Raw genomic sequence first — 72,089 nt, 5'->3', positions numbered from 1 at the left:
AGGCTATAGCCTACTCTGATAGCATCTAAACTTAACATCCTAGGGAGCCACCTCACCATGCAATGCCATGCCACTTCCATGCCTGTATTAAGCAACAGAGCATGGGGAAAAAAACACATGGTTAATAACTGATTAGTTTTACATGTAGTATCCACCTATGAGTGAGTACATACCATGTTTGTCTTTCTGAGTCTGGGTTACCTCACTCGGGATGATTTTTTCTAGTTCCATCCATTTGCCTGCAAACCTTATGGTGTCATTATTTTTTTCCACTGAGTAGTACTCCATTGTGTATATGCACCACATTTTATTTATCCATTCTTCAGTTGAAGGGTATCTAGGTTGTTTCCAGGTTCTGGCTATTACAAATAATGCTGCTATGAACATAGTTGAGCATGTGCCCTTGTGGTATGATTGACCATTCCTTGGGAATATGCCCAAGAGTGGTATAGCTGGGTCTTGGGGGGAGATTGATTCCCAATTTTCTAAGAAAGCACCATATAGACTGCTACTCACAATTCCAGGGAGGCTACCTAGTAAAGAGGACCCTAAGAAAGACACAGGGATTGCCCAATGACAGAGAAATGGATGGTATCTACATGAGCAAACTGGACATGATGGGGGTAATGAAGGGCAAGGTTGAGGGTAAGAGAGCTTAGGGCAGCGGAAGATCCCAGCTGGGTCAAGAACAGAGAGGAAGAACAAGGAATAAGAGACCATGATAAATGAAGACCCCATGGCAATAGGAAGAAGCAAAATGCTAGAGAGGTCCCCAGAAATACACAAAGATACCTCTATAATAGACTACTGGCAATGGTCAAGTGAAAGCCCGAACTGGTCTACTCTGGTGATCGAATTGCCAAACACCCTAACTGTGGTGCTAGACCTCTCATCCAATGACTGATAGAAGCAGATCCAGAGATCCATGGCCAGGCCCCTGGTGGAGCTCTGGGAGCCCAATCAGTGAGAAAAGAGGGACTGTATGAGGGAGAATTGTTGAGACCATGATTGGAAAAAGTACAGGGACAAACAGACAAACTAGTGGAAATACATGTACTATGAACCAACAGCTGAGGAGCCCCTAACTGAATCAGGCCTTCTGGATAAGTGAGACCATCAATTAGTGGGACCAGGACCTGTCCTTAATGCATGAGCTGGCTGTTTGGAGCCTGGGGCCTATGCTGGGATACTTTGCTCAGCCTGGGTGAAGGGAGGAGGGGACTGGACCTGCCTTGACTGAATCTACCAGGCTGAGCTGAATCCCCAGGGGGAGTCCTTGCCCTGGAGGAGATGGAAATGGGGGGTGGTTTGAGGGTAGGATTGGGGGGGTCCGGGAGGAGGGAGGACAGGGAAATCCATGGCTGATATGTAAAAATTAATTAAATTATAAAATAAAAATAATAAAAAAGAACTGATTAGTTCAAGTAACTTCTGAGAGATACTTGAATTTTAATAGAGAATGTATCTTCTTAATCCTATGGTGAAAACAAGATAAAATTTTAAGACATCAGAAACAAAGAAGTAAGGTAGATACAAATTAAAAATTTATTATATAAAATTGGATTTCCTAAAGGCAGTTATACTTCTAAGCATATTAGTCATCGAGTATATGTACTTTTAAAGTCCTTGCTTCAGAAAATTATTTGTCTGGCACTGAGTCAATGATTACCATCAAGTGAGTTCAAAAGATACTGCTGGTACCAAGGAAAATCAGAGTCAATAATATGTCTAGACATGAACACAAGAAAACCTCTGTCTGAAGCCTGAGAACAACTCTGATCTATGAGAAGACCAGTGTGTTTCAATAATATAAATATACTATGAGAGCTTCACTGCCTGGCATATTTGAAGTGGTTTATTTTTTTGTTTGTTTTTTTAAACTCATACACAGGTATAATGCATCTTGGTCACATCCATCCACTATTCCTCTCTCCAGCTGCCTAATTCCCAGTAACATATGTCCCATCTCCCTTACAGTTTTATGTCATTTTTTTTATAATAGCCCACTTAATCAAAATTTGCTGAACATACATTTATGTATAAGGGCCATTCAGTGAGATATAGGTCACCTATCAATGGCTACCATTCCAAAGATGAGTGGTTTCTTCAAAAACTCACAGCAGCCATCAGTTCCCATCATCTCCCCCACTAGACATGGAGCATCAGGGGCCCCTCCCCCAAGTCTCCACACTGGATAGAACTTTGAGATATACTGGTCTCTGTTTGTAGATGCACATGCTATGGCGTGCTGTTTATGTCAGAAGACATCCCGTTGGTTCTCTTCTTCTACCATAAAGCACCAGTGACCCATTTCAGGTCATAGGGCTTTGGAGCAGCCACCTTTTCCCACTTAGTCATTCTGTCAACCAAGGGTATCTATGAGTCATTGTTTCACTAACTTTACAAGCATAACTTCAATATTGATTTTTGTCAAAACTCAAGGATTTTGTCATTAAACTCCAAGGTGAGATCCTACATCCTAACAAGCAGTGTTTGAATTAAAAAAATATAAATGTATATGATTATTTTCAAGTTTTATACATTAACAAAAATTTCTATGTATATATATATACATAGAATAGTAATATTTTATATATTTATATAATTTATATATATATATATATATAAATTAACAAGTGTATTGGTGTAAATAAAACTACTTCTGCAACCAAAATGCAATTGAAAGGAAAACGTAGCAATCATTTCAATGGTTTACATTATGTTAGGATGTTCTGTGTACTTTAAAAAAATGATATGGAGTAGAATCATTCAATATGCAGTTACTATGACTGGTTTCTAGCCTTTTGTTCTGTGAGATTCCTGTCATCTAAGTTATTATGTTTGGTGATGGTACATTCATTTTCCTTATTGAGTAGCATCATAATAACAATTGTATCAAATGTTATTTATTTAACCCCAAGTAATGGTAGTCTTATCAATTTTCTATACATTTGGTGTACATATAAACTTAGTTCTATGAGGTGTAAAAGAGGGAATGTGATTTTTTGAGGGGTCTTAAGACAAGGATGTGCTCATCTTAACAAATTCTGCCAAATGGTTTCCCAATGAATACCAACTTTCATTACTAAATGACAATATAGAGAGCCATATATAACAGATCTATCCACCCCAATAAACACTTGAAATCAACTTTGTCATTTCTTTTCACTTTAGTTCTTTTTTGGAAGAATCACAGAAGTGCTCTTAGATGTTAACTTTGTTGACCTTATTTAACTTCTGTGATATATGGCAAAGGTTAAGTGTTATAGGAGGGACAGCTGGTGAGGCTTTTTCAGAAGCAGACTCACAAAGAGTTCATTATCAGTTTCTTTGGAGGCCAAATCAGGATTAAATTATCATAGTCTTTGCTTAAAGAGGAAGCTCTTTTACATTATTATAACTACAGGTTTTTTTTTTCCCTAAACCTTCCCAGGATTAGTATGGGATTACATGATAGTAGGAGCCATAACACACTGAGAATAAATATGGCAGCTGGAAGGTTCCACATATGTGATTTGCTATGGATCACTACTGAACAGAAGGGAAAAATATCCAATAAGGAAGAATGGTGGACTGAATACCACAGTCACTTAGGGCACATTGAATGCCTACTTCAAAGAATAATTGCAGAGGAAGGAATCTCTGCATTTGCCTCTGATGTGAAAACAGGATTTCCACTTATACAGTTGGCACTATTGGATATACAACATACCAATATTATATGCCTCCGTGATTATTTGCTATAACTAAGTATCTAAACTTAACTTTCAAATACATAGCGTTCATGTTTTCAATGACAAAGCTGAAGGAAAAACATTGAGAGTAGAAACATACACATAGTGTTGATGTATTACACAGTCACTGATGATATAATATTTATATAATTCCACTTCTAATTACTTGTTCTCCTGGGCATGTATGAAAAGCAGAGAATCATAGAATGAAAGAGTAGGCTGGTTATTAAAGAGAACAATCCATGTAGACTAACGCCTTCTGATATATATTCCCATTGCAATTCTTAAAAAATCAAAAATAAATCAAAAGTTCATTAGTATCTCTATCAAATTTATGTGTAGATCATAAACCTAAGTTATATTAACACTTGATTTTTTTTTAACTTTTAGCTATTAAAATTCGGAGACATGAAAGACTTTTCAATTTTATTTCCTATTTTTAGACATCTATTTCAGCTTAATATCCATATGTATTATTAATAAAATCTTCTTGTCTCAGTTCACACTTATTGGATGTGATTACTAGGTCAAGCAAAAGCATTAAAATCATGTATATTCCTAAGGCTTATTCAAAGTGGCACCAGATGAATACCTTTTATGGAATTAAGATATATTCTCTTTATATTCACTGTCTTACAATCTATAATCATTCCACGTATGACCTTAAACCATGAAGTACATATTCAAAGTACGTGTTATCATTAAAGTTATTATTTAATTTTCTTTTATTTGATTATTATTATTATTATTATTATTACTATTATTATTTGGTTTTTTGAGACAGGGTTTCTCTGTGTAACATTGCACCTTTTCTGGAACTTACTTGGTATCCCAGGCTGGCCTTGAACTCACAGAGATCTGCCTGCCTCTGCCTCCCGAGTGCTGGAATTAAAGGCATGTGCCACCACGTCCGGCTTAATTTTTTTTTTACTTCGCATACCAACCACCGTTTCCCACCCTCCCATTCTCCTGTTCTCCTCACCTCTCCCCTGTGAAAACAGTCAATTTTTTTTTGGGGGGGGTTCTCAAATGAATTTTTTTTATCCTGTTTATTTTTTTTCTTTTATTTTACAATACTATTCAGTTCTACATAACAGCCACAGATTCCCTTGTTCTCCCCCTTCCTGGCCCCCTCCCCTTCTCCCCAGCCCACTCCCCTTTCCCACCATCTCCAGATCAAAGCCACCCCCGAGGACTGAGATTGACCTGATAGACTCAGTCCAGGCAGGTCCAGTCCCCTCCTCCCAGATTGAGCCAAGCATTCCTGTATAAGTCCCAGGTTTCAAACATATATCTCATGCAGCGAGCCCAGGACCTGGTACCACTGCCTAGATGCCTCCCAGACAGATCAAGCCAATCAACTGTCTCACCTATTCAGAGGGCCTGATCCAGTTGGGGGCCCCTCAGCCTTTGGTTCATAGTTCATGTGTTTCCATGTGTTTGGCTATTTGTCCCTGTGCTTTATCCAACCTTGGTTTCAACAATTCTGGCTCATATAAACCCTCCTCTTTCTCGCTAATTATACTCCCAGCGCTCCACCGGGGCCTAGCTGTAGATGTCTGCATCCAGATTCCTCAGTCCTTGGATGGGGTTTATGGCACAACTATTAGGGTGTTTGGCCATCCCATCACCAGAATAGGTCAGTCCCGGCTGTCTCTCGACCATTGCCAGCAGTCTTTTGTGGGGGTATCTTTGTGGATTTCTGTGGGCCTCTTTAGCACTTTGGAAAACAGTCAATTTTTGATACACTATAGTTACAATGAAATCATGCAATTTTCTTATTTTCTTTTTTTAACTTATGTCTCATCTATAATGTAGGTAATGAAGTGATATTCAAAATATCAACATCTTATCTGTTTTTGTGCCAGGGAGACTGGCAATCAATACAGACAGGAAAAGATTAAAAATACATAGAACAATGTAATTAGAGCAATGTCATTTAGAGAGAATTATGCTAATGGGTTTTTAACCAGGGCTGGAGAGGCAAAAGAGATTGACAAGCTATGAAGTGGCAGAGTAGAGAGCTTTTTGCCTAGATTGGACAGTACCAGTGCTCCTTGCTTTTCATTTTTTAATTGTTTTCTTGTATTATTTTTAGTTGACTATGTAATATACAAATTCATGTGGTACAATGTAATCTCAGGAGTCACATGAACATTATATAACAATTAAGTCATCACAATTTTTGTATTCATACCTAAAATATTTATCATTCCTGTATAGTACAATGCTAGAAATCATGTCTACTTATTTTGAGTTATACAATATAGTATAATTGAGTCTAGTCATACAAATTCGTACTACAAAGTCAAACTTATTTCACCTTTTATATTGACCAAACAAAAACTAAGCATAAAGTAATCAAAAAATGAGTAAAGAGTACATAAAATATATAAGTAAATGTTTTCAGTAGAAGACATAAAATTGTCAGAAGTACAGTATAAATATTCAGCGTCAGTACGTCCTAGGGAATGAAACTTACAGGCACTTTGCTGCTTATTCTCCCCATCTCCTGTATACCTTCACTTATCTGACCAGCTCAGCATCTCTGGATCCAGCTTCTGCATCTAAAGACCATCATCCCACCCAGAATTCTCTACTATTTCTTTCTCAGTAAAGTTTATGGTGCATATTTCAGTCTTTTCTTCTTAAGTATATATATATATAGTTTTCCTTTACTTTTCTTGTCTTTCAAATATATAGTATTAAAAATTATAAAGAAGACTCACACATATATTTTATATAGTGAAATACAGAATTTTTTAAAACTACAAGTGATTTGCACACAGTAGTTACTAAAATAAATATTATAATAAAAAGTTATTTGAGGTTATCTCACATTATACCTGATTTGAAGAAAAAAGAATATCAACTTACATGTTTATATTAAATATATATGCATATAAGAGAATTATCTATTTAATTAAACTGAAACTCTACCTCTCAGGTATTTTTTTGCACTTGATTTTACATCTTTGTTCCTGATGCTGTAAATCAGTGGGTTGAGCATGGGGATCACAAGAGTATAAAACAATGAGGTTATTTTGTCTTGATCCAGGGAATAAGCAGAACTTGGCCTAAAATACATGAAGAGCATTGTTCCCTGGAAAATTGCAACAGCAGTTAGATGGGAGGTGCATGTGGAGAAAGCTTTGAATCTCCCCTCAGCGGAGCGGATCTTCAAGACTGATGAGATGATGTAACAGTAGGAGACAAGGACTCCGGAGATGGTGCTCAGTTCAATAAACCCAAATAAGGTGAATATGACAAGTTCATTGACCTCTGTATCTGAGCAAGATAGTAATAGGAGAGGAGGGACATCACAGAAGAAATGGTTGATCTCACTGGACCCACAGAAACACAAGCGAAATGTCAAGGTTGTATGTGTCAAAGCGTCTACCATTCCAACCAGATAAACCACAGCCAGGAGCTGATAGCACACCATTCTGGACATGTCTACTGCATATAGCAAGGGGTTGCTGATGGCCTTGTACCGATCAAAAGCCATCACTGCCAGCAGCACACACTCAGCATCTGTAAAAATGCAGAAGATGAAGAACTGCAAAGAACAGCCAACAAATGGAATTGAATTGCTCTTGGTCACAAGGTCTACCAGCATCTTTGGTCCAACTGCAGTTGAATAGCAGAGGTCAGAGAAAGAGAGGTGGCTGAGGAAGAAGTACATTGGTGTATGAAGCTGGGGGTCCATTCTGATCAATGTGATCATTCCAAGATTTTCAATGAGAATAATTAGATAAACAATTAGAAAAGTAGTAAATAAAATCACCTTGATTACAGGGTTATTGGTAATTCCCAAAAGAAAAAACTCAGTGGTTGAGCAATTCCCAACTTCCATTCTTCTTTGTTTTGTAAACTGTTTACAAATAATCAAAAAGATAAGTTAGGGATTGTTTTAAGTCCAAAAATATTATATATATATATTTTCCCCCTAGAATTCACTCTGTAGACTAGGCTGGTTTCAAACTCAGAAAGATCCCCTTGTCTCTGCTTCCTGCGTGCTGAGATTAAAGGTGAGTGCCACCACTATACAGTTTGATATTTTTTCTTTAAATTGTTTGTTTTTACCCTCAGTAAACAGCACAGGCAAATATTATGTTTAAAGAGAAATTATTATACAAGTCCAGTGTAAGTTGATCATGCATACACTGTTTATGATAAGTGATTTATCTTGACGATTCTTACCCATTCTTAGGCAGTATATTTGAATGAATTACATATTGTCCCCATATCAAAAATTATATGAAATATAATAAAGGAGGATACCTCAGAAGATATAAAGCAGCAAAATTCATTTGTTTGATAAAAAGAACACATTTATTGCTGTAAGGAATATATTTGAGTTTAACACTATTAACACTATTATTGTGGCTGCATATACATTAATAAATGGAAATCATTCTGATGATAATTTAGTGTCGAGATTTATTGAACAATCAATTGTATTTTGAAGACATTTTCTACCACATGCCTTTACTGCTTTGTCAGGATTTTTCTAATCTCTTTGTTAAATTTACCAGATTTCAAATGATAAATGATGAAACAATTGGAAAGTGAGAAGACATGACATCAAAGAACATGAAATAGCAGATTTTACTAGTTCTTAGCTTAGTTGTTAAAATGTAAATGAAAAGATGAAATAACAATTTCTGAAGTTACAGGTGTCTAGTTCTCACATTTATGTTTGCACTCATATATATGTCGCCAGACTCCTATGAGCCCGTCTGTCCTTGGTTGTGTAAATATTGGGATGCATATGGAAATGTGATTCTTCCTTTTTTTATACTGAAATATTGGAATTAATATTTAACTAAATTTAGATTGTTAATTGTATTATTATTTAATGAAACACAATTTAAATTACATGTACATTATTACTATAGATTATTTGCAACATAACGATTTACTGATGGCTTCAGAATAAATATGAACAAATAAATCCTCTTTAAAGTGTTTATATATTAACAAGTGAAGTCATTCAAACACTCGTAGTACTAACAAAAAAAATCATTGCCAATTAGATTATATATTAAGTTTAACTGCATGAGTTGCTCATTTACACATCACTCAATAACAATTGCTCAGTATTTTAATGAAAGCTGATTTATTTAAACATAAATAAATGATTACTAAATAAATTAGAAAGAAAGACATGAAGGAATGAAGAAGGAAACAAGCATACCTGAGACGAGTCTTTCTGTTCTTATCAGGGACACATGATCTATATGTAGATGACATTTTACTTTCACTCAGAGGCTACTGGGACCTAAATACAATATACCTCTTCCTCTGATACACTATTTTATTCATCAATGGTTAATTAGTTTCTTTGATCATCCTTTTCCCCAGAGATACTTTGGCAGCTCCAGCAAAAGATGAAATTATAAATTTTTACATGTACTGTACAAGCTAATTAGCATCATTTATATCCCTTCTCCAGGTCAAATAAAGGTTAAACAAGCAAAAAAAATCTTTTGGGCAAACACAAAAAATGTACATTTTCAAAATGATCTATACTGTAATGTTTTTCTGGGTATTATAATAACAATCCACAGAGAGAACTTACAGTACATGTGTTCATATCTACATTAAATCCATTAAATCCAACTTTTACAGTAATATATTGAAGTATACATGTATTATATGTAGCCAAATAATATGCTAACTCCTTTTCATTCTTCTATTTGGGTATTCCAGTAGCAAGGACAGATACTAGGTTTAAGATATAGATAAATAATTGTTTCACTAAAACTTTCAACCCAGTCATCAGTGCTACAGTATTCAGATAGTGCTTCCCATAAGACAGTGGTAAAGATAGAATGAAGTGATTTTGAGATATTGTAACTGGAGAACTGATGAGGATTGTATTTGAACATTAAGGTTTGTAAAACAAGAACATTGATTCATACATAAGTCTAGCCATTTTCTCAAGCTCCTGTTTCAGTCCTAAATATTTTCAAATAACTCCACACAATGCAATATCAAACCCACAAATTCAGGGAAATAATGCTTACAATTGGATAAGTTTATACTAAACTTTCATAAGACAAGATAAATTGTATTTTATCAAAACATATAATACATGCCATGAGAAAAAATATAGAAAGCACTTGAAAACATTAGCTACAATCTGAAGAAACACAGCATACTATTATGACAAAAAATATACAAAGGACACATAAATTCAATTTAAAATAGACAACAGATTTCATTCTTTATTTTTTTTAATTTTCTTAATTGAAAAATAGATTCTTCTTTCATATAATTCATCCTAACCACAGTTTCCCTTCCCTCTACTCCACCAGCTGACTCTGTCTCCTCTTTCCCCACAGATCCACTCCCTCTCTGTTTCATCCTCAGAAAAGAGTAGAATTCTGAAAGCTGACAGCAAACTAGGACAAAACAAGCTCCAGTCAGACGGAGTGAGAAAACTTACAGTTTTGTTCATCAGCTTGTAGAACGTTGGTTTCTTTTTACTTAGTTCGTACACACTTGACCTAACATATGCATTCATATGATCCTCAAAATAGCATTTAATCATTATAAGAGAAAAAGGGCAGTGCATGGAATTTTGCATAATTACAGACTGTTCAGTGTCTTTCTTGCTTGCTAATGTTATGTTTCTTATGAGGCTTTCTGCCATGTTGTTGATTGACTTGGTGTGAGCTATTAATACAAAGACCATACTTCCCATTCCAGGGTAATCCATGTGTGTCCCTCTTAGTGTCCTCCTCTCTATCTAGCTTCTCTGAGGTTTGCAGCCTGGTTATCCTTTGCTTTGCATCTAACACTCACTATGAGTAAGTACATATCATGTCTGTCTTTCAGGACGATTTTTTCTGGTTCCATCCATTTGCCTACAAATTTCATGATGACATTGTTTTTTTACTGTTGTGTATTACTACATTGCATAAATGCACCACATTTTCTTTATCCATTTTTCTGTTGAAGGGCATCTAGTTTGTTTCCAGGTTCTGGCTATTATAAATAATGCTGATATGAACATGGTGGAGCAAATGTCCTTGTGGTGTGGTTGAGCATCTTTTGGAGGCTAAGTTTTGTTTGTTTTTAACCACAGTTTGGAAAGAAAAGAAACTGCACAGTTAAGACATGAACAAATTCTGTGTATAAATTACATATTTGTAAGTTTGAAAAAGTAAATTAAAGACATAAAGGAAGAAATGACATGTCATTTAGAGAAAATACCAGAAGAAACACCTATGCACAGGTCATCTCTGTGGTCGGGGCTGTGTGAGGCCAGGGCGACTGTTTTACATCATAAACCTTTGAATGTAGAATGTGTCACCCACAAAAAATATTCAATTAAAATTCATTCAGGGATGTGATAAAACATTAAAGTTTCAGTGGAAAGGAAAATGGGTCAAAGTTACTATTCAAGAAGGTAATACAAACAGCTAATGAAAAAAATGTTAAGTGTTCAGATACATACCTCACCAAAGAAATTATGTGGTACTGTTTTATTGTCTAAATAAAAATAAAAGTAGGGAACTGCTTCAAAAAAAAAAAAAAAAAAAAGACACACAGAAAAGGACCATTTTGTAACATAATTTAAGAATATATGTTTGAATGAAAAACCTCTTCATGGAGAGAAAAATCCAACAATAGAAGAAGTAAGATATTAAACAAACAAATATTTCAAAGCTCAGCATGGGATATATTCCTGACTTTTTTTATTAAGGAGATCAAGAGGCATCCTAAAACACAGAGTATTGATATTATTCTCAACTTCCTACCATAACAAAGTAGTAAAGCTCTATTGCTTGAAGGAGGCATATGCTTTAGTTTCAGAAGAGAGATACATAAATGAAGGTGGAACTCAGCTGGAGGCATCCTCCCTGGGGCATAGCTTTCATATTGCTTGAAGTGCTATTCAGTCTTCTAGGGGAGAAAATTAAATAATTATCTTATCTTCCTGTGATGCCTGTCATTTACAACATCTATTGACAGGCTTGTCGTGCCCGTTGATGAAGTAGTGTCATCAGTGTTATTGGGGTTAAGTAACTGCTTCCCCATTCGTCTTGAGCCCCACCCCTACCTGTAGAGTAAATCTGGAAATAAAATAATAGCCAGGAAGTTCATAGGTCCTGGGAAAATCCATTACTGTTATTTAGTTAAATGGACATTTTGTCAAGTTGTTTTCTAAATATTTGCATTTATATGAGTGGATTTTTGTTAACACAGTCTTGGTTGGAGAGACTTTTTTTTTTTTGTAGTTGACAATGATTAGTTCACAGAATCATATGTGGATAAATAGGTAGGTAAAGAGGACTATTGAGTGCTCAGCCTAAAATTGAGCCCAGAGTTTAAGGATATATCACAGAAAAAAAAAAAAGTATGAGCCCCAGGATGGGAAGAAGTGTAGAGAAATGATTTTTTTCTGGATGTAACATGTGATTACCTGGACCTATCAACATTTTTTTTGTGGATGAAGTGAGGTCTCTCCCATTCTACAGGAACTGTTGCTATTTAATGTATTCTGGGAGAGGAGGAGTCATATTCTCCACTGATACAGATACTGTGAAGTTTCCTTTTGTTAATGTTCTTTTTTTAATTAATAAAAATTTTTCATTCATTTTACATACCAATCAAAGACCCCCCCAGGGTCCCCTTTAAAACCCACCCTCAACTTCTCCCCACAAGAAGGCAAGAGCTCCCATGGAGATTCACATCCAGTAGAGGCAAGCTCCTCCCCCTGCCTCAAGGCTGTGCGAGGTGTCCCACCATAGGTAGTGGGCTCCAAAAAGCCTGCTCATGTCCCAGGGATGGATTCTAAGCCTACTGCCAGGGGCCCCACCATGGCGATCAGGCTACACAACTTTCTTGCCATGCAGTAAAAATGGCAGTCTTACCAAAAGCCATCTAAAGATTCAATGCAATCCCCATCAAAATCCCAACACAATTCTTCACAGATGTGAAAAGAACAATACTCAACTTCATTTGGAAAAACAGAAAACCCAGGATAGGTAAAAGAATCCTGTACAATAAAGCTACCCCTGGAGGCATCACCATCCCCGATCTCAAGCTCTACTACAGAGTTATAGTAATAAAAACAGTTTGGTATTGGCATGAAAACTGACATGTGAACCAATGGAATCGTAATGAAGACACTGTGAAGTTTCTTATGCTCTAATTAAAAAAAAAAAACTCCCACCAATGATCATTATTAATCTCTAATTAAAGTCAGAAAATCACAGGAAAAGAGCCTGAGAGTAGGAAGGGGTTTTGTTGGGAAGAAGAATTGTTCTTGAAGGGAGAGAAGGCAGTGAGAAGTGACTATGATTAAAGTATATTATACTTATAAGTCCACACAAAATTGTCAAAGAATAAAAAACTAAACAACAGAAAATCACTTTCATTTGTACATTCATTAAGTATTCACATAGACATTTTATTTTACTTATTATTTTATTATAATTTCTTATTTAAAATTTTTTTTTATTTCCTTTTACATACCAACCCCTGTTATCCCTCCCTCTTCTTCTCCCGCTTCTCCTACCTACCCCCATCCCATCACCATCCTCTCCTCATAGAGGGTAAGGTCTTCCTTGGGTAGTCAACACAGGCTGGCATACCAAGTTGGGGCTGGACCTAGTCCCTCCCCCCATATCAAGGCTGAGTAAGGCATGGCATCCTAGGGAATGGACTCTAAAAATCCAGTTCATGTACCTGGGATAAGTCCTGGTCCCATTGCCATGGGACCCACAAACACATCAAGCCACACGACTTTCACCCACATTCAGAGGGCCTAGTTGGGTCCCATGCAGGCTTCCCCACTGTCAGTCCAGAGTCCCTTAGCTTGGGTCAGCTATTTTTGTGGTTTTTCCCATCATGATTCTGACCCCCTTGCTCTTACAAATCCTTCCTCTCTCTCTTCAACTGAATTTCAGGATCTTGGCCAAGTGCTTGGCTGTGGGTCTCTGCATTTGCTTCTATCAGTCACTGGATGTAGGTTCTATGATGACAATTAGGGTAGACACCAATATGAGTGCAGGGAAAAACTAGTTCAAGCACCCTCTCCACCATTGCTATGAGTCTTAATACACTTTTTTTTGTTTGGTTGTTTATTTGTTTTGTAGATGCTAGGGATCCAAAGTTGGGTCCTCATTCTTGAACAAGCCCTTTACTCATTGAATTCTATCCAAAGTCTCCTTCTCCTTGGATTTTTATAAAAATTTGTAAGCAATAGATTGAAATCTGTGCCATTTGTACCTTGAGCTTCTGATCCATTGGTTTCTACTCCTTCAGTTGAAATTAGTTCATTTTTTCATCTTATATTCTCTCTCTTTTTTAGCTCTTTCTCAAAGGGATTAGTATCCCATGAAGATGGGGATTTTTTTTAAATTTATTTTACAATACTATTCAGTTCTACATAATAGCCACAGATTCCCTTGTTCTCTCCCTTCCTGTCCCCCTCCCCTTCCCCCCCAGCCCATTCCCACCACCTCCAGATCAAGGTCTCCCCCGAGGACTGGGATCGACCTGATAGACTCAGTCCAGGCAGGTCCAGTAGAGGATGGGGATTTTTAATGAACAGTTTTATTAATTCTTTGAGAATCTCATACAAAGGAACCTACACCTAACACTGAAGAAGGGTCAAGTATCTTAGACTAGATAGGTCATGGGACTTGGGAAAACATAATAATATAATAATATTATGAGATTTCTTAAAAGAGATTTTGTGTGAATGTTTGTGTGTGTGTGCATTTAAATTTGTGACTTACCACACTTGTATAACTTTATCCACATGTAGTACATTCTCAAGTAATGTTATGTAAGCTAACATCACATTTTATTTCTTCTTTGTTTTCACCCTCTGTGTTCAATATATTATGATAGTGCTTTTTACTGCTGGGCCTTGATAAAAAGGCTTACATTGAAACATTAGATATATTTACTTAAGAATGAAAATAACCTTAAATAATACTTTACATAGGTGATTATGTGCAATGGATAGTGATATTTAACCAAGGAGAGATTTGGGGAAGGAAGAAAGAAAATCTTCCTGAAAGAAATCATGGAGCAGTTGATGGTCAATAATTTCATCATACAGGGTCATTTTGCCAGGGTCTTTTTAACTCTCTGCATATTTTTATGCTTCAATACAAACCACTTCAGCATTCTACAAAATTACAAAGATAATTATTTCTTTTATTTTTAATATTATACTCATATAATTTCCTTCTGTTCTTTCCTTCCTCCAAATTCTTTCAACTATCCCTATTAGCTCTCTTTCAAATTTATGGTATCCTTTTCATTAATTGGTGTTTATTAGATGTATGGCCATAGTTTCTGACTATACCCATAAACTTTTAACATAAAATTACACAAACATGAGGGGAACAAGAACAATCAAAGGCATACCAAAGTCATATATCTAATGGGAAAAACCCATATAGTCTCAACTCTACACAAAAACTACAAGCAACTAAGGAATGTTGAGAGTGGAGGAAATAGTCTTCCTCAGGGAAGACTACACCAATTAGTTATCCAGTGTCAAATGATTAGCCCTGAAAATATACTATGAATAACATTTATACAAACTGAAGAGTTTATATTTAGAAGTATGCGTGTATACACATAATCCTCTTTAACTACTCTTTGCATTCTCTTCTGATAAAACTTCATGGGTTTTAAAATGTCAAGGTTTTCTTTATCTCAATGCCTAGCTATCTAATTGTTAATCCCTACATCTAGGTGTGTAAACATTTCTTTTTATCATCTCCCCAACACACACAACTTAGGTCTGATACTTGTATCTCTAACCAGAAAAACCTCGCTCTTGCTCACTGCTTTTAATCATCGACATTAAATAGTAGTCTACATTTCAATTATTTCATGAGATGAGGCTGATTGTAAAACCTTTGAATGTATATTTTAAGGGTGTAACTTCCAGTAGTAAATGAAATTCACCAGGAAATAAACTATTGCATTTACCATAAAATCTAGGGTATATAATATGGAAAAAGAATGTCAATAAACATTTGTAACTTAGTGTAATGAACACAAATGAAACAATAACAGAATAAAATAGGTATAATAGAAATGACTGGGAAAATTTTACAGTTAAGAAAACATATGTTAATATGAGATATATAATAATCATAGAGTTGAGCTATGTGGTTTTACCACATGCCTTTAATACCAATACTCAGGTAGCAAAGGAAGGTGCATCTCTGAGTTCACGGCCAGACTGGTCTACAGAATGAATTCCAGGACAGCCAGGACTACACAATAAAATCCTGTTCCAAACAAACAAACCAACAAACAAGAAAACAAAACAAATAGCAGCAGCAAAATTACACACTTAAAGATACACTATACCTAATTGCAATAATATATTAGCACCAACATAACATTTAAAGTAAAAGCAAAATAAAAATATTTTTTATATGTCATCAGTATAATTTTCCAGAAAGAACAATCACTTTTAAATAGGTGGACATGTACATGTGATGGATTTGCTTAGAACCAAGTTTTTGTTGTCAGTTTTTGCAGGGCCTCTTTAACATCCTTGTTCCTCAGGCTGTAAATGAGGGGGTTCAACATGGGAATCACTAAGGTGTAAAATAGTGAGGTCATTTTGTCTTGATCTAGAGAATAAGAAGAGCTTGGACGAAAATACATGAATAACATTGTTCCCTGAAAAATTGCAACTGCTGTTAAATGGGAGGTACAGGTGGAGAAAGCTTTGAACCTTCCCTTAGTAGAGCGGATCCTCAAGACTGATAAAATGATGTAACAGTAAGAGACGAGGACTCCTGATATTGTGCTCAGTTCAATGAAACCAAAAACAGTAAATAAGGCCAATTCATTGACTTGTATGTCAGAGCAGGATAGGAGGTAGAGTGGAGGTAAATCACAGAAGAAATGGTTGATCTCATTGGACCCACAGAAACACAAGCGAAATGTCAGTGTTGTGTGTATCACAGCATCTACAATACCCACCAAGTAAACCAAAGCCAGGAGTTGGTAGCACACCTTGCTGGACATATCTACTGCATATAACAAGGGAGTGCTGATTGCCTTGTATCGATCAAATGCCATCATTGCCAGCAGCATACACTCCACATCTGTAAAGACGCAGAAGATGAAGAACTGCAGAACACACCCAAGAAAAGAAATTGAATTGCTGCTTTTGGCAAGTAGGCCCACTAACATCTTAGGACAAACTGCAGTGGAATAGCAGACATCAGAGAATGAGAGGTGACTGAGGAAGAAGTACATTGGCATGTGAAGCTGGTGGTCCATTCTGATCAAAATAATCATTCCAAGATTTTCAATAAGAATAATGAGATAAATAAATAAAAATATGATAAATAAAATCACCTTGATCACAGGGTTATTGGTAATACCCAAGAAAAGGAACTCAGTGGCTGAGCAGTTCCCAATCTCCATTCTTCTTTTCTTTAAAAACTGTTTCCAAATGATCAAGACAATGATTGATTAGATACTGTTTTTTGCATGTTTGAATATTATTATGTGGTATAATAATATTTATTTCTAGAGTTGTTTATCCTCAAAACATAGCATAGGCTACTTAAAAGAGGCATTATTTTAAAATATGTCTAATTTAAGTGGACCCACTTTGTTTACAATGTATACAGTTCAACAAACTCATTTACCTTGACCAGTTATCCACTATTATAGCATGACTGAACCATACTTTAGGTCTAGATTCAAAATAATATAAAAGAAATGCCAACCTAAGCCAGAAAAACTAGAAGATGAAAGAGAAAATAATTTATTATTTCACAAAAAATCAATTTATTGGCTTACTCAGGAAATATTAATTTCAGTATTATGGTGGTATTGCATATAAATTAATGAATAAAAATTATTCTGATAATGTTTAGTATCAAAGTTGTACTAAAGTCAAATAAGTTTTAGCTATACCCATCAAATGATGCTACTGTTTTATAATGAATTTTATAATCTTATCATAAAATTCATCTAATTCTGAAATATGGATCCCTCAAAAATGAAAAGATATATAGTCAAAAAGTATAAGAGGGGCTTGGAATATATGAGAGAGTGTGAAACACTTGACAAAGAAATGTGAATACTAGAACTAACCTAGCACTCCTTTAGGTATGTACACACGCCAACATTTAATAACAGCACTATGTAGGGAAAGAAGGATTGCCTAGAGCAAGAAGGCCAGTTTTTCTAAAGGAAATAGTGAGCTCTGTTTAATACAGAATTAAACATTTTTTTAATTGCATATGAAAATGCAATTCAACTCTGATTAATTTGTAGTGGAAGATGTCAATCTCTATCCTGTACACACATCCACATGCACTTGTAAACACTCCTACACCGATATTGTAAGAATATACATGATCACACACATATATGCAAAGTAAGAAAGAGACCAATGTATTAGTACATACTGTGGAGTGTCATTAGGCTTAAGTTTGAGGTTTTCACATAAAATGATGTTGGGTAGACATAAGGAATATTTCTGAGTTATAACAGATGCAACTTCTTAAATTGTTTTTATTTATATATGGATATCAGAGTTTATCTCTCTGTATGTTTGTTGTTTAGAAATTGGAATGTGGTGATTAGTTAATGCTTACTTTTTTTTTTCTAGAGTTAAATGTAGTATATTGTCCAGGAGGCCTGAATAATATACTTTAATATTTTTTGTGTTAACTATTGAATGAAACATCAAATGAAACAAGTCTGATTGAAAGTTCCATGTAATACATCACTTTTAAAGTTATTTTTAAAAGAAAAATATTACCTAAGAATCCTAGATAAAAAATGAATAGGTAAAACTTCTACAGCCTTTACACACACACACACACACACACACACACACACACACACACACACACACAAATAATGTCATACAAATTCACACAATTTTAAAAAGAAAATATTCAAATATCTTTGTGTTTTAGGTTAATGATTACATTTAACTGAGCAAGCCTGCAAGAAATTAACTTTCACATTATTTAATAATGATTTCTTTATTTTTGCAAATGAAAGTTATCAGTGTTTTTCTCTATTATTTAAATATAGGTATTAAAAAACATACCTGAGATGTTTCTGTCCTTACCAATGGTATGTGAATTTGTGTAGATGGCATTTTATTTTCATGCAGTGACTGTTGGGATTTCAGTCTGATAAGACTCCTCCATCAGTGTTTAATTGGATTCCTGGTTGGGAATTTCCCCCTAAGAATACTGCAGCAAGCTTAGCAAAGGTTCAGATTTTATTAATTTGCCTTTGTGAACTGACTTAATTAGCATCATTGCTGCACCTACCTCAGGTCAAAAAAGGAAAGATAGATACTCTCTAGGTACAAACACAAAATAGCTCAATTTCCAACCTTTCTTAATTTTTCAATTGGCTCTCCAGGTAGTAAAATCATAATTCATAGAGACAGAATGCAACCCATATATAAATAATTTATATTTTATCTTGTTTTATGGAAAATAAACTTGAAGTAGTCTTTTATTTGTGTGTGGACAAATAAGCCATATAATTTTATTTTTTTATTTAGTCATTTCAGAGGTAAGAATGAAGAAAGAGTTAAGACACAAAAATATAATTACGTCATTAACTCTGCTAACATAGTCTTTGGAATAATTGTGTTACAATAATATCATAGCCAGTCACTGATAGACATGAAACAATGACATAGTTTTGAGAAGTGGTGAGGAGTGCATGAAAATATATCAGGTAGACAGGAACTTCAATGTATTCACAAGTCTATCCCTTTTAGCTTATACTTCAGTCATACATACTCTAAAGTAGTTCCACAAAATGGAATTTCAAAATGTTTGAATTCAGAGATATTATGCTCACAACCAGATCAGCTTATGGTGTTTGGGGTTGATATTTTTACTGCTCATTTATTTCACAGCCAATTCACTTAAAAATAGGGGCCACCTGAAGCTCAAACTAGTTTTTTTTTTTTGGTTATGAAAAATGTGATCTTTATTTTTTTTAATTTTATTTTACAATACCATTCAGTTCTACATAACAGCCACAGATTCCCTTGTTCTCCCCCTTCCTGTACCCCTCCCTTGCCCCAGCCCACCCCCATTCCCACCTCCTCCAGGGCAAAGCCTCCCCTAAGGACTGAGATGGACCTGGTAGACTTAGTCCAGGCAGGTCCAGTTCCCTCCTCCCAGACTGAGCCAAGCGCTGTGCTCATTGAATGAGTTAGCTGTTTGAAACCTGGGACTTATGCAGGGATGCTTGGCTCAAACTAGTTTTTAAATGCTTCAGTAGAAAGACAGGTCAATTGCATGGAAATTTGCAAATGTTAAGCTTTTTTTTTTTTTTTTTTACATTTCAGTGTATTTCAGCAATGTCTTCTGCCATGCTGTCGATTTAACATTCAGAGTTGTACATCTAAAGAAGTATTGCTCACATTATATAGAGTCATAAATTTAGAAATCTTGCAGTCCAGCTGTTGCCAGAATCACTTATATTTGGATCCTGATATCCTATTCAGAGGGCTGGGTTTTCACTATGTTCATACAGTAGAAAAGCTGGGAAGAGGCCCAATTATGTTTTATGTGTTAAAGTCCTACTTTCTAGGGGCTCTACACTTATGAATTAATTGCATCTTAAGGACTTCAACTTCTAATATCATCATTTTGAAAGCTAGAATTTCAAGGTATAAGGAAGCAAGCCGTGGTCATATTCATATGTTATAATTTGGAAAGATTAATGGTTGAGAAAATATTAAAGAGGTAGAAAATCAAAAAGCTGTTTATACAAGGAAGACTCTTTCATAGTTACTCCCCACCCCCGCTGGTGTCTTGTTCCCATGTTCTAGACTGAAAACAAGAAGCATTTATTACTATAGTGAAATGTTACAAGAAATATCTCACACTGACAGGTTAAAAACTCTGAGGCAGTCTATGGCATTTATTTTATTTAATCACTGTGCAATTAACAATGTCCTGTGTCTTTGGCCTTTAAAATATGATGTGGGTTTTCCAAAAGAAGTACTTAGGCTACCAAAAACTTTGAACAAATTAAGATGAAAAGTAATATGCATATACATACTTTTTCCTTATAGCAAGATTAATATCTTTAGTGTATATTCAGCACTTCAGTGTCCACAGAAATTTCATATATTATCCTAGAAGAAATCACTGGTACATTTTTGTGTATATGCATGTTTCATAATACATCCTCCAATAGTTTTGTTACATTTGTCACATTCTTTTCCCAAAATATGATGTTACAGCTGGGAAGTGCAGGAATAAAATGCTTAGACCTACATTTTAAAAAAAATGCTTAATATAACAATTTGGAGCTTTTTACACAAGAAAAGAATAATATTACATAAAGCATAAGGTGCAAGATAAAGAAGAAAAATCTCTCACCCGGGATGTATGTACAGAGGAAAGAAAGGGAATGTTTCCTCAAAGAAGTAATACATAGTTAAGGAGAAATTTCATCATACAGAGAAGGGATGCACATTGATGAAGGGAAGCTCCATCACACAGAAAGAACGGATGCATAGTTAATGAGGAGAAGTTCCATCTCACAGAGAGAAGGGATGCAAGGTTGGTGAGAGAAGCTGAAAGTTCAGTCACACAGGACCATTCCAAGCTCTCAAGAGCTTTTATACAAGGAACATTGATCTCTTTTTCAAGTGTTAATGATGACCAGGTAATAAGTTGCAGTTATTTATATGTAAAAATTTCTGTTTTCAAATATCTCTTCATGCTCATGCTTTATGAAGTACAATGGCTTTTCTCTGAGAGTATTATTGATGGTTGAATCCCTGCCACTGATTTTTACATCACAATCAGGTAAGACTTCTGTGGTTTGCAAATGCCATGGACTTGTTTACCTCAGTTCTTACCTAGTTGTCAGACCTTCAGTCTATAATGTTTTCACTTCTTCCCTATGTATAGTTTTACTTTTCCAGTTAATAAAGCCTTTCTCCTGTACACTGATTTTAAGTACTTTCCTCTAGGTCATTCTTTCTTAATCTATGGGTTGCAACACTTATGGCAAACCTGAATCCATAAAAATATTTACATTATAATTTATAACAGTAGCAAAATTACAGTTATTAAGTAGAAAAAAATTGTGCTTGGGGAATCACCACAACATGAGGAAGTATATCAAAGGTTGCAGCATTAGAAAGGTTGGGAACTATTGCTATAGATAATAGCCTATACATTGCTTACTTCAACATTGTTTTGAAGTGTATTATGAAAATTTGGAGTTCAATTAAAATTTGTTACTTTTAATAAAATACATATTTATTAGGAAATAAATTATTGAATTTGCCTTGAAACATGAGTCAAATAATAGGCAAAGTGAAAATAGTAAATGGTCATTAAACAATGCAATCAAAACTAATAAATTATGTCATGTTCAAATGAAATCACAGGGATACCTGCTCTTCCCTGCTCTTTTATTAAAGGGAAACAGAAAAGTGCATCTGGGGGATATAGGAGTTTCAGGGTGCTGGAAAGAATGGAGAAAGGGGAAACTGTGTTCAGGATGTAATGTGTGAGAGAAGAAAAAAAGAAAAAACAAACAAAAAATAAATGATCAATTATGGTAACCAAGAAAATTTTATAGTCATGGGTGCTATGCATTAGTATTAGATATATTCTCAAACTTGAAATAGTTTGAGGTCTACTACTATTATTGTACTTAGGTGTTAGAACACATACACAGTTTACTATTTAAACTACAATTTATAACTTCTATCTCTGTAATCATTATGATTTTCCAGGATAAAACACCCAAGCCTTATATATACATGACATGCACCTGTGACACAACTGTTCATAACCACATTTTTGTTTTTAGTTTTTGCAGGGCCTCTTTCACATCCTTGTTCCTGAGACTATAAATCAAAGGGTTCAGCATAGGAATAACAAGAGTGTAGAACAATGAAGTCATTTTGTCTTGATCCATGGAATAAGAAGAGCTAGGTCGAAAGTACATGAAAAGCATAGTTCCTTGGAAAATGGCAACTGTTGTTAGATGGGAGGTGCAGGTGGAGAAAGCTTTGAACCTCCCCTCAGCAGAACGGATCTTCAGGACTGATAAAATGATGTAACAGTAAGAGACGAGGACTCCTGATATTGTGCTCAGTTCAATGAAACCAAAAACAGTAAATAAGGCCAGTTCATTGACTTGTATGTCTGAACAGGAGAGGAGGTAGAGTGGAGGCAAATCACAAAAGAAGTGGTTGATCTCATTAGACCCACAAAAACATAAACGGAATGCCAAGGTTGTGTGTATTAAACCATCTGTTGTTGCCACCAGGTAAACCCCTGCCATGAGCATGGAACACACCATGCCAGACATGTTCACTGTGTAGAGCAAAGGATTGCTGATGGCCTGGTACCTATCGAAGGCCATCACCGCCAGCAGAAGACACTCAGAATCCGCAAAGACACAGAATGTCAAGAACTGCAGAGCACAACCAACCATGGAAATTGATTTCTCCTCAGCTAAGAGATCCACCAGCATCTTGGGCCCAATTGCTGTGGAATAGCAGAGGTCACAGAAGGAGAGGTTGCTGAGAAAGAAGTACATGGGTGTGTGGAGCTGAGAGTCCACTCTAATCAAAATCATCATCCCAAGATTGGCCAGGAGAGTAATGAGATAAACCAGTAGGAATGTGGTGAACAGGGCTACATTTGTGCCAGGGTTATTGGTAATTCCCAAGAAAATGAATTCATCTGGAGAGGAGCAATTTCCCCTACCCATTTTTCTTTCTTGAGTAAATTTTAAAAGATAATTTCAAACTTGGGTAAGTTCATTCTTAGTTATTGCTAAAAAAGAAAATGCATTCTCAGAAATCTGTTCAGTCATGTTACTCTGTAAGTAGAACTTTATGCTTCTGATCATAACAAAATATATCTGATAGTTTGAGGATTCCACTGTCATGATATGTGACATCCATATACCATTGTGCAAAGTGTATTCCTTATATTTTCAATATTTTGGCCTTCCCTTCCTCTACTTTTGCAAACATATTTTTGATTTACTGAAATCTTACTTAATCTTCAAAGTATGTTGATAAAACAGCATTCATGGAGATACTAGGCTATAAAATAAAAAGTTAAATATTTCTTTTATGTTTAAAACATTTACATAAACAGAAATATTAATTACAAGTATTCAGATGCTCTAAACCCATTATTGGTTGAAAGAATATTTGCCAGTTCTAAAAGCAATGGACATCTATGGTACTGGTTGATGAAAGTTAAAATCATTTTATTCTGATAAATAGCTTGTAATATGTGATAAAAAATAATTAAATCAGATTTTCCTGTAAGAATATATTTTATTTTCACTTGTCTGTGACTTTTCCCAAGGTGTGGTCTAGAGACAAACCTCTAGAATCTGGTCACACAAAGATACATATTAAAACAAAATCGATAAGTCTATAACTTAACACTAATATTTGTCAAGTCCTTAAGTCAACAATTACATTTTAAATATGAAAAGAGAATGAGGAAACATAAAATTTTCAGAGTTATCTATGTTTATATTTTAATATGTGACGGATTGCATTTTTAGGACCCTTAAATGAAATATGGGGAATGGAAAACAGGGTAGGATATACATTGAATACTGTTTTTTATTATTCTGTCTCAATAATTATTATTTATGACTTACATGGTGCTGAAGCAAAGTTGAATTATCACATGTTGTTATTTATAAAGTGGTACCTCCCTTATCTGTTAAAGGAAACATCAACAGAGAACACCAGCAAAGCTATCAATTGATTGTCATACTTTAATGATGGTCAAACAATCAGAGTGTTGATTCTGAACTCATATTAAGATAAATTGAGTCAAATGCTAATATTTGATTTCAAAGTCTTCTACTTTGGAGAAAAAACTATCATCTAATTGTACTCTAGAATATATTAATATAAGCAGAAAGAAACTGATTTATCTATATAGCCCTCACTTCTTTTCAAGAAGATCAGTATTTTTAGCCTTGTGTTTTCAATATTGAAACCCAGGAACCTACCTGAGATGAACAGTTCAATCTTAGGTTAATTCTAGGTAGCTGATGTTTTTTCCATGGAGTTAAAATATTTGGGGTTTAAATCTCTGAAGCTACTTCCCTAAGGTTTTGGTGTTGTGAAAACACTTAATTAATTACATTTCTAGTTCAGTATTTTCCCCAATGAATACATGAACATCTGGCAAAGCTTGAGCTTAAGTCTTGATGACAGTCAACTAGTTGATCTGTGTCAGGATGGGAACTAAAATTTTATTTTACACTTTAAAAGATAATTAATTCAAACATAATATGTACTGTAGAATAATATCTGTATTCCAACCTGAAATTAATTGAACTTAACGTTTTCTCTATTTAAATATGATTAGTATCCTTCCAATTTTTATTTAATTTTTGAACTATTATCCTATTTTATCAGATTAATATTAACTTCCAATGGTATAGTTTTGAAGTTTAACTCACATGTAATAAAATTCTCAGCATTTTGAAAGTAAGAACTGGGTTGGATTTTACATTTCTTAAGTTCTTCCTACTTCTCTGTACTTCCAGAACATTCATTACTTCAATATGAATCATATAACTTCAGTAGGCACTACACTCTAATTTGCATTCAGTTTTTAGCAAGCTGTAAAAATTTTTCTCAGTTTCAGGAGGTCCTATTTTTTAATTGTTGCTCTCAGTGTTTGTGCTACTGGTGTTATATTTAGGAAGTGGTCTCCTGTGCCAATGAGTTCAAGAATACTTCCTACTTCCTCTTCTATCAAGTTCAATTTAACTGGATTTAGGTTGAGGGTTTGATTCACTTGGACTGGAGTTTTGTGCATGGTGACAGATATGAATCTATTTGCAATCTTCTGCATGTTGACATCTAGTTATGCCGGCACCATTTGGTGAAGATGCTTTCTTTTTCCCATGGTACTGTTTTGGCTCCTTTGTCAAAAATCATATGTTCATAGGTATGTGGATTAATGTCACATTAATGTCACATAAGGGTCTTCAATTCAATTCCATTGGTCCATGTGTTGGTTTTTATGCCAGTACCAAGATGCTTTTATTACAATAGCTTTATAGTAGAGCTTGAGGTCAGGGATCACAATGCCTCCAGAAGTTGCTTGATTATACAGGATTCTTTTAGGTATACTAGTTTTTTTGTTTTTACATATAAAGTTAAGTATTATTCTTTTCACATCTGTGAAGAATTGTGTTGGGATTTTGATGGGGATTGCATTGAATATGTAGATTGCTTTTGGTAAGATTGCCATTTTTACTATGTTAATTCTACCTCTCCATGAAAATGGGGGGCACCCAGGCAGGGGGATCAGGATCCATCCCTGGTGCATGGGCAGCCTTTTGGGAATTGGGTGCCTGTGGTGTGATGCCTTGCGCAGCCTTGGTGTAATGGGAAGGGGCTTGGACCTACCTAGGCTCAGTGTGCTGGGCTCGGCTGGCTCCCCATGGGAGACCTTGATTTGGGAGATGTGGGGATGTGGGTTAGCTTGAGAGAGAGGGCTTGGGATGGGAGGAGGGAGGAGGTGGGATCTGTAGGTGGTATATATAATGAGTAGAAAATTTCTTAATAAAGAAAAATGAAAAAAAAATTCTCATTCCTTCTATTGTATTTGCTTATAACATCAGATATAAAGAGAATTCTATTATAAAAGGCTTTTGGTGTCAGTTTTGAATGTTCTATGGACTGAACAACTACTGAGTTCTAGGAACTTTTGTTGTTAGATAGTCATTGTTGGAGTAGCAGGATCCTACCCTATAAGCCATTCTAATAAATCCCCTTTATATACACATATTACACATGCTATAAGTTCTGTTTTTCTGACTATTATAGGGAAGATGGTCAATACAGAAGAAAATAGAAAGGGAGTAGGCATAAATAACATTATGAATGTCTGAAAAATTACAAAGTTGTGGGAGCCCATTCTCGGGTTCCTTGTGGTTTTACCCAGCAGGTTCGGATAGAGGATGATCAGGACCACGGGCCTGAGTGCAGGTGTCTGAGATGGTCTGCACTTGGCTGTGCTGGGGGAGGAGGTCTTTTGCTCCACCCCTTGGTGTCTCTATAAAAACCCTGGGCCCTGACAGGTCTGTCAAGGCCCGTTGGAATAGGTTCCAGGCCCTCTTGAGGCTATCCTTTATTTTCTATCTGTTTATCTCTGCAAGATTCTCTGCTATAAATCTTTCTATCTAATATTTTCTGCTGCTCGCACTCAAGAAAACTCTGGGGAACTGTGGGGGTGGTGGGTAAATGCCCCACACAAAGTACCTTATTTTATATTTGCCTAAATTTACATCTGATATATATATATATATATATATATATATATATATATATTTTTTTTTTTTTTTTATATATATCATACATGAAAGAAAACTCCATTTGTGTTGTTGATCAGGAGAGTCCAAAATGTATTCAAGGCAATATAAGCTATTGCTTTGCCCTTAGTTTCCTTTCACAGGTTGAGATAACTCTATCTAAACTTGGAAAATTAGAGCTGGATCTGACATAAAGCCTCCTCCTAAGGACAAGATTTTATATTACCAGAATCTGCTATTCCATCTGCCAAGGAAGAAAATCATCCAAAATCTTGCCTGGCTGAGATCCTTACTTAGTCCCTCACAGCACTGTAGTAGTGTAATAGTGGCACTCATACCTTGCCTCAACTAAGGGTTGTTTGATTGGACTTAATTTCTCTAAACAATAGAGAAATCATGCCTGGAACTTGAAACCTAGTCTACCACCCATAGTTGGTGAAATCACAGATCTCAGGGGAGAAACTAATAATGTCATTTTTCTAAAATAGTATAATTATTAACATGATTCTCAGTATTTATGCTCATACTGTTACAAGTGCAATTCTTTCTACTCATCAAAGAAGTTGCTTTTGCACCAGAAAAGGACAATTACAGAAAGCCACACATAGCCAAATGCCAACAGCAATTAGCATACCACTTTGAATAGAGGAAATCTCACTAAGCCCCATCACTAGTGGAAAAGCTTAGAGGCAATTAAGGAGGGAAGGAGCAAAAGTTCTCCCTAGAAATAAGCTCCCTACATCTTTATCCAATATCAAGTGGTCAGTGCTAAAAAGTACACATACAATCAACACTAAATTGACTAAGAAGGTTGCATTTATATATTTATTTGCACATACATAAATGAAATTACTTGCATATATAAATGAGAGAATAAGATGCCATGAATCTGAAAGGGAACTGGGGGCCAATTACATAATTGAATTTTAATTAAGTAAAGATACTGAAAATGAAAAGAAGAAAGAAAATTAGAGGAAAAAAAGAAAGAAGCAGTCCTAGTAGGGATGATCACATTTTAAACAAAAACTTAATCAATGCAAATAAATATTAGCACATGGAAAATGCTTTTTTTCTTACTTTATTGAAAATAGATTCTTATCTCTTACAGTATATCCTGGTTGCTGTTTCCTGTGCCTCTGCTCATCCCAGTTCCACCCAACCTCCCCTCTCATCATCTGTCCTTCATTAGAAAAAGAGAAGAATACTAAGAGATAAAACAAACAAAAATAATGAAATAAAATAGAATAAGGTAAAACAAAAAATGTCACAATGAGGTTGGATAAGGCAAACCAGCAGATGCAAAAAAGCCCATGAGAAGGCAAAAGAACATTAAAAACATAATTGTTTAGATACTTACATGTTCCATAAAAACACTAAACTGAAAGCTATAATATATATGCAGAAGATCTTTGAAGGCCCTGTGGTTTCTGCTTTATTCTCTGCAAGTTCATATGAGCTTTGCTCAGTTAATTTTGAGGGCCTAGTTCTCCCCGTGTCCTCCATTCCCACTGGCTCTTATACTCTTTCTGCCTCTTCTTGCATGGAGTTACCTGAGCTCTGAGGAAAAGGATTTGATAGAGACATCCCATTTAGTATTGAGTGTTCCAAGGCCTGTCTGCCTGTCGGTCTCTCTCTTTCTTTCTGTGAGTAATGTCTTATAGGCCTCTGTATTTCTTTACCTCTGCTGAAGGAGGAAGGTTCTCTGATGATGGCTAAGCAAGACACTGATTATGCATGTAGCATAATATATCTAGGAGTCATTTTATCAATATTTTTTCTTTAAGACAATTAATATTTGATTTACCCTACGTCCTTGGACTATCTATTCTCTGGTTCTTTGCTACCAAAGAAGCATTGAATATGTATTCCATTTCATGGAGTTGGTCTACTCCATACTGGATGGTTAGTCCCACAGGCTTTGTGCCACCATTAGCCTAGCATATCTTGTAGGCAAGACACCATTGTACATCAAAGGTTTTGTGACTGGGTTAGTGTATATATTTCTCTTTTGGTAGCCTACTGAGTACCTTCCCATACCAAAGATACCAGAACATAGGGGTAAAGATTCTATGTAGGCACCAACTTGACCTTTCTGTGTTCAGTGAGTGTTGTCTTCAGCAATGGGGCCTTGGTGTCAGTTTGTGGAGAGCAACCTATTGTAGCAACAGTCTGCATTGTTGGGGATTTCCATAGGATCCTTTTGGCTAACAATCAAATGAATGTAACCTAGTTCCAGTACTGTTGTTTGATGACAAAAGACAGCCAGTTAGAACACTATATCCCTTGTCATTTGGAAACATCATTTGGATTGCCTTCATATATTTCAGAAAGCTTCTACTTCCATACAACCCCTAATAACCCTTAGTTCTAGCTGTCTCTGACTATATTGTCCCTACCCCCACATGATCCTCCTATTCCAGTGCTCTCTTTCCAGAGTCCACCCATAAAATATATTTTTCTCTCATTCCAGGGTGCACAATATGTCCCTTTGAGTTACTTCCCTCTGATTTCCTTCCTGTATATTCTCTATACTTAATATTTCTAGGTCTATGGATTGTAATCTGGTCATCATTTACTTAATGGATAACATCCACATGTAACCATAACATATTTGTCTTTCTGGGGCTGGGTTACCATAATCATAATAATTATTTCCAGTTCCATTAATTTGCCTTTACATTTCATGACATCATGTTTTCTATGGCTGAGTAATGATCCATTGTGTAAATGTACCACATTTTTTTTAAATCCATTTTTTTTTCTGTTGAGGGAAACATAGGTTTTTTTTCATTTTCTGGTTTTTGTAAATAGAGTGACAGTGAAAATGGTAGAATGAAGCTTACTTTGGGTATTTGCACAAGGGTTGGTATAGCTTGATCTTGAGATAACCCTGTTCCTATCTTCCTGAGGAACTTACTGATTTACATAGTAGCTGTACAAGTTTGCACTTCCATCAGCAATGGAGGAGTGTTCCCCTTATTCTACATATTTGCCTGCATGAGTTGTCACTTGCTTTATTGGTCTAAGTCATTCTAACAGATGTAAGATGGAATCTCAAAGTCGTTTTGGATTGCATTTCTTTGATGGCTAGGGATGTTGAATATTTCTCCAAGTGTTTCTCAGTCATTTGTCTTTCCTCTTTTGAGAATTCCACTTAGATCTGCACTCCATTTTTAACTGAATTATTTGAATTTGATATCTAGTTTATCAACTTCTTTATATTATTCTCCTATGAGATGTAAAGTTGGATAAAATCTTCTTTCATTCTGTGGGCTGCCACGTTGTCTGACTGACTATATCTTTCTGTGTAGAAGCTTCTCAATTTCATGAGGTCCCATTTATTTATTGTTGATCATAGTGCCTGTGCTAAAAGTGTTCAGTTCAGAAAGTCTTTTCCTGTGTCAATGTATTCAAGACCATTCACTGTTTTTGCTTCTATTATGCTCAGTGTATCTGGTTTTATGTTGAGGTTATTGATCCATTTGGAGTTGAATTCTTTGCAGGTTGATGAGCATGGATCTCTTTGGATTCCTCTAGTGAAGTCATCCAGTTTAATTAGCATCATTTTTTGAAGATACTGTCTTATTTCCAGTGTGTGCTTCTGGATATAGTATCAAAGCCATGCTGTCTTTAAATTTTTTTAACATCTACAGCAATTAAGAAAAATTACAACTAAATCCAAACTCAAATATTACAACATACCTGAATAATAATTACTGTTTCAAAATTTAAAATCTTACAAGTAATACTCATAGATAGTAGAAAACTTTTAGAATTCTTATGGAGATCTACATGTAAACATTATACTGATATTGAAATAAATTTGAGAATGACTTAAAAAGTTAAACATATGCCAAACACTATGATTTATTGAATTATAATTGCTGGATATTTTAGTTTGCTAAGGATGAATTTATGTATTAATTTTCTCATATAAAATGAATACTATTATCTTCTTATGGGTTGAATATGAATACTTGTGTTGGCATTATTTGCAATAAAATCCTGAGAACTGTGTAAATATATGAATACATTAACTAATATAAATGAAACTATATATTCCTACACTTGAAGAAGACTCAGAAGGACAAACATGCTATGTACCCACTCATAAGTGGATACTAGGTGTAAAGCAAAGGATAACCAGACAACAACCCACAACTTCGGAGAACCTAGCTAAAAAGGAAGACTCAAAGAGGGACACATGGATCACCCTGGGAAGAGAAAATAGATGATCTCCATGAGTAAACTGGGGAGGAGGGGTGGGCAATGGAGGGTAAGGGATAGGGGATGAGAAAATAAGGGAATGGGATGGTTGAGCTGGAACAGGAATGGAGTGGGAAAGCAATGAAAGAGATACCATGGTAGAGGGAGAGATCAAGAGGATATAGAGAGATCTGGTGCTAAGTAATTTGCCAAAAAATTCCCAAGGATGACCCCAGATTGGACTACAAGAAATAGTGGAGAGGGTGCCTGAACTGAACTGGCTTACTCCAGTGATCAGACCGGTGGATACCCTAACTATCATCACAGAGCTTTTCTCCAAGGACTGATGGAAGCAGATGCAGAGATCCACAGCCAAACACCAGACAGAGCTCCAGGAGTCCAGTCAAAGAGAGAGAAGAAGGATTCTATGAGCAAGTGCATCAGGATCATGATGGGGAAACCTGCAGAGTCGACCAAACCAAACTAGTAGGAACTCATGAAAGTTGATCAATGGCTGTGGAGCCTGCATGGGACTGGACTAGGCCCTCTGCATGGCAAGAAAATTGTGTAGCTTGAACTGCTTGGGAGTTCTCCTGGCAGTAGGATTAGAATCCATCCCTGGTGCATGAGTGGGATTTTTGGAGCCCACTACCTATGATGACACACCTTGTGCAGCCTTGAGGCAGGGGGAAGGGCTTCGGCTTGCCTCTACTGGATGTACCTCTCCATAGGAGGCCTTGCCTTCTTGTGGGGGGGGAGAGGGGAGGTGGGTTGGGAGGGGAGGATGGGGGGCAGGAGGAGGGAAGAGGGGGATCTTTGGTATGTAAAATGAGTGAAAAAATTTTCTTAATAAAAAATGATTAAAGTAAAAAAAAAGAAGATACATTAGCTAAAGGATAAACTGTTGAGACTTACAAAGTTGTGTTTGAAATACAAAATAACTATGGTGAGTAAAAGAAACAACAAATATCATATACTATACAATTTCTATTTTATAAAATTTTATAAGGACTAATGTATAGTGACAAATGTGAAATGCAGATGGAAAATAACATAAGAAAATATGGAAATATGACTGGCATGCATATTATCTAGTTGATGTGAATATTTACCAGCGTCCATGCCAGAAAAGGAACTGATAAAGAAGATAAAAATAGTATATTTCTTCAACTAGTAATGCCTTCACTTTCATCACATCAGTTCATGTTATTTTCTAAATGAAAATTGTGATAATCAGTGAATCTTTTCTCAGATTTAAGTTTTGATTATTAGTCTTTGCGCCATTTAAATGCATGCAGTTTCTCCTGTTGCCTCTTCCATTCCCATAAACAATTGAACTAGATAATTCACAAAAATTTTCTAATGCTACAGTATCATGAATATACCTCAAAAGCAAAATAGGGAAGACTAGTAGATGCAGAAACAATGTGGTTTTATGGATTAACTTGATTCACTATTTTTCTGTTTATAAGAAGCACATAGCAACATATTGTGTACTTGAGATCCATATAAAGGAATTAAAAATATCTCTGAGCTTAAAAAGTGATTTGAGATAGAGTTGAAAGATTTGTTTTCATGGTGATTCTAATTCCATCAAGATGGCAAGATAAAAAAATTCCACAAGCTCTTCTTCTTCCTTCCTTCCTTCCTTCCTTCCTTCCTTCCTTCCTTCCTTCTTCCTTCCTTCCTTTCTATCTTTCTTTCTTTCTTCCTTTCTCTTTCCTGGTTATGGGCTTGTAGCTGAGTCGTGGCTTTCTTGAGTAAACTAATCTTGGCAAGAAGTTGAAATCTTAGGGACATCTTCAAAGATTCTTTGTAGTACCAGGTACCATGTGTGGAAGTTTCATCGATAAAATGTGGGTATTTCTAGGGGAGCCATATGCTGCCTATTGTACTATCTATAGTCAACTTTTGAATCACTATTATGGTCTTTATATAATTGGATCTATTGCTGACATATTCATTAATGTTTCCTATGGCATTATTGGGGCATGATGGCTATGTCACTCATGATTCAAATACCTCTTTGTTCACCTTTTTGCTAATTTCTGGGGTTTATATTATTTTTTAAAATATTTTTTTCCAGAAAAGTAATGCATATTTGAAATAATGACTTTATTGTCTAAGTGTATTAGTTAGATTTCAAAGACCATGATAAAATATCTGAGAGGAACAATGGGAAGTAATTATGGTTTATCTTACTACAAAGTTTTAGAGGCCTTTGTTTCATGATTACTTGGATATTTTGCCTTTTAAGATTGTGCAAAACAGAGCACCATGATGGTGGAGGCATGTAAGAGTGGATTCAGGGTTGGGGCTGGGGTTAACAATATTTATCTAATTGAATATGTACATAAGGTATACTGCTTTCTGTATTTTGAAGCATTTCCCAATGTGGTCATAGATAACATATTTAATGCACTAATTTTACAACAAGATTAAACACCATGATAAAATAATGAAAGATAAGTTATTCAAAAGAGTAACCAAGTAGGTTTGTTTGTGCAGGAAATGTATATATATATATATTGGTATAATTTGTCTTACTAATTTTCTGTTTACTAGATTATCTGTTTGGATTTTTTTATAATTCTTTTTCATTGACAAAGAGAGGCAGAGAGAGAGAGAGGGGGGAGGGAGAACATGATACTAGATGAGTAAGGAGTTGGAGAGGATCTGTTGAGATTCAGGGGAGGGGACCTAGGTGATCAAAATATATTTCATAAACATTTTAATAAAATATGAAAAAACAGAAAAATAAATTGTTATAGTAGACTGTCCATCTCCTTACATAAAACAAAACAGAGCCTCTCTGACCTTCACAAAATGTTTCTGAATACAGCTAGCACTTCAGAATTTTGCTAATCAAATGCTGATCATTTCCTTCTTCCTGTTTTACTATGTGTTGTTTCCAGTAGGATGCACATGAATAATAAAAGGGCACATACTGTCAGACACCATCACATACAAAGGTTATCATGAAGACACCCAACTACTCAGCACTTTACTTGAATATGAAAATTCTGTTATATGAACCCATGAAATAAAACTATGCTCATAAAATTATTATCCTTTAATAAACTTCAGAAAATAATCAAAGAACAGAAAATCTTTTGCCATGAACATTCTGTTTGCCATCACATTTTCACTCACATGATTTTTACTTTCTCATCATGGCAAATTATTGAAGCATATAAAACAGAAAATAACAAGTGATACACACATATGCACTTTCAGGAGTAAGAAACATGAATGAATAAATATAATCCACCAAACTAATATTTAGAATTCAAATGATTAGACGAAGAAGAAAAATAACTATGTGCAGTGCAGTAACTTTTACTGTTTAACTGAAGTGCATAATCATTCCTAAACCTAAAAAATAAAGAAATGTTAAGGTGAATTGAAAACTCCCTCTCAATGAATTGATAGCTTGAGAATCTACTATTGCATGGATGGGAATTTATGGTTCTATTAGTTGCTATTCATTTTCCTTGACAAGTCAGTTCAAAGTTTTAGTAATGTTAGTAATATCAGGAATGATGAAAATCTGAAGACTATTTAAGCTGAATAATGCAACTGTGTAGATTGAGATGATCCTGAAAATCCTGAAAAACTTCAGAATCTACTTTCAGATTTAAGTTCTTTGATTGCTTAATAATTATTATTGAAATAATAATATAATTGTACCATTTTCTTTCTTCTCTTTCCTCCCTCCATACCTCATGTATCCCTTTTACTTTATTTCTTAAATTCAGGGCATCTTTTACTTTAGATATTCAAATATATATATATATATATACATATATATATATATGTGTGTGTGTGTGTGTGTGTGTGTGTGTGTACACATATCTGAATACAAAATGCAGTCTGTTAATATATATGATAATTTAAAATATTAAGATGGGTAAGAGTGTACTTTTGTAGTGTAATTAGGAAAGATATAAAATATTATAAAGAAAACAATATTGTCAAAATAGTGACAGATGGCAAAATATGAACAGGAGTAAAGCATTTAAGCAGGGTAAAAATGCTGTTTTGTAGTGCAGTGTCATGAGGATTTACTAGAGAGACAGGATTATGCTAACTTCTCTCTCAGTATTGGTATATGTGTAAACTACATCAATGCATGGGCAGTTAAATTATTGTACTACAATAGCTACTGTAAAGTGCATAGTTATTGCTTAGACTAATTTATGGCAGACTAACATATTTATATGTTCACTCATTTAAATGTAGAAGAAATATTCCATCATAACTTATTATTGATAGTTATTGGTCTATAAAGTATAGAACCAAAGACTAATATCTATAAATATGTAAATGGATATTTAGTAATCAATTTTCCATTAAATTTAATAACATTCTGTATTTTGTTTCTTTCTGCAAAGAGGAAAAACAAACACATTAAAATCTTTTATTGAGAAAATACTTTCACTAGGCATAGATCATTGAAGATAGATAATCTGCATAGTATATATACAAATGGTGTAAATATACATAAGTGGTAAGTGATTATATTCTCAAAGCAAGCATAAACAGTATTAAGATGTTTCTCTAAAAACTGAACCAAAAAACAGCAAAAAAATTTAAATTAAATGCATAACACTATGCTTTAAGAAATAACCTTTTTAGAGCTGCAATCACCTCCTTGTTCCTAAGACTGTAAATCAGAGGATTGAACATGGGGTCACAACCGTGTAGAACAGAGAGAGCAGTTTGTCAGTTCCAGGAGAATGCATGGACTTTGGCCTCAAGTAGGTAACAGTAGCTGATCCATAAAACAAAACCACCACTAGCAAATGTGAAGAACATGTGGAGAAGGCTTTTGCCCGCCCTTTGCCTGTTGGCAACCTCAGGATGGTTGCAATGATTTTGCTGTAGGATGTAAGCACCAGTATAAAGGGCAGTGCAGCCACCACCATAACAACCACATAGACAGACAGTTCATGCATGGAAGTGTCCCCGCAGGCTAGCTTGAGGATGGGAGGTATGTCACAGAAGAAGTGGTTCGATTTGGTTAGAACTGCAGAAATGCAGAGAGAATATCTGACATGTTTGCCCTATCTGAATGGGAATGCCACCGAGCCAGGATCCCACTGCAAGATGGGTGCACTTTGTTGGGTTCATGATCAGAATGTAGTGCAGAGGGTTGCAGATGGCCACATAGCGGTCATAGGACATCACAGCCAGCAGCAAACTTTCAGTAGTTCCAAAAATAAGGAAGAAGCACAACTGGGTGGCACAGGACGTCACTGAAATGCTTCGGTCCTGCATCTCGATGTTGAACAGAATCCTTGGGACAGTAACGGATATGTAACAGATTTCCAGAGAGGAAAAATTTGCCAGAAAAAAATACATTGGTTTCTGTAATGCAGGGTCCATACTGCTTATTACTATTATGAGGGAATTTCCAATCAAGATAATTATATAAACAACAGAAAACACTGCAAATAGAAATCCTTGGAGGTTGGGAAGGTCAGAAAATCCTAACAGCACAAACTGCATCACTGTGGAAACATTGTCTACGGTTTTGAGCTCTTCATGTTTCACCTATGGAAAATGTTAATCACAAATAGACATTGTGTCTGATTTTGGTCTATTTAGTTTCATGTATATTTTTCTGACAGCACACAGTTTAGTTTCTCTTTTTAATAATGAAAAGTTTAAATTCCACTGCTCTAAATCTATGATTAAATACATTTTCATAATTAATAAAAGACCATATAGAAGTTGGTATTTTAGTCTTCTAAGATATATTTTATGTTTTACATTGATAAGATATATTACTTTAAATTGTGTAATTCATTTGTATCTGAATGTCCTATGATTTTACTGTGGTTGCTCCAAGGTGTTTTCTAGGCTTGTGTTCTATGGAACTATGTAATTTCAATTAAAAATAAAATAAAGCCATTAATTATCTTAATATATTATTTATTTCAAAACTATTTTCCTTCCAATGTAAGTTATATGAAATTCACAGGCATAAATTGTGTTTAGACTTTAAGCTGGGTATTGTGTATTTGGATTGTTTTCAATCATTTACCTCCTCACTAATCCTGCTATCAGTAAACTTGTTTTTCCATTCAGTATTGTCACTCTGTGTGTTTGTGTTTGTGCGCATAAATGTGTGTTCATGCTTATGTTATTTTTTTCTTATGTCTAAATATTGATTAAAAAATTTTAAGTCACTATACTCTATCTACACCTGATGTTTAACAAATAGAATTGTTTTACAAAAATAATTTATTAACTTACTGAATAAAATACTGCACATTAAAGTGTCTATTTCACATGAACAGTCCTCCAAAACAAGCTGTTGTTCACAGTTGAAGTTCTGACCCACACCAGTTGCACTTTAAGCACATCTTACATATGTGTCTGTGTTCATGGTCACATAATGGTTGGGAGTAAGAATGTGGGTGAATTATTTTCTACCCTTTCAATCATGTATTAATCATGTATATCATGGAATTACTTATATTATGAGCAATCTTATGTTCATAGTATGTTGTAAATAACAGGAAAATGAAACTAAGTAGCTCACTATAAGAGGAAGAGACTGCATCATTTGCTAACAGTGTAAGTCTGGGCAATGATAAAGAAACAAACTTCAAACCTATATTAAATATAAATGTATTTTTCTATAATAATCTATAAAAATATTAAATTATTTTAAATATTATGAATATCCTGTTATTATATTGTAATTCTAATTAGAAAATAATGATAGAGATTGAGAACACATGCAATGAGGTCTCACAACAGAGACAGTAGAGAATAGCTGAGAGACGTAGATGGACATAAAGCTGTGGTTGGTTTAGAAAAAAATAAAATTCTACACTTCTATTGGAAAGCAAAGACGTAAGGAATTTATATTGTGTTTCTGGTTAAAAACATGACAAAACTGTTTTTGAACATAGTCACCACAAAGGAATTATGCATATTTGTGACAATAATTTACTCAGATTATACCAGGGTAATATATCAATGTATTATATCAGAATTTCATTACTCCAGAACTCATACAATTAACTTGCCAGATAAAATAAAAAACGAAGTAAGAGCAAAAACATAAGGAGATGCCCTCCTAAGGAATCTGATAACTGAGTTGCTAGGATATCTATAATCTAAGTAAGTAGTGACATTACTGAGGAGTGATTTCAAGTTCAGACTGAGATTTCTCTACACTACTGTAAAGTACCATAACCAAGTGACACTCACAGATTCATTCCAATTGAAGAAACAGACTAAGATAGGAAAACAAGATGGAAAATAAAGGAGGCCTTTAAAACAACATGATAGAATGTAAGGCAATTTAATATTATCCACTATCTAACTTACTTAATGGTTATATAAAATTGTGCTCTTTGGAGAGCTTATTTCTAGACTTGAAATACACAAACTATTTGGGTATCTTTTTAAAAGATTATTTCCTTAATAAATTTGGTGAGTCAAATAAAGATATTGGCGAAGTCGTGATATTTACTATTTAAGCTTGCTTTGCAATCAAGCACTTTCCATTTCTTTCGTGTGATTACTTAGCAATTATATACAGAAATGTATTAAGTATACCTCAGTCAGTGTTTAAAATTTAAGCATTAAAGATTTATCTAATTCTCTGTAATTGAGTGTTATTTTCTGGTGTTTGTATACTTGTACAAATAACCTTGTATTTGACAAATCATTTCACACTTACCTATTTGATTCTATGCTGCATATAATACTTACCATTATTGTTTGCCCCCAAAATGAGGGGAAAAGCTAGTTTTCAGCTCATGAAATTTATTTAAAACACCTGCTAACTGCCTTCTCAAATGTCTCAGATTATAAAGTAACTATATTCCTTAAGTAATAAGATTCACTACCCTGGGGATCAATTCTTTTCCCATGCAACCTTCTAACTGAGATATTAATTCTGCCTGTCACTCAAAGAGATTGAAACAACAACCAAGTTTTGGTTAAATCAACTCTGCATACCCTCTTCTCCAATTTCTTCCCATCTCCACCACCACATTTTGCTCTCAACACCCAAACTCCCTTCTTCTCCTTGAGTTAAGTTTGTACTTCATATATATGTATAGGTTTAGAGATATCTGCCTGAGTACAGACAACCATTTAGGCACCACTTCCCTGAATAAAATGCATTCCTCATTCCTAAGTGGCCATCAATTGCCAATAGTGTCTCAGATAGTGTTGGGGCTTAATAGAGCCCTCCCTGTTCCATGCTGACAGTTATGTTGGCTTGATCTTTTCCAAGTCTTGTGCATGTAGTCCCATCTGCTATGAGTTCATGTTTGCTACAGTCCTGCTATGCCCAAAAATTACTGATTTGCTTCAGATGTCAACTTCCTCTAGCTCTGAAATTATTTCTTCACAAAGTTAGCCTTGAAAGGAGTAGGTGTAATATAGGTATCTCATTTAGTGCCGAGTACTCCACATTCACTTATTTTATACATGTTGCCAACGTTGGAAGTCTTTATTAATTACCAGCTAATACAAAATGAAGTTCCCATGGTGATGGTAGAGGAATGCACTAATCTATATGATTTTCAACCTCTACCATTTTATAATCAAGTAATATGACATTTGAAAACATCAACATATTAGCTTTATATGATTTATGAATTAAGTGAGATAATCTTTAAAATGGTGACAAATAGGCAAATGCCTTAATGTAAGATGAATTTTATTTTTCTATCATTGGAAAAAAAAGAGGTATCAGAAATCTAAAATTGTTCAGGCATCTATGTGATCTTCAACCCTACTCTTTCTTCTCTATGTTTTTTTTTCCAGCCAAACCTCTATATTCTCCATATTATAAAGGTAGGGAAGAATAATGGATGGTAATAAGACATGTCAATTATGCCTTTTGTGTGTAAAAATGCCATTATTCACTCTTACCTCTCAGAGACCTGATGACACTTTTCTTCTACCCAAGTACCACCCTTCTATTTTTATTTCTTTTTTTAACCACTAAATTTCATTTGGCTATTTGTCTGCACATGCCCTGAAGGTCATTTACTGAGCAGGGACACTTTAGCAATGGCAACACCACTTCAGAAAAAGACACAACCTCCTCCAAAATGAGTTGCAAATTTGGAAATCTGGGATGGGATAAATGAAATGTATGATTATGTTGATCATTGTTTAATTTTGTTATGCAGATCAATTTAATGTCTGAATAATTTTAGTACCCCTAGTCAGGGTTAAAAGAAAAAGCACATCTATGCAGATACAACATAACTGTTTGGACTTCAGCAAATCCTGAAATAACTCAAGTACTTGCATTCACATTTAAATTTAGGGAATTTATTTTTTTAAACATGAAGAAACAGAAGAGTTGATGTTTGAATTGTAGTTGAAAAAGGAAAAAACAGCAACAGCAAAAACAACAACAGAACTTCATAGTAAAATAATCTAGGGTTACCATAACAAAGGAGAAAATTAAGTGCAAAAATATTGAGTATGTTTATAGTGTTGTGTTATACCATGAAGTGATCAGTCTCATACTAATTCAGGGAGAAAGGATGTGGATCTCAGCTTTCTCTTTGGTATTGTTATGAAATTATCCCATAGTGGAGCATTATCACTTAAACAAATAAACTCAAATAGGAACTGAAGCTGTAAAATTTGTAGATTTTTTCCAGAACCTTTTAGTAGGGTCTAGGAAGACTTACTGATAATTCACTTATCACTTACTTACTCAATAAGCATTCATTATTCTATTTCTATTGGTAGTTATTGCTCTATATGATTCAGAATCATAGAAGACTACCAGAAAATATAGGTATGAAGATATTCAGGCATAATTTTCTATTATCTTTAAGATGTGGACAACAAATTTTGAATTCATTCCACATATTTAAAACAAATATGTGCAATATTAAAATTTTGTTTTTAAAAATAAACATTTTTCTTCTGAGATGGCTTACTGGGGATGGATGAACTTGCCTAATGCACATTTGAATATTAAAAACTGCACGAGAAAATATGTTTGAAAAAGGCATTATAAAATGAAAATGATTGTCTTCTCAATATGAGAATAAAATATTTTAAAACGTGTGAATGACAAGTAATGCAAGAAAATAAAACACTTCGATGCTAACACAAGGCCCTACTTTTGGAGTATTAACTTTCTCAGTGCAGCAATCACCTCCTTGTTCCTAAGACTGTATATCAGGGGGTTGAACATGGGAGTCACAACCGTGTAGAACAGAGAGAGCAGTTTGTCAGTTCCAGGAGAATGCATGGATTTTGGCCTCAAGTAGGTAATGGTACCTGAGCCATAAAACAAAACCACCACAAGGAGGTGGGAAGAGCACGTGGAGAAGGCTTTTGCCCGCCCTTTGGCTGTTGGTAACCTCAGAATAGTGGCAATAATTTTACTGTAGGATGTAAGCACCAGTATAAAGGGCAGTGCAGCCACCACCATAACAACCACATAGACAGACAGCTCATGTATGGAAGTGTCCCCACAGGCCAGCTTGAGTATGGGGGGTATGTCACAAAAGAAGTGATCTATTTTATTAGAATTGCAGAAATGCATGGAGAATATCCAACAGGTTTGCCCAATCTGGATTGGGATGCCACTGAGCCAGGAACCAACAGCCAGCTGAGTGCATTTTCTCTGGTTCATCACCAAAGGATAGTGCAGAGGGTTGCAGATGGCCACATAGCGATCATAGGACATGACAGCCAGGAGGAAACATTCATCAGTTCCCAACATAAGAAAGAAGCACATCTGCACAGCACAAGCCAACACAGAAATGTTTCTATTCTGTGTCCAAATGTTGAACAGAATCCTTGGGACAGTAACTGATATGTAACAGATTTCCAGAGAGGAAAAATTTGCCAGGAAAAAATACATGGGTTTCTGCAATGCACGGTCAAGCCTAGTTATTAATATTATGAGGCAATTTCCAATGAGGATAATCAGATAAATGATGGAGAATACTGCAGACAGAATCCCTTGGAGGTTCGGGAGAGCCGCGAATCCCAGCAGGACAAATTGCATTACTGTGGAAATGTTGCTTTCTGCATCGAACTCGTAGAACTCTTCGTGTTTCATCTGTGGGGATGATTTAATCAGTATGAATCATTTCTAACTTTAGCTTTGCTTCCTTTTCTATAATCCAATAATAGTTTTCATTCTTATATCTCCATTATCTATGACTTGTCACTGTAATAAGTGTCTATGCAAAGCCTCATATTTCATCATTTTCAAGAAAATATATTCATCTTTACTCTGATGAATTATGTTAACTTATAGTGTTCATTTATAATCACTGTAATCTGTAATCTGAAATATGTTCAATATAGGTTCCTTGAGTTTTATTCATTACTCAAACATTTTTCCTGTGACCCTCAACTTATATTTATTTTATATTCAAATAATCATTTTCAGTCTAGGATAATTTAATGATCTACAATATCTTCCTAACTAGGTTGCTTGATTGTTAACATTTACTAGTAAGGACAGAATACAATAAAATATTATTTAAACTTTAATGTAAAATCTGCAAAATTGGCTCTCAAATTATGTTTAGGTTTTACAGTGAGTAGTGATAATGGTTGAGTGGAGGTAAGTGTGGAAAGACTCAGTAGTACCTACAAGACGAAGGTGCACATTCAAATTACATCTTTACTTAATTTTATTATAAAAAAGTTTGCCTCCTGTTACTTGCATATGTGGCTCTCTAAGCCTCTCAGCTCCTCATTAATTACTGATAATGTAATTTATTGCATTCAGGGTTTTCCACTCTGTGGTGTGTTATTGCATAGGGGTATTTCGTGATGTGATTACATATATTTTCATTTCCTTATGTCCAGACCTACATTGTATGTGGTTTAAAAAATATTACCCACACTTGATCTATGTGGGAAACTTATTTTCTGACAAAAGTGGTTTGGTATCTTATTGGGAAATTACTGATAAGTCTACGTGCCTGCTTCATCAGGCTATACTCAAGGTGTAAGAGGAGGTTTCACCTAGAATTCAGAACCTCTCCTACTTATTGAAATTTTTGAAATTTGTGTCTGTGACTGTTAAGTGGGTAGGAGTTGGGATGTGGAAGAATGATTTTATTCCCATTGTTTCTTGCAGAAATAATATTCCTATTGTACTTTTGTTAGGAACAATATTGTGACATTACTTCATAAATAATATAAATGGTAAATGGACTAATTCACTGCATGAGAGAGCCACATGAGTAATCATTTGCTAAGAGTGATAAATTTAGGCCATAATCCAGATGCAATCATCAAGTACAAGTTAAATAAGAGTTTATTGTGTTATTGCATTTACAATACTCCAAATAAAATAATTACTTAAAATATCCATTGTATTACACTGTCATAAAATTCTATTGATTTAAGTTTAATGATTAAACATTGTAGAAAACACTTTATGCTTTCTGAGTGAAGAGAACATTGTATAAGTTACGAGAAATTGAGAGAACCAGGATTTCATTAGCAGAAACCAAATTCTACTTTGAAGTATAAGTTGCTTTTATGTTATCCTACAGCTGTGGCAATATGCAGTTATATTTTACTGTTTGGTAAAGTTAACCTTACATGAAATATTTGAAAATAGTCAACGTAATAATTATACATGCTTCAGGAGAGAGCTGTATCCCAATTTTAATGTTACAGAGTAACATACATCAAACCACAACATGGTACCCATAGACTTTCAGAATTGCAATGTATCAGGTAAAAAATAAATGAAAAATAAATGAGACTAAGAAAAATAGATGTCATCACACACACACACACTCATAACACACACATATACATACATACATACACACACAGAGTGTTATAACTGAGTTACTAATATTAATCATTTGTTTGCGAATAGTAATGCAACTATGGTCTGATTTCAAGTGTGACTCATTAAAAACTGCCTATATATCCTACATTATCCTACATTATCTTAATTTAATTTCATCATGTATTTATTCAAATTTATTTTCATTCTCAAGCACAATGCAGGAAAAGCAACTTAAAGAAGCCTTTTGTTAGTAGGTGGATGGAATACGAACCCATATCACTAGCATGCAATCTATACCTTGTTATTAATTATGCAACGATTACGCTTTGCTCAAATACTGTCTTCAGAATAGATGCATGTAAAATATTTATGTATATGATTAAATCAGCATTCTATTAATACATGTTAATATTTATGTGATTATGATGATAACAATAATGATAATGATAACTAATTTTAGTATCTGTGCTCACTATATAATAAAGGTGTTTGCCTTTTGACCTCATTTGATCTCATGAAAAGTATATTTATGAATGAAGGTTATGGAATTTTAAAGGAAAATCAAAGAATCTATATTTTTAACATATTGTATTACTATAGATCAGTTATTGATAATAAGCATACATGCATTTGTAAGCACAAATTATAATATACAAAAGTAATTCATGTTAAATTATTTGAAACAAAATATATACAGTACATACCTTTGTTGGATTATATTAAAAGATAGAAAAAATAAAAAAAATTAAGTCAGATAAATCATTTAATTTTTTTCAGAGTCTATCTACATTCTCCAATATATTCTAGTGTCAGAACCAAGAACATTCTTTAAGTACTAATGGTTCTCTACCCTGGGGAACAGCTACTTTCCTATTATATTTTATAATTAAAATGAACTAGATTGTCTGACATTAGGGTTTGACACAACACCCAATTACCGTATTATATGATTTCTCCTCCTCCTCCTCCTTCTTTTGCTTCCCCCCATACTCTTCTTGGTTTTCAAATTCTCAACCTCTCATTTTTGGGAGTGATTGTTTTGAAATGAAATATAAAACTGTGGTATTATTTTAATAATATATTAATTATATATAAATTAACTGCTCTTTATATTGAGGTAAAATACAGTGTTTTGACTTAGAATACCTATTCTTCTTTATTGACAACTGAGATTCCTGCATTCTATGGGTGTTTGGGCATTTGAACAGTTACTGGATCTTCATCATGAGTTTTCCTTTGCCATAAACAGGTCACTCACTACAGTCTGTCTGCATCTTCCCTTAGCTTATGAAGGAGAGGCAGGTTAGTGGGCAGTGATGACTTTCCATGTGATTAAATTTAACAGAAGTCCTCATATTAAATTTAATCACATCACCAGACCACAGGAAGCTTCAAGAAAAGCTAGATAACATTATTGTCAGTTTAACTTCTATGTGACCAGAAAAGCAGCCCAAGGTTTTTGATAATATAAAATTCAGAATGTGTCTGTACTATGTGTTTAGTCAAGAAGGAGTTCATGTTAGTGGTGGCTTCTCAAATTTTCATAGATAACCAAGAGACTGCATGCAAGTAACACACACCAAGCATTTACATTCCTGATGTGTTAGCAGTGGTATTATTTACAGTGTAATAATGTGTGCCTAAAATCACAGAGAAGAATTTTTGACTTCAAAGATCAAGTTTGCAACAAGTTCCTAATGACTATGCAACAAAATGAATGCCTGTTAAGATAATTATCTTTATAAGTGTGAGAATTTAAATATTTTTCCCCAGGGAAGAACACACCAATTGGTTATCCAATACCAAATGGTCAACCCTGAAATCTCACACATAAACACACACACACACACACACACACACACACACACACACACACACACACACGGGAAGTACAGGTGAAAAATGTGTTATATATACATCACTATGCAGATTATATTTAGGGATATATATGTATATACATATATATGCAGTCAATAACAATTAATGAAAAAGGATGCCATAAAGTTGAAAGAGAGCAAGGGAGCTATATAAGAGTGTTTGGTGGAAGGAAAGGGAATGTTGTAATTGTTGTTTAATCTCAAAAATAAAAGAAATAATTATCTTTCTAATTTAATGGGATGCTGAAGAGGTTTGTATTAAACTATACATTTGTGAACATAAAGTTAATGATTGATATTTTTATATTTTTAAGTCAACTGAAATGTCTTATAAATCTGATTTCTAGATAGACAAAATGTTGTGATTGAAAATAAAAGTAAGCATGCAGGTGGGGGACAGATATGGAAGTAGTGTTTTATGTACTTCAGCTGTAAAATTGGAAATTTCTAATCTTTATATAGAGTAAAGAACTGTAGAAGGCTGTTCCATTGTATAATTGGTGCCTACTGAAATCACACCTGCTTAGAGTCATGGGAAAGATTCTCTAGTAGCCATGTTGCAGCTGATATTTAATAATATGAAAGACAAGACATTACATTTACATCTGTAATAGCTGTTTTCATTCAATACCTACAGTTAAATAATATGTTAAGATTATATACAATCATCATGCCACTCAAGAGTTATAGTGCTATCAATTTAATTGTGATTAAGACTGTCCATTCCAGGGCTAGTGAGGACTCAGTGGTAAAGATCACTGGGTGCTCTTTCAGAGGATCCAGGTTCAGTTCACACTACAAGGAACTTCATAATTACCTGTAACTCCAGTTCCAGGGGATCCAATGCTCTCTTCTTAACATGTAATATACTCATATGTGTAAAGAAAATTTCTTACAGATGCTTTCCTATCTTCAAGGATGATAAAATCCCTAGTTAGTTTATATATAAAAGCATTAGGGATTATTTATTATTCTTCTTTATCATTAAATTCAAATGATATATAAAGATATACAGGTATACTAACCATAAGCACTGCCTGCCATCAGTCCAGAAATCTTTCATCAGCATCAGAAGAAATTCTTACCCATTAGCCTGTCACTTCTATTTTCTTTCTACTCTTCAGCACTGAACAATCATTAATATGTTATATCTCTTAATTTGCCTTTCCAAGATCACATATTATACAGATTTTATGAACTTTCCCCATGTTATGTGATCATACTTTCTCATAAATGTGTAACATTCCAAAATACAACTGAATATCACTTTATCTCAAGATAATGTTTAACAAAAATGTACCCAAAGTCTTGTAATTTGTATACTACCTATGATTATGATATGAAGTAAACCTGACTGGTTGCAACATGGAGATTACAACTAAAAACTCACATTACAAATCTCATGGTTCTTTCAGTATTTCCTAACTCTTAAGTAGTATATGATAATATTAATATTTTGAAATTTTATTTTATCACAACTGGTTCAGTGTGAAATTTTTTCTTGTATATTATAGAATGGGTTTAATCACTATTTCCCCTTGAGTAGAAGCTAGGGATGGAGTCAGGCATGTTGGCTCACTTCTTTAATCCCAACATTTGGGAGGGAGAGACAGGTGAATCTCTGTAGTCTAGACTGTTCTGGTCTACATTTTGAGTTCCACAACAGCCAGGGCTACATAATAGAGAGATTCTGTCTCAAAAAATAATATTTAGCTATTATGTTTTGGGGTGACTATGTACTGGTGTGTTCAGAAAGAATAGATGCTTTCATACAGTTTTACAAGTCTATGTGGCAGTGATTATAGAACATTTCATATATGTTTATTGTCAAAAATTGAAATTAGTTAAAAAATGAGCTGTAGTCTTTTTCTACATGATTAACATGTTTCACTGAGGTTATAAGTTTGGATTAATTCAGCATTAAAATCCTTAAATTTGCACTTCAACTATGTGTTCAAGAATTTCTAAATCCAGCAGGACGGTGGTAGCACACACCTTTAATCTCAGCACTTGGGAGTCAGAGGCAGGTGGATCTTTATGAGTTTGAGGCCAGTCTGGTCTACATAGTGAGATCTAGGAAATGTGCAAAACTACACAGAGAAATCAAAACAAAAACAAAAACAAAAACAAAAAAATTTCTAAATCCAGTTAACATGCTATTACATGGCCAAATTTGAAAATAATTGGCTTTGTGAAATTAATATTATCTCACTGACATTACTGTTGCCATTATTTCAGATAATACTTAATAGGTGTTAAGTGCAATTCTTTCATACCAAAACAAAACACTAATTTTATTATGCAAAGTATTTTTACAAGTAACAGGAAGTTTTTATATAGCAATATAGTCATAATTTATCATCACAGAGAATACCAGACATAAAAGAGACAACTGGAAAAGATCCTAGAAATCATCTAATGTAGTTAGAGTTTTCCCTGCCTTGCCCACAGTCAGGACAAATCTCTTTTACCCCACAGCCGCTCAGACCCAACCAAGTAAACACAGAGACTTATTTTGCTTCAAACTGTATGGCCGTGGCAGGCTTCTTGCTAACTGTTCTTATATCTTAAATTAGTCCATTTCTATAAATCTATACCTTGCCACGTGGCTCGTGGCTTACCGGTACTTTACATCTTCCTTGTCCTGGCGGCTGCTGCGGGCAGTGACTCCTTCTGCCTTCCTGTTCTTTTATTTCTCCTCTCTGTTAGTCCCACCTATACTTCCTGCCTAGCCATGGCCAATCAGGTTTTATTTATTGACCAATCAGAGCAACTTGACATACAGACTATCCCCCAGCACAGCCAAGTGCAGACCATCTCAGACACCTGCACTCAGGCCCATGGTCCTAATCATCCTCTATGCGGACCTGCTGGGTAAAGCCACAAGGAACCCAAGAACGGGCTCCCACAGGACATACAGAACATCCCACAGCAATCTAATTTAATTTTCATCTAACAGAGTTTTTTCAATTAAAGAAAGAGTTCTGAACTCTACAAGAAATGCTTAATCTTTAAGGACATTTCCCAAGGCAGGGAGAGGGAGAGGTGGGAGAGAGAAGGAGGGGTGGGAGGGAGAGGGAGGGGTAGGAGGGAGAGGGAGGAGAGGGAAAATCTCCATTTCATGGTAAGAGCAGTTACTACATCTACTTAATTCTAGAACATCCTGATTTTGAGTCTATTATTATTATTATTATTATTATTATTATTATACTTTAACTATGTTATGAAGATTGTCAATAATATTTCTCCATAAAATTAAAATATAACATGAACTTTAGAATACCTTAAGATGCCTCTTTATACCTAATGTTAATTATCTGTGAAAATCCCAATGCTAATGTACTGAACTTGTACACAAATGTGCCATATATCATTATCTTTGGTAAGTTCTTTCAGTGGTGAAAAGAAAAACAGTGTGTGAAGATACAGGGTGGTGTGTACAATAATACCTGTGTAGTTTTAGCTACATACTCAATTATAGCATTATATTTGGACCAAAATATATATTGTCAATTATTGGTAAATAGTCAGCAAGAATATGACTTAAAGATACAATAGGAAAAGAAGATAATTGCCAGAATAAAATAAAATATTTAACAGAATGTTGAATATATCTGTTAAATTTTAAGAAATTGTATTCTGCAAATCTTCTTAAAGTAATTTTAATGGGTTACTCAGTCATAAATTCTGAGGAAAAGAAAGAGGAAAACAGTACATGTGTATATACACACTCACACATATATGTCTGATTGAACACACATGCATACACATTGCACATGCATACACTCAGACATATGCATATTCAAAAAGAATGGACTCTAGCATTTGGAGATCAATCTTCCTATTATTTAGCACTAAAATAAATACTAATTTCATTATCTAAATTTAAATAAATATTAAATGAAATGCCATTTTTTCATATGACATAATTTTAGAAAAGCAAAATCACCCTATATGAGAAAGGTGGGAAATTTTATATAGGTATTTAACAGCATCTTTTATTTTTCAGTTTATTCAGGGCCTCTTTCACATCCTTGTTCCTCAAGCTGTAAATCAGAGGGTTCAGCATGGGAATCACCAGTGTGTAAAACAGTGAGCTCATTTTGTCTTGATCTAGAGAATAAGAAGAACTTGGCCTGAAATACATGAAGAGCACAGTTCCTTGGAAAATTGCAACTGTGGTCAGGTGAGAGGCACAGGTGGAGAAAGCTTTGAACCTCCCCTCAGCAGAGCGGATCTTCAAGACTGATGAGATGATGTAACAATAGGAGACAAGGACTCCTGAGATGGTGCTCAGCTCAATAAACCCAAATATTGTGAATATTGCTAATTCATTGACTTGTGTATCTGAGCAGGAGAGGAGTAAGATAGGAGGGATATCACAAAAGAAATGATCTATTTTGTTAGACCCACAGAAACACAAGTGGAATGTCAGTGTTGTGTGTATCAAAGAATCTGCCATACCTACAAGGTAAACCCCAGCCATGAGCAAGGAACACAGCTTGCTGGACATGTTCACTGTGTAGAGTAAGGGGTTGTTGATAGCTTGGTACCTGTCAAAGGCCATCACTGCCAGCAGTATGCATTCAGAATCTACAAATGTACAGGAAACGAAGAACTGCAGAGCACAACCAAAAAAGGGAATAGACTTGTCATTGCCAAATATGTCCATCAGCATCTTGGGCCCAACTGCTGTGGAATAGCAGAGGTCACAGAAAGAGAGGTTACTGAGGAAAAAGTACATTGGAGTTTGTAGCTGGGGATCCACTTTAATTAAAAAGATTATTCCAAGATTTCCCACAAGGTTGATGAGATAGACCAGTAGAAATATTGTGAACAGAACCACTTTTATCTCAGAGTTGTTTGTAATTCCCATTAATATGAAGTCAGTAAAGGAAGAGCAATTTTCCCTCTCCATTCTTCTTTGCATTTCCAAACTGTTTGGGAAATGTTCAAGAGAATGGGAAATATATATTTTGCTTTATGAACATCAACAGTGCACCTGTAAGACAGAAAATGATTGGCTTCAGTTATTATTATTCTGTAAGAGTCATAAGTCAGTTTAAAGATGCATTGTTTTTTTTTTTTGTTGTTGTTGAAAGACTTAACAACTAACATCTCAGCTAGTCTGTTTAGAAAAATTTGATCTTATTTCCTTGATATTCATGAAGCATGTTGCTTTGTACAAGTTTCCTAGTTTCTGTGAGTCATGTTTCCTCGTCATGGAGTATATTTGGCTGAAAGAAGTATTTTAACTTCAAAATTACATCAAAGAACTCTGGCATTACAGATAGTAACAGACCTCCTTCTGTGCATTAGAGTATTCATGTGACACAAAAAGCATCTCATTATATCCCTAAAAAACCATGATGACTTTGAAAAGACTTTCCTATCAGTTATCAAAGTGTATTACTGAATAATCTTAATATTCTTTTTTGTTACTGTAACTGATCCAGTTAACCTCCTTACCTACCTCTTCTCAGCATCAAGGGTCTCCTACTCACAGATGAGTGTTTTTTTTTTTTTTGTTTTTTTGTTTTTTTTTTTTTTTACCAAAGACATATGCTATAAAGACAGAACAACAACAACAAAAACATTTCCATGCATTTGCCTTAAGCTTGACTTTAAAATCAATTATTATATATAATATTGGAAATCAACAGAGAGATCCAGAACTTTTACCCTTACACACCCAACAACTGTCCATCTCAAACATACCAGTAACTGAAGGAGCTCACCTATCCCTGTTTTCTCTGTTAGCAGTGCATATGAGGCAGAAAGAGAAGGAAGACCTAGCTTAATGTGGTCTCTTCCTGGGTCCCTGGGTGTCTCTGGTGGCTCCTAGGTATTTGACTGGCCCAGGCCATTGTCCTCACAGAAACAGTAAGTGACTTTTCCATCAGGAATTACCAGAATCTATCAACTGCCCTAGAGAACATTAGAGAGATTATTGTGATTTGTCACTCCACGGGATTAGACAGAGAACTTCTGTGACTGTATGTGTTTGGGCACAATCAGATCCAGAAGATTGACAGAATCCTGATAAATGTTCTGTTCAGAATATAAATATCATTTAATAACTTCCAAAATATCTGGAAATTGGAAAATAGACAAAAATATTTCTGGCAAATACAGGATTCATCTGTCTCTCTATCTCGGTCTTTGTCTGTGTCTGTCTCTGTCCCTATCCTTTTCTCTTTCTCTCTCTGTCTTTGTTTCTCTCTCATGTGTGTGTAATTTATTTTTTTTTATTCTGTGATTGAATGCATCTCTTTGTTCTTAAAGGTGTGTGAAAATTGGAATGTGGGTAAAGAACACTTGAAGGATTTTCTAGACTTAACAAATCATGGCAAGATGCTTACATGGAGCTCCATTTGAATGTTTTTCACCTTTTGTACTAATTTTTGATGTAAATAGTGCATTAAGTTCATGCATGTATTTGCACATTAATAGAAAAAAATAGTCTTTGTCATGTAACCAGACTAAAATAAAATTTTATTCTGTTACTACTAAGTTCAGTTACATTCTTCCAGTTCTCTGCAAATAAATACTTTCAGCCATTAAATATGAAAATGTATGAACTATATAAATTAAGTAAGAAGGTTAAAAATGACTGTTCCAAAATCTTTCTTAATGAAGGTGACTTTTAGGATATGTATCTTTTGTGTTTAGATCTGAAGATTTAGAACCTACCTTAGTTGAGCAGGTCTCTGCCAGATGTGCATGAAACAGGTAGTGTTTTATCTTATCAGCTGACATTTGGGACTTCATATTTTGAAGACATTTCCCTCAGGTCTTGGCATGATTAATTATAATTCTGGGTCTGGATTCTACGTCGTAAGTCCAGTGCTAATTCTTTATTGTGGTAATCAAATTATTACAAAACAGGAGAAAAACTATTAACTATTTTGTAACTATCAAATATAATCTAAGGTTTACTTCTCCATTCAAAGCATAAATTCAACAAATCTCAAACAATTATCTGTCTCTACCAGCCCCATCACTTCCTGTAGTATTACATATTTTTATCTTTTTAGTTTTACATTATTTCAGGAATATTTCAGCTTTGACATAATTCTTTTATTTCTTAATAAAGTGATATAGTATAGTATTCACCCTTTTAAAGCAAAAACTTACTTGGTTTTCAGTTATCCATTGGTCGTATAGACACCAACACTAAGTATAGAAGTTTCTTAATAATAATTAAGTAATAAAATCATTCTCATTAGCAGTCATCCTCCCTTCTCAATTGTCTAGAGTCTCTGGAATACACATTTCTGATGATAAACATCTGCCTATCTATGACAGAAGATAAAACTTTAACTATGCAAAATGTAACTTCTTGCAACAGGCTCATTTTCATGTAAACTATTTTCATGCATCAAAATATCTTTCTTTTTATGGCTAAATTCTACACACATGTGTGCATGCACACACAAAAAAATGTATTTTCTGGTGGGCATTTAATTTATTAGAGCTTTCTGGCTACTCTCATCATTTTCATGGATGTCAATGTCAGTGTTAAGGGTGCATTCCATAAATGTTATGTGAGTGCAGGCTATAATCAGGTACCTGCTTTGAACTAATAATAAAATATGTGTATTCCATAGTTGGCATCCCATGCTAATTTGTTTGTGTGTGTGTGTGTGTGTGTGTGTGTGTGTGTGTTTAATTGTGGGTTTGCCCCTTGATTTGCATTTGAGACCAGAGGAGGATGTTAGATATCTTCCTAGCACTCTCTACTTCATACTCTGATGAAGTGTCTCTAACTTAATCTAAAGATTAGCATTTGTGGCCAGTCTGGTTGCACAGTGAGCTCTCAGGACTACCTCTATCAGCCCCACAGTTTTGGAGTTACAGGAACTCAGAAATTTTTAAGTGATGCAGGAGGTTCACACTCAGTTCTTCATACTTGCACAAGCACTTTGTACCACTGAAATACCTCACTGGCTCCAGCAATGTCATGGTCTTATTCCTCAATGAAATGACCCCAACAATGTTAATTTCATAATATCATAGTTCTATATACTTAGTATGTTCTTTCTTGAACTTTCTTGTTTTTCTCAACTAAAAGCATAGGACTGTCCTAGTCACTCCTCTGTTGCTGTGAAGAGACATCAACACCAAGGCAATCTTTATAAAAGAAAGCATTTAATTGGGGGCTTGCTTAGAGTTTCAGAGAATTGTCATGTCAGAGAGCATGGTGGCATGCAGGCCAGTATAGCTCTGTACTTCATTCTGATAGATAGAGAGAACATGAGTCATTGAGTCTGGCATGGGCTTTTGAAACCTTAAAGCCAACCCATAGTGACATCCTTCCTCCAAGAAGGCCACACTGACTCCAACAAAGCCACAACTCCTAATCTTTTAATTTTTCTCAGGTATTGTCACTCCCTGATGACTAAGCCTTCAAATACATGAACTTATTGGAGTCATCCTTTTTTTTTATTTAAAACAATTTTTTTATTCATTTTCCATACCAACCCCAGATCCCAGATCTGCCTCTCATTCTTCCTTCCACTCCCCCACATCATTCCCCTGACACACCCCTCTTCCCCTACTCCAAAAGGGTAAGGCCTCCCATGAGGAGTCAGCAAAGCTTGGTACATTCAGCTGAGGCAGGACCAAGCTCCTCCCCTGTAGTGGGTAGCCATTCCAGCTTTGGTATGGAAGTTCCAACCCCCATTGAGGCTTTGGTAACTATCATGCCTACAAGGCAGGGCCAAGAGAAGGCCCTGAAGACCTGAGATCAGCATGCGCCACCCTCTCTTGTTTCTGGGACCCTGGACACTAGAGGTAGATGGAACAGAGTTCTCCAGAGAACACCGCCGGACTGTGCTACGTCTTCCCTAGACCCTTTAGCCTATCTCTTCATTTGTGAGCTACCCCACAAAACAAACCTCCCTTTTAACTACGTGGAGTGGCCTGAATAATTTCACCATTATCTGGCGTCCAACGTGGGGCAAATTTCAAAAGGCTGGGTGGCTCCTGCCCTCAGCTACCTCCCTCAGCTTCCTCCCCAGCTGGCTGTCGCTTGAAGTTGCAGGTTACCACATGCAGAGTTCTGTAAAGTTCTGTAAAGCCAGGAAAAATGGAAGCCTACACAGTTCCATTCCTGAAAAGGAGCTAATCTAGTCTCAGTTCTGCAGCAAGTTTAGCCCCAGACCAGCAATATCCTCCCTGAGTGCCTGCTCCCCACCATAGCCCAAGGCTTCCACGGTTTCACCTAGCTAAAATAGACAGGGCACTGTCCCCTGTCCTGGCAGGGGTTTGGAGCCAGGCTGCTGGCAGACATATTATCTGTAGAGGCAGAGAGGGGCTTAGAGTGGCCTGGAAGTCTCCACCCCCTAAAGGTCCAAGGGGTCACTGGAAAAACTGCCTGCTGCCCATGCTCACTCTGATGCCAGCCAAGGCATTCAACAGGACCTGCTTTAGTGCTATACCAATGCCTCTTTTTGGCTGAAAAGTGCTACTATACCCCTCAGAACCACGGAAAGGTAAGATAGACAAAGCAGTGTTTTATTTCAAGTAAAAGTACTTGATAATTTTATACCTTAAAATTGACTAACAAATTTTGAGTAATTCTTGTAATATGGCCAACAACACCTTTTTGTCTGTATTATGAATGACATTTTCCTGGAAATATGTGATCTTCCTCAGGCATATCTGGCCTGTACCATATTGACATTCATCATAATAATTCACACAGTGTTCAAACACTGGTTTAATAATAAGAACAAAGATGAGTCATTATTGGGACTGATACAGGCTTTAAAAGATAACAATGAAGGCTTACAGAAAAAGATTCTCTCTCTGGAATCTGCTTACCAGGATTTACTGGCTTTCAAAGATAGCAGTGAAGGCTTACAGAAAAAGATTCTTTCTCTGGAATCTGCTAATCAGGATTTACAAAATAGGCTTGTACCAAAAATTGATCTTATTGATAATAAATGTAAATATTTAATGGATAGAACACTAATTCTTCAGACACTATATAAGGAAAAAAAGATTATTATTAATTGATAAGATAAGGTCCATGGAATCATGTGTTTCTGAGAAACATAAAAACTTCTATGATTCCATGAGAAATCTGGAGTCCCTTGCAAGAGAGGAGGTTCACTCCCTAGAACAGACCCTAGGTGCTCATTTGTAAGCCCTAGAAGAAACTCTCAGTAAACATGACAAGGAACCTAATAAGCAGAAGGGCAAGACCTTAGGGGTTGTAACATCTCCAAATGGCTCTCATACAAAGGCTTATCCTGTTATCATCCATGAGAAGCCAACAGATGACACATACCCTGAGCCATATAATACATATACATTACAACCAATTTCAACAAGGGACTTTAAAAATACAAAGGAAACAGTAGTTACGTATGGGGTACACTCCACATATGTAAGAAAGATGTTAAATTCTATCTCACATAGAATCATTCCAGATGACTGAGATCAGTTAATTTCAGCTGTTCTAAAATATAGCCATCAGTTACAGTGGAAAAGCTGGTTGAGAGAAGAGGCAAAAAATTTAGAACAACAAGGTAAACTCAGAGGTTTTGTGATCTCCCAAGATGAAATACTTGGTGAGGGATGTTTCGCTGACAGGAATGTACAAGCCACTTATGATGAGCATACAATATCCCTATGCCGTACAGTAGCTCTAAATGCTTGGAAAAAAATTCCAGAACCTGGAAAACCAACTGAGGTATACACAAAGATATTTCAGGGACCACACGATTTTTTACAAAGGCTGAACACAGCTACAACAAAAGCTGTGTCAGATAAAGAATTTAAAAAAGTATTAACTGAGTCCTTGGCATTCGACAATATAAAGGGACTATTGTCTTCAAGATTCTAATTCTCTCCATGCTCACTCTTGATTTCTCGGGATCCTTTCTTACATGTCTTTATATCTAAACTTTCCATTTTGATAAAAAATAAGTTTTTCCAATAGCAGTCTCTAAAGTCTCCAAAAGGAAGATGGGGCCCCAACAAAAGCAACTCTATCAAATCCAGAATGATGCCATAGTAATCATCATCATACTACACTTCTTGCTAGAATTTCAGACAATTTTACTAATTACTCTAAGACTTGCTGCAGAATCTACAGCTAGTCTAACTGAGATTCAACTATCTGAGCTTTCTCACAGTACCCAACAGAGATACTATCACCCCCTAAACAGCAGGAAGCAATTCTAAGAAAACGATGCCCCTTCTCCCTAAGGTTTCATATTTCTCAGTGTTATGGATGATGGTTATAGGGTTGGGGGTGAAAGAAAATATTAAACTCAGTACTCTCCTTAAAAAAAGGGAAAAGAAGAAATGGAATGGATAGGTATAAGATATTATAGTAGATTATTGTATATACTAGTAAACAAATTTAGTAAAATAGCATCCTTAGATAATTTGCACTGTAATTTGCACTGTTACGGATTCTTATATGTTGATGCAAATGTAGACTATTTTTATATTCCTGTTTAAGAAAATTTGTATGTTGATACAAATACAGAACTATATTTGTTATAATGTACATATATTTATACTCTTATTTGAAATATTTTATATTGATACAAATGTAAATTTATATCTGTCATACTTTATGTATGTTCTACTTCTGTTTAGGATATTCAGTATATTTATATATATTTAAGATTATTGTCATATTGCATATTGCACTATATATTCCTAACTCTGTTATAAATATCTTGTGTATTGTCACAATTTTGAAGTCATTATTCTTTACCATACATTTGCTTATAGACTGTTTACCTGGTTTACATGAAACCTTAGTCCTTAAGTTATTTTGGTAGATAAGACTTACAGATTTATAGTCACCTATGCTGGTCATCTCTAGAGTTACGCTAGTTAGGTTATCCAGATTTACAGAAAAATAGGTCAGATGGACAGGTAATCTTCAAACACTCCATAGACCTAGAGAATATGGCATTTAAATAACTTAGAATTCTGTTGACATGAGACACAATTGCTCTTGGCAGCACCAATTTGATCCTGAGAGAATGTTGTGCTTCTAAGACATTTCCATTTGGAAGTTTGTCTTCTTGGCACAAAATGGCCTACTGGGCAAACAACTGCCCTTGCCTTGACTGCTGACAGTACGAAGGCAATGCTGTCCTTTTTGGACAAGTGGGACAAAGGAAAGCAACCACTCTACTCTGCCAAGACAGGGTAAGATGGTCTTTCAGAATTCCTGCTTCTGAAAATGGTCTGTCAGATACTCTAGGCCTGTAGCCAATTTGAATGCACCAACAATGCTGAGAAACATTAGGTGACTGTCCAGGCTGCTAGCTGTCTCGGTCTACTCTTGCAAGATTCCTGAAAGTTGCTTGCATCCATCTACCAATTCCCAGGTACCATTATATTTCTTTTCAGGTCTTTGATGGGATTGAAGACTAACAGTTATTGCTGTGGATATTGCTCTATATAAATAAAACACTGATGGCCAGTGACTAGACAGGAAGTATAGGCGGGACAAGGAGAGAGGAGAATTGGGGAAACAGGAAGAAGGAGGGAGAGACACTGCAGCCACCACCAGGACAAGCAACATGTAAAGACACCGGTAAGCCACCAGGCACGTGGCAAGGTATAGATTTATAGAAATGGGTTAATTTAAGATATAAGAACATTTAGCAAGAAGCCTACCATGGCCATACAGTTTGTAAGTAATATAAGTGTCTGAGTGATTATTTTATACGTGGACTATGGGACTGCAGGGCTTGGTGGAACCTGGAGAGAAGCCCTCCAGCAACAGTTATAATTACAACATATATATATATATATATATATATATATATATATATATATATGTGTGTGTGTGTGTGTGTGTGTGTATTACAAATAAATATATATTATCTTAGATAGAACATATTAAGTATTAGAATCAGGTTCTTTAGGATAGGACACCTTTTGGAATGATCTTTGTAACATATCATTTACCTACTCTCTAGACTTCTCTGAATTTTAGTATGTGTTTCTTGCTTGATATTGTTTACATTGATTGTAGTTCCATCTTATATAGGTCATTATCCCTCATTACTCCTGGACAATATTTGATAACCATTCCTTTGTATGTAATCTTGTATTAAGTTAGAACCTTCTTATTTAGACAAAAGGGGGAGATGTAGTGGGTAGTGTAGCATGAATCTTCAAAGTTCTTATTAATAAAATCAAACCCGAGGCGAGTTATTGGGGTCCATGCTGGTAGATCAGAGAGACAGAACAAGCCACAGCTATCTCACCTCGCCGGATGCTCAGCTGGTTTTGTCTCCTCAGACTGGAGGCCTCTGAGTCCTCATCTGGAATGGGTCTCAGCTGAATTACTGCTCAAAAGCCTGAATGCTTAACTAGCCAAATGCTTAACCAGCCAAAAGCTTCTAGTTTCTGGTCCTCACGCCTTATATATCTTTCTGCTTTCTACCAACTCTCCCTGGGATTAAAGGCTGGCTTTCTGGGATTAAAGGTGTGTGTCACCATGCTTGGCTATTTCCAATGTGGCCTTGAACTCACAGAGATCCAGAAGGATTTCTATCTCTGGAATGCTAGGATTAAAGATATGAGTGCCACCATTTTCTACCTTTGTATTTAGTGGCTGTCTGTTCTCTGACCCCAGATAAATTTATTAGAGTACACAATATTTTGGGGAACACAATACCACCACAGGGTAGCCATTCCAGCTTTGGTCTGGAAGTTCCAACCCCCACTGAGGCTTTGGTAACTATCACACCTACAAGGCAGGGCCAAGAGAGGGCCCTGAAGACCCAGACCCGGATGCACCACCCTCTCTTGGTTCCTGGACCCTGGACACTAGAGGTAAACTGAACAGTGTTCTGCAGAGAACACCGCCAGACTGCGCTACATCTTCCCTAGACCCTGTAGCTTATCCCTTCATTTGTGAGTTACCCCACAAAATAAACCTCATGTTTAGCTATGTGGAGTGGCCTGAATAATTTCACCACTACTCCCCTTTGTATAAAGGGTGAGCAAGGCATCCCACCATAGGTAATGGGCTCCAGAAAGCCAGCTCATACACCAGGTATAGATCCTGATCCTATTGCCAGGGACCCCTCAAACAGACCAAGTTACACATCTGTCTCATGTATGCAGAGGGTTTAGTCCCATCCCATGCAGGTTCCACAGCTGTTTGTCTAAAATTCCTGAGTTCCTACAAGCTTGGTTCAGTTGTCTCTGTAGATTTCCGCATCATGATCTTGACCCCTCCCTTCCTCATACAATCCCTCTTCCCTCTCTTCCACTGGACTCTGGGAGCTTGGCCTCATGCGTGGCTGTGGATCTCTGCTTCTGCAGAGTCATTCTTATTCAAACCACCACAAATACCTTATACAGAACGTAATTTTCTGCTCTTTTTGATTGTGTGAATATTCTAGCATGAATATTTGAAAAATAATTGCTGAAATGCATTAACTATTTTAGTTTAGTTGAAGTTGATAATAAAGAGAAAAAGTAGAAATGGACTAGGCTTGGGACATATTTCTGGAATGAATGTATTCTATGCAAAGTAAATTCAACTCTGTGAATATGCAAATCATGAGCATGGGACTCTGCCAAAGTGAAGCATGAAAATGCAGTTGGAGGATGTGCAGAACTAGTGGTGACTTTACAAGAAGCCAGGAGCAGAAAGAGTAGAGACTAGGTCAATATACTCAATGACTATAAGACCTTCCATCAGACTCCTCAAATGACCCATGGCATTTCCGAGCACAAATGCTCTAGGGTTTAAGCCTCTACCAATTTACCTTTAAACTGTCGATCTAAACCATTGCACTGTTTTCTAGTTCAATTGTTCATTGTCTGTGTGCAAATTTGTGTTCTATTCTTTCTCTATTCCTTATTTTTTGAGATTTGATACCTATATGGTATACTTTATGTATACATAGTGCAGGTATTTGCTTTCTGTTTTCTTATGGATTTTGCCATGTTTAAATGATATTGATAACAATTTAATTTTGATCAGATACACAGACTATGTTTTTATGTTTTCTTATTTTGTGTATGTATGTATAGTGTGTGTGTGTGTGTGTGTGTGTGTGTGTGTGTGTGTGTATTAGCATATGTGGGGGTAGATGTACAGGTACAGGTTGGTTTATAAAGAGTCCTCAAGGTTCATGTCAAAAGCTTTTCACAGCTCCTCTACCTTACCATTTGTAACACTCTCTTAGTTAAACCATTTGTAGTTATATGCATTTCACCAATGTGTAATTTATATCAACTACCAAAAATGTTTTTGCATTCTTTCACAATATTGTTTATAATTAATTTTAATTCTTTAGGAATGGATTGATGAAGATCTTTTCCCATTCTGTAGGCTGCTGTTTTGTCTTATTGACCATGTCCTTTGACTTACAGAAGCTTTTCCTTTTCAGAAGGTCCTATTTATTAATCAGTTTCAGTGTCTATGCTACTGGTGTCATATTCAGGATGTAGTCTCCTGTGCCAATGTGTTCAAGGCTACTTCTCACTTTTTCTTCTGTCAGGTTCAGTGTAACTGGGTTTATGTTGAGGTCTTTGATCCACTTGGACTTGAGTTTTGTGCACGGTGACAGATATGGATCTATATTCATTCTTCTACATGTTGACATCCAGTTATGTCATCATCATCGGTTGAAGATGCTTTCTTTTTTCCATTGTACAATTTTGTCTTCTTTGTCAAAAAACAGTTGTTCATAGGTGTGTGGGTTAATGTCAGGGTCTTCAATTCATTTCCATTGTTCCATGTGTCTGTTTTTATGCCAGCACCAAGCTGTTTTTGTTACTGTTTCTCTATAGCAGAGCTTGAAGTCAGGGATGGCAATGCCTCCAGAAGTTCCTTTACTGGTTAATCATCAGATGTGATAAAGTCAGGAAATATGATAAAGTCAGGAAAAAGCATCTAAGTCCAAGAATCTCATAGTGACCCTGGTTATAAAATGCCACAAAATATTCTATCTGCTAGAAAACCACCTACTTCCAAGAATAGCTTTCTAGTTCTAAAGAGCAGAGTGCTGTGAAACAATCACAGGACACTAATAATAAAAATATTACATTCCTACTACTAGAAGAATAACCAGCTTGAATTTTGTTCCTTCTCAGATATATAAGAAGAAAAGAAGATATAAAATATAACAAATAAGAACACAGATGAGAAGAGATACACACATATGAGAGAGAGTGTGTGTGAGAGAGGGAGGGAGGGAGAGAGAGAGAGAGAGAGAGAGAGAGAGAGAGAGAGAGAGAGAGAGAGAGAGAGTTATGTCCTTTGTTAGGAAAATGTTCTATGAAAAAGGCCATACTCTCAGTACCATAAAGGAAAAAATATCTACTGAGTTATTCCAGGAGATGTAAGTTACACATTAGTTTTATAAATTGATCTTCAATTTATATTATATACAAACTGTGCTTTAAAAACCTCATTGTTTCTTTAAAATTATGTGATCTTAGCCAGAGCACAATGTGATGATACAAGTCTGTACTCAAAGCACTAAGAAGGCAAAGGAAGGCTGTCATGAGCGTTAGATGAGTAGAGATACCTGCTTTGAACTAATAATAAAATAATAAGTGCTGTGGGATATCTTTCTGTATGCTGTGAATATGTGTTGCTCTGATTGGTTGATAAATAAAGCTGTTTGGCCAATGGTGAGGCAAGATAATATTAGGCAGTACATTCCAACTGGAGAGAGTGGAAGAAGAGAAGAGAGGCAAAGGAGACACTGTGAGCTACTGCCAGGAGAAGAATGATGTGAAAGTACTGGTAAGCCACAAAGTCATGCAGCAACTTATAGATAAATAGAAATTGGTTAAATTATAAGAGCTAGCTAGCAAGAAGCTTTTGCTATAGGCCATCTAGTTTATAAATAATATAGCATCTGTGTATTTACTTGGGACTAAGTAGCTTTGGGATGCGAATAGAAGAAATTTGTCCCAACTGTGGGCCAGGTGGGACAAAGGAAAACTTCTGACTACAAATAAGAATTAACATCTATACAATCTTTTATTTACATATATATGTAGAGAGAGATTATATTTCTTAGAAGGTATACTGGAAATGTATTTTCCAAAATGAAAATATTCCTTCACTGGGAAACTGGTAAACAGACTAAATAGTGAACATCATTACCAACCTTAATTAGCTGGCATTCCTTGCAATCTTGTTTAAAAACAATTGATCTACTGTCTGTAATTTTGAGGTTTGAAACCATAGTATATATAGCAATTTCACACTTATATGTCTGCTGCTTCCATGCCATGTTGCTTGAGAAATTCTTTTCTGCTGAGTTCAGAAGTGCCATAGTCCTGGTCATCATTGTGCAATCTCTACAGTTGCATTGTATTTCAGAAAATTGAGGATCACGAAGTTTGCTGCAACTTTAAAGAATTTTAAAGCATTTCCTTCCGTTATTTTATAGCATGAAACAAACCTAGGTGACTGACAGAGAATTGGTTTCTGACTACATGTGAATGTGCACTGCATGATGAAGACTATCTTAGGTCTTATTACTTCCTGATCTTATGTGTTAATGAATGAATCTGCACTTGCAATTTTGCTGAAACAAATAGCAACATTTATGAATTGCTTGTCTGTTTATGTATTTATATAGACATAACCATTTTAATATGTAATTATTGTTTTTACTTGTTTCCATATTTCATGTCAAATAGACAATGCAGTTGTTTATAACATATATGAGGCAGTCAGGCCTTGATCAAATGATTTCTACAACCTCATACTCAATACAAATATCTCACACATATAGAGTCACTGTTAACAATGGCTTTGAAACACATTTGTTCATAACCTCCAAAGGGAACATTTAACCCAAACAATGAAGTGGTCAGGGAAAAAAAGAGACAGTACCAAGAAAAAATGATATCAATATAGTACATGAGTATCTTTATGAAAATTCATTCCTTTCTTTCTAAGTTATTTTGAACATCTGTGAATCTAAAAAGGAAATGGACTACTGGCCCATAAGAGTTTTGGAATTGCAGGATGTTCTGTCTAGAATACATTTCTTTCTTTAGTGTACATAACTTCAGATATAAGACAGGGTCTCTCATTCAAGGTTGCTGGTATCCTACAAACAGGATTTAACATTTACCTTGGAAATTATTCTGCCCAGAACTCATTCTATGACAGTTTTGAAACTGATTAAAAGTTATTTGTTTGCTCAAAATACTTTATGTCCATGACTTACATTAACTGATAGCACTCATGTTCATAAATTAAAGATAATTCACCATGAAAGAAAAATACATAATACAGAAAAGCACCTAATGTAATGTTCACGGTCTTTGATGTAGAGCCTAATTATGCAGCCTAGTCTCCCTCTGACATAGAATCCTTTTGCTACTTGCTATCTCATGCTAGGCTTACTGGTGTGTGTGCATAAGTTTGGCTTATGAAAATGATGTTTCAATGGGATACATGCAAAACAAAAACCTGTCAAAATGAAAAGATTTAAAAAAAAATGTGTAGATACAAATTCAATTAAGGAAACGATACAAAGACTGGCTGGCTGGGCTAGTCTTTTTATCTCAGATATAGGAGATTGAGACAGGGATTTCACAATTTCAAGGCCAGTCTGGAAAACACAATAGATAGCTACAACTACATGTGAATGACAAAAAATATTGTATGAATGCTGAATGAATATTTAAAACTATCTTTTGTTTTTAATTTTCTTCAAGGTCTTTTTCAAGCACTTGTTCCACAGACTGTAAATCAGCTGGTTTATCATGGGAATCACAGGGATATAAAATGAGAAGTAATTTTGTCTTGATTGAGGGAATAAAAAGAACTATGCTGAAAACGTGTGAGGAATATAGTTCTCTGCACCTAGGATAAGGTGAGAGGTGCAAGTAGGGAAATCTTTGAACCTTCTTCAGCACAGTACATTTTTAAGACTGATGTTATGATAAAACAACAAGAAATAAGGACCCCTGAAATGATGCTCAGCTCAAGGAAACCATAAAAAACAAATAATGCCAGCTCATTTACTTGAGTATCTGAGCAGGAAAGGAGGTAAAGTGGAGGTAAATAAGAGTTGTTGATCTTATTGGACCTACAGAAACATAAACAGAATGCCAATGTTGTGTATATCAATGCAATCTGATGTTCCCACATGGTAAACCCTAGCAATGAGCATGAAACACAACTGGCTGGACATGTTTGCTGTGTAGAGCATGGGGTTCCTAATGGCCCGGTATCTGTCAAAGATGATCACTGCCAGCACGACACACTCAGAATCTTCAAAAGTGCAGCATCTGAAGTACTGAATAGCACAGCCTCAGAAAGGAATTGACTTGTTCTTGCCAAGTATATCTACCAGCACCTTGGGACCAATTGCAGTGGAATAGAAGAGATTGCAGAATGAGAGGTGGCTCAGGAAAAAGTACATAGGTGTGTGAAGCTGGGGATCCATTCTTATCAAAATGTTCATAGTGAGATTCCCAAGGAGACTGATGAGATAGATGAGTAGAAATATGGCAAGCAGCATCCCTTTCATCTCAGCATTATCAGTAACTCCCTCCAAAATTAATTCATTCAAGAAGCAATTTTTTTATATCCATTATTTCTTCCTATCTCTAACTAGAAAAAAATACAAATGCAGTTTAACTGCTGGATATCAACAATGTATTTTTGAGGTAGAACACAATTCATTTCTTCCTCATGTATTTTGTACAATTAAAATTTCTCAGTACTGATTCTTTCTTGCAACCTTTTCTTAGCCTATTTATTGATAACATAATATGGCCAGTACCATGGCTTTCTGCCCATTCTGTAATGCACATAAGATCTACTTTTCTTGTTGCAAGAAATAGATTTGGTTACACTTTTTCTCATATGACTTTGTAATCATATGAAATAAACACAGGTATTAGAGAGACAGACTGTACATGAAGAGATTATTATTTCTATTCTTTAAGATATTAAATACTCAGTTTGGTTATTTTATTTGGGAAAGATCACATGAGCTAAAAAGATTCTATTGGCTTAGAAATAATCAGTGACTGATAACTCTAATAATGACTAAATATACTTACATGGTTATAGAAATATAGAACACAAGCATTTACTAGTAACAAAGATGGATATTACTTTTTTGTTTTACTTTATTTTTCTATGTCCTTTTAATTGAAATGAAGTTTTATCACTTCCCCTCCCCTTACCTCCCTCCAGCCACATCCTAGTATTTCTCATTCTACTCCCATGCTACCCACTCTTAAATTAATAGCCACGTCTTGATTATATTTGATATATTACATATATGTGTGTATACACGTATATATATGCACAAATATACACAAATATAGAATGTTCTGATTGATTTTGTTATTTTGTGCATATGGTTTCAAGGCTAGATATTTTTCTTGGTCTATGTTATATTACTTCAGGATTTACTGAGACATAAAGTAACCTTTATTTCATTTTTGCTTTTAGAATACATTTAGTTTTGTAATAGTACGCTTTACCTCTAAGAAGGAATGGTCTGGTAACAAAGGATGGTTCTTCTGACCCATTAGATGGCTAAAAACAAACAGCATCAAAAGAATTTATCAAATACAATTGGGATTCACTACTTGTATTATCTTCACAATGAAGAAAAGCAATTAGGATGGAGCACAATAAATGTTCCAAAATACATTTGCTTTCATTACATGCATGTGTGGGTATTTTCAATTCTATGTTTCACATATGTATATATGTGTGTATACATGTGTTCAAATGAACATTAGAATGTCAATGATGGTTAATTTGTCTTTTTTAGATTTTGTAAGAAATATGGAATATATTTCATAACACATGACATTACAGGCATTATTTGTGACACAATAAGTCAGAGGTTCTTACTTGATATTTACATTACTTAAATCCACACATGCAGGCATAATCGTAAAACAAGTAGAGACTTTTTTATGCAGCAAGACAAGAAGAAAATAATGAAAATGCTTCTCGTGGATACTATGAAGTTTTGTGAAACTCATGATTCTGTTCAAAAATCATTTTTATTCATTAGATTTAGTAATCTATTAAATCAGCAGACAATAAAATTATCACTGAAAATTGTAGCAGGCATTCTTCGAATGCCAGCCCCCAAATCATGACACAGGGACTTATTATTAATTATGAAAGCTCAGACTTAGCTTAGGTTTATTTCTAACTAGCTCTTATAACTTAAATTAACCTATTTCTATTAATTTACATACTGCCACATGAATCATAGCTTTTAAGTCTCCTACTGCATGTCCTGCTTCTTGTCCATCTCTTCTGGCATCTCTGCCCTGCCTAGAAATCTCCTCTTCTTTTCTCTCTGCTCAGAAGTCCTGCCTAACCTCTTCCTGTCTAGCTATCAGTCATTTAGCTCTTTAATAATCCAGTCATAAGATGCCTTAGCAAAGACACATCTTCACAGTGTACAAAAGGATTATTTCACAACAGAAAAATCTGTTTCTCAAGAGGTAAAATTGAAATTGTTTTGCTTCACCTGGTTTCTGAAAAGAAAAAACAATAGAGATGTAGGAACGCTCATGAGAAGAGTAATTCTTAGGTGTCTCAATGCTTTGATATTGATATATTATTATGCTAAATGTCATTTGTGACTGAAGGTTGTGAAACCATTTTCACATGGCTTTGGCATGACCAATTAGTTTTTTCTTCTATAGTCTTCACTATAAATACATCAAAATCTTTAGCAAATGTGTAGCTTGAAGTGTTTGCTATCTTCATTACTTTTTCTATTTCAGTAAGGATTCCACAACATATATTAAAAATATAAACTTTCCTTATCCAAAGTAGAAAGCTAATAGCTCCAACTTTAAGGTCCTATCTCCCTTTTCTTGTACATTTTTCTCAATATTAAAGTATTTCATTTATTATCTCATTTAGGAATACAGCTATTCATTTTTAAAGATTAATTTATTTTTGTTTCATGTGTATTAGTATTTTTCCTGTATCATTTTATGTGTACTACATGAGCACATGTTGCCAACAGAAGGCAGAAGATGGCATTGGATCTCTCATAAACAAAGTTTCATGGGGTTATGACCTAACATGTGGGTGTTAGGAATCACAGACAAGTCACTGTAGGAGGAGCAAATGCCATCTCTTCAGGCCTAAAGTGGGTTTCAAAAGATCAGCTAAGAGTTAACTTTCTAGGCTCTTTTAATAGAGAAAAAAACATAAACTGGAGGTTTCTAGAAGGATTTGAAAACATAGGAACTTGGCAAGCAAAATTCAGAAGCAGACAGCAGTTTAAGATTACTGATCAGAATGATTTATGATTTTGTGAAGGGTGGAGGTCAAGTTGTCATCTCATAGTCAGGGTGTGGAGCAAGTCAAATTCCAGGAAAAAGAAACAAATTTTAGAGTAAACAGAAACTCATTTTGACCTTTGTAACAAGATGGCTTCTCACCTTAAGATGGAATCGGGCTGGTTCATCAGTAGATTTCCATACTTATATTTATTGAGATGATCTTTATTTCCTATTTCTGTAATTGTTAATGTAACTCATTTGTGGACATCTGTGTGCTGAACTAACTTTGCCTTCCATAAATAAATTCTCCTAGATGAAGATTAAGATAGATTTAATTAATAATTTAATAAAATTTGCTAATCCTTAGGAATTTTTTTTGCATCTACAGTAATGAGAGACACCAACCTATAATTTTATTTTCATGTCACTCTCTTTATCAGGATATATTATGCTCAAGGGTTTATATCCTAGGTGATTCTAGGTCCTCTCAAGTTGGCAACAACAACCATTGTAACCCCTATCCTTGTCAACGGAACAGATTTAAGAAAGCTTTCCATCACTTGTTTTCATAGTCTTGTGACAATTTTACAATGTAAAATACAGTCAATTAAACATCAAAAAGATCCATATTCATTAACAATTTATGCACTTTAAAAGTTTAAAACTCTTAACTGTGAATTTTGATGCAGGGAAAAATTACCAAGAACAGAAATAAAGTTATATGCTTCTAACACATAATGCCACAGAATAAATATTTCTACTCCAAACTAGAACAATCAGGGCTTATCAGAGAATGAAAAAAAAAAAAAAAAAAAAAAAACAACAACACAGAAAATGAAAAAGAAACAAACAAATATACCAAGACCAAATGCCAAATCCTGCAGCTCCATGTCTAGTGCCTGGGATTCATAATACATTTATCTGGGTGACAAAGAACTTAGGTATCTCCTTCACCTCTGTACCTGAAGCCTGAAATGCTGTCTGGAGACTGAAGCCAGCCTATGTTCCGCGGTCCAGGTCTCTTCAATATCCTAGGATCTCTGAGAGTTTATACAACCTTTTTCTTAACGTGGGTGCTAGTCTGTTGCCATGTTAAAGCACTCTCTCTGAAAGTAACTGATGGGTAAGAAAGGTTCATTTCAGGTTATACTTCCAAGGCCATAGACCCTCATCAAGGGAATTCAAAGCAGGAACTCAAATAGGAACTGTAGCAGAAAGCACAGGGAAAAGCTACTTAGTGGCTCACTCTCTGTCTCATGCTCAGTCAGCTTTCTAAGGGATTGGAACTCTCACACTGACATCACTCAACACAGTTTCTTATAGACCTGGACATAGACAATCTGAACTGTACACTTTTTCAATTGATGTTCTGTCTTCCTAGGTGACTTGATGTATGTTGTGTCAAGTTTATTTTACACACACACACACACACACACACACACACACACACACACATACACACATACACACCATGTATTCATGCTTTCTGTTATCGCCCAGCCAAACATTACCCAGCCCTAGTTCTTCCATGAATACTCAATGTGTTTTAGAATATCGCTTGCCTTCTGTGAACCATAGTTGTATCAGCCTCTGTGTGATGAAACTGGAGGAACAATTTCCTAGGAAATTTCTTTCCAGGAAGAGGGAAACCCCTTCATCTTGGGCTTTCTTCATTTCAGTGAGCCTGAATGTCCACACAATGGAGTATGGGATTATGAATTACATTTGGCTGTGTTATTAAACAAGAGTTTGAATAGTCGTCCCAGTCTAATACTTGTGCATTTGCTGTTAATGTTGCTGCAAGTTCCCACATTGGCATCTGTCTTTGGAGTTAGGTGAATTTTAAGTGGTGCTTGTCACGGAGATTGTACCTTAGATCTTAGAGCTCTCTTGGTGGCATCTTTTACATCTTTATTTCTCAAACTGTAAATCAGTGGGTTGAGCACTGGGATGATAATGGTGTAGAACACTGAGATTATTTTATCAGTATTGGGGGAATAGAGGGAGCTGGGCCGAGAATAAATGAAGAGAAGTGTGCCCTGATAGATGGCCACAGAAGTAAGGTGAGAGGCACATGTGGAGAAGGTTTTCTTCCTTCCACTTGTAGAACGGATCTTCAAGACTGAGAGAAGGATGTAGAAGTAGGAGACAATGATGATGAAGAAACAGATGACCTCCACAGAGCTCCCGTATGTGGAAAGTAGCCACTCATTAATGGATGTGTCTGTGCAGGAAAGCTTCAGAAGAGGAGGGAGGTCACAGAAGAAATGATTGATGACATTTTTGTCACAATATTTCAGAATAAAGGCAAAAGATGTGTGAACCAGGGAACTCATGTTGCCACCAACATATGACAGCACAATCAACCATATGCAGAGGTTCCTGGACATTGCAACTGTGTACAACAAAGGATTACAGATGGCAACATAACGGTCATAGGCCATGGCAGCCAAGATAAAGGATTCAGTATCCGCAAATGTACAGAAGAAATAAAACTGAAGGGCACAGCCGAGGTAAGAAATAGATTTCTTTGCTGAGAAGAAATTGACGAGCATGTTGGGAACAATGACTGAAGAATAACAAAGGTCTACAAAGGAAAGGTTACTGAGGAAAAAGTACATAGGGGTTTGAAGGTGTGGGTCTGTCCTAATTAAAAACATCAAGCCAATATTCCCCACTAAAATCATGCAATACAATGTCAGGAACACAAGGAATAAGACAACCTGGAGTTCAGGTCGTGTTGGAAAACCTAACAAGATGAATTCGGTGACCAAGGTGTAGTTTCCATTTATAAATTCCATGCAGATATAGTTTTTTTTTTTCTTTTTTCTTTTTGAGGACTGTAAAGGTTTAAAAAAAATGATACAGGTAGAAAGCATGAGATAATTCAGAATAAATTTATTCCCTTAATTTAAAAATGCTAGTTAAATAAATAAAAGATCTATGCTCAAACTGTTTCCAAACACAATATTTGAGAGAGAGATGTATTCCAGACTTTAGTAGATGCCAGAACTGAAGGTTGCCTTGTGTTATTTTTATTCACCATTCTTTCTGGCACTGGACTATTGACTTTTTCTGTACCACATTGTAACAATGCATGTTTTTGTTTACATTTGGGTACTCAAATATAATAGTGTATCTAAATGAGAAGAAGTTGTTGATGAAAGCTCTACGTTAAAAGAAAAATTATTTTTATTTAAATTCATATAAATTGATATCTAATTTTTTTTTCTTTTGGTAACAGGAATTTAGAACAGTCTGCTTGTTTTCTTTTTATTCCTCACCACCCAAGATTTAAGATACAGGTATGGTGTGCTGGCTAGTTTTGTCATCTTGACATAAGCTACAGTCATTGTAGAGAAGGAAGGATCCTCAACTGAGAAAATTCCTCTGTAAGATTAGACTGTAGACAAGGCTATGAGGCATTTATTTTAAAATTGATTAACTTGGGAGGGCCCAGCCCATTATGGAAGAGTCTATTCCTTGGCTGGTGGTCCTGGGTTCTATAAGAAAGTCTGAGCATGCCAGAAGGAGCAAGCCAACAAAGCGCACCCCTCCATGGCCTCTGCATCAGCTCCTGCCTCCAGGTTCCGGGCCTGTTTGACTTCCTGCTCTGACTTACTTTGACAATGACCAATAATGTGAAGTGTAAGATAAATAAATCTATATGTCTCCAAGTTGCTTTGGAATTGGTGATTCATTAAATAAATAGTAATTCTAACTAAGACACATGGGTTTCCTTTTTAAGTGTTGATGTAGTTGTATAACAAAAACCAACTTATATTTTCCAACTACAAGACAGAGAAGCATCATTAATGAAATTAAATCAATTTTCAAGAACTGTAAGCTGAGTATGTTTCAGTAAAATAATTCCTTAAGTTTTTC

General features: G+C 35.3%; 6 protein-coding genes and 2 pseudogenes across 6 annotated transcripts; all 8 read right to left on the bottom strand.

Annotated features, from left to right (window-relative positions):
• Window positions 1-6,657: 6,657 nt before the first annotated feature.
• Window positions 6,658-7,605, bottom strand: LOC114687354 (olfactory receptor 5W2-like). The gene has a single exon (XM_028862016.1). It carries the CDS (start codon window positions 7,588-7,590, stop codon window positions 6,658-6,660), a length of 933 nt encoding a protein of 310 aa, XP_028717849.1. The 5' UTR covers window positions 7,591-7,605.
• An 8,630-nt stretch (window positions 7,606-16,235) lies between these two features.
• Window positions 16,236-17,183, bottom strand: LOC114687353 (olfactory receptor 5W2-like). Its single transcript, XM_028862015.1, has one exon. The coding sequence runs from the start codon at window positions 17,166-17,168 to the stop codon at window positions 16,236-16,238; it is 933 nt and encodes a 310-aa protein (XP_028717848.1). The 5' UTR covers window positions 17,169-17,183.
• Window positions 17,184-22,553: 5,370 nt separating this feature from the next.
• LOC114687346 (olfactory receptor 5W2-like) lies at window positions 22,554-23,504 on the bottom strand. Its single transcript, XM_028862009.1, has one exon. The coding sequence runs from the start codon at window positions 23,484-23,486 to the stop codon at window positions 22,554-22,556; it is 933 nt and encodes a 310-aa protein (XP_028717842.1). The 5' UTR covers window positions 23,487-23,504.
• A 12,393-nt stretch (window positions 23,505-35,897) lies between these two features.
• On the bottom strand, window positions 35,898-36,836 carry LOC114687359 (annotated as a pseudogene).
• Window positions 36,837-41,406: 4,570 nt separating this feature from the next.
• Window positions 41,407-42,385, bottom strand: LOC114687357 (olfactory receptor 10AG1-like). Its single transcript, XM_028862017.1, has one exon. It carries the CDS (start codon window positions 42,358-42,360, stop codon window positions 41,407-41,409), a length of 954 nt encoding a protein of 317 aa, XP_028717850.1. The 5' UTR covers window positions 42,361-42,385.
• Window positions 42,386-49,926: 7,541 nt separating this feature from the next.
• Window positions 49,927-50,871, bottom strand: LOC114687350 (olfactory receptor 5W2-like). The gene has a single exon (XM_028862013.1). It carries the CDS (start codon window positions 50,869-50,871, stop codon window positions 49,927-49,929), a length of 945 nt encoding a protein of 314 aa, XP_028717846.1.
• A 13,738-nt stretch (window positions 50,872-64,609) lies between these two features.
• Window positions 64,610-65,482, bottom strand: LOC114687341 (annotated as a pseudogene).
• A 4,578-nt stretch (window positions 65,483-70,060) lies between these two features.
• LOC114687336 (olfactory receptor-like protein OLF1) lies at window positions 70,061-71,005 on the bottom strand. Its single transcript, XM_028862002.1, has one exon. The coding sequence runs from the start codon at window positions 71,003-71,005 to the stop codon at window positions 70,061-70,063; it is 945 nt and encodes a 314-aa protein (XP_028717835.1).
• Window positions 71,006-72,089: the final 1,084 nt, after the last annotated feature.

The sequence above is a fragment of the Peromyscus leucopus genome, chromosome 4 (assembly GCF_004664715.2).
Source record: "Peromyscus leucopus breed LL Stock chromosome 4, UCI_PerLeu_2.1, whole genome shotgun sequence".
Lineage (NCBI taxonomy): Eukaryota > Metazoa > Chordata > Mammalia > Rodentia > Cricetidae > Peromyscus > Peromyscus leucopus.
This window is presented reverse-complemented; position numbering and strand designations above follow the sequence as displayed.

Coding starts and splice junctions, on each gene's coding strand:
- LOC114687354 (XM_028862016.1), bottom strand. CDS start 7,590: ATGGAAGTTGGGAATTGCTCAACCACTGAGTTTTTTCTTTTGGGAATT.
- LOC114687353 (XM_028862015.1), bottom strand. CDS start 17,168: ATGGAGATTGGGAACTGCTCAGCCACTGAGTTCCTTTTCTTGGGTATT.
- LOC114687346 (XM_028862009.1), bottom strand. CDS start 23,486: ATGGGTAGGGGAAATTGCTCCTCTCCAGATGAATTCATTTTCTTGGGA.
- LOC114687357 (XM_028862017.1), bottom strand. CDS start 42,360: ATGAAACACGAAGAGTTCTACGAGTTCGATGCAGAAAGCAACATTTCC.
- LOC114687350 (XM_028862013.1), bottom strand. CDS start 50,871: ATGCAAAGAAGAATGGAGAGGGAAAATTGCTCTTCCTTTACTGACTTC.
- LOC114687336 (XM_028862002.1), bottom strand. CDS start 71,005: ATGGAATTTATAAATGGAAACTACACCTTGGTCACCGAATTCATCTTG.